Raw genomic sequence first — 72,089 nt, 5'->3', positions numbered from 1 at the left:
GAGTGTATGTTGATCATTCAAACTCATGTATGAAGTATTGGGTGCTGGTAAAAATTTTGCATTGCCAAAAACTGCTTTTAATGTAGTCACTACGAAACATGTGATGAAGTAATGAAGACAATTTTTATTTGAGCCTCTGTGTGGCGTATGTTGCACAAAACTATATATAAAACTATAGTTTTATATATTATACCAACCGCCAGATATTGCATGACTTTATCATTTCTACCGTGAAGTTATTATTAGTTCTTGGGAGAAATCCAGTCAGTCATACCCCGAGAGTCCCCAAACATATTTGGTTCAAAGGGTTTCTGAGCACAAACCTTGAAACATTTTTTTATTATTATTATTTTTTTTTAAATGAAATAATCCAAGCTCATTTATAAAGCAAGAATTTCAAGTAGAACTAGTTTATAGTGTTTTAGGATGGAATAAGGCAACAGGAAAAACTGAAGTGAAACTGAATAACTTCAAATCCTAAGGAATTCAAGACAAACTATTAAGTTTCAGATGCAGCCTTGAATTTTTTATTTTTTTTTACAGTTCAGACTAATTGGACCAATATAATTAAACACATGCACCTGGCACAGGCTTCCTTTCCTCTAGACATTTCAGGGCCTATAATTAAACCCTGCTGAACGAGACGAAGCACACAGTGGTTGCGCAGATCGGTGGCATCAGATGGCCTGCTGGATCGGAGAGAAGGTGAGAAGCCAATTGAGTTTCCCTTATAGAGGCGTCTGCTCCCCGGTGAGTACTCATGATAATCTGCTCTCAAACATACAGGTTGAACACACACACACACACTTAACTTCATATGCTGACCAGCAAGGGAGGAAAATATGTGCTCAGGTTAATGCTGACGTGTCTCACTAATGCACAGGGTTTAATGTTCACAGTGGAGATGTGGATCCATTCCTTTCAAATAGCCAGTCAAAAGATTGTGTCCTTTTGGTATTTATTTATTTGTAAGATGCGGGTAAGCTTTGGATCTGTATAAAGAGGGATAAAGAGATAAAGAGCCTTTATTTGTCATTATATTATACAAGTATCATATAGATTGCATGGTCAGACATGGAGGGTTGGTCCTGAGCCGCTGCACTCGCGCGCGCCGCCACTGTGGCCCAACCTGACCGGTGCCTAACACCTAGCATGTTTTGATGATGGTAGGAAACCGGAGTGCCCGGAGAAAACCCACGCAGACACGGGGAGAACATGCAAACTCCACACAGAAAGGCCTCCGCCCCGGAGATTTGAACCAGCGACCTTCTTGCTGTGAGGCACCAACGCTACCCACTGTGCCACCGTGCTGCCCAATTCAAACTTAGACATCCCACCAATAGATATTGTCTTGGTGGGATATCTGAGTCTATCTATCTCTAGATCTCTAGATAAATATGGATTTTAGATAAACAGATGCTTCATTTATCACGTCACAAATTTGGTAAACACCTTTGTGCTAACCAGGAATTGAACCCTGAACCACTGCTATGCTCATCACTATACCAGCTCCATCACCAACACCTCAAAGTAAAGCAGGAGCTTCTGTGTGCATCCATGAAACACAGCAAAAAAGAAAAGAACGGCTCACAACTGCGACTCGGTTCCCATCATTGGCTTTAAGGAGCCTGTTAATAGATTCGGTTCATCACATCTCTAGTTCACAGCTAATGTGGTGAAGTGAGTCTGATGGCAAGTCACTAATTTTGCAGGTGCAATATTTGGTCATAAACCAAAGTATTGGTCAGAATGGATTTTAACCTTAGAAATGCTCTTGATTGAAAGTTAAGGAGTCGCCATTACTAACATAGAGACAGGGCTAGTATGTGGCTGCTTATGAAGTATAAGGCTCATTATCTTAGCTTAGCATGTTAGCATACTAATATTGCGTGTCAAACATGTGTTTTGGACATGGAATTTTTTTTACCAGTGATTTCATCAGATGAAAAGTGGGGACATGAATGTGTGTCATGGAAATCCATCTAACAGACTATTCTGCTATAACCATGCAGGTGGTAGAAGAAAATTCAGAGCCTCACCAAAGTCTGTAGGCTACGTCCTCTGGGCAACATGAGCAACTGAATTCGAGTTCATGGAAGTTCATTATCTTATAATATAATACAGTAATGTTTCATCAGTGAACATTTTGATATTAATTTACATGGAGTATCATCATTATCCCTGCAACTGAACAGTTTGTTCTAATAGCAGTGTGAATGCCTTACATCCAATTAGCAACTTTTTTACTACTTGAATTCTTTTGTTTTTGGTAGAAGACGCTTCTCACTAACAGCAGTACAAAAGGTAGAACAGACAAATATACTGACCCATCCAAGTCAATGTTTTGGAGTCAGAAGCCATCGGGATAACGCATGTAGTGCTTTGTAATTCTAAAACTCTGACAAAGAGATATTAAATAAAACATCTGAGATAATAAACCGCAAAGGTGGCAGCGGAGTGTTTCAGTCTGTTAATGGTGCAGGTTCCAGCTGGACAGTGCTGATGGGAGTTGCTGCCAATTTGGCAGGATTTACATAGTAATGGGCCAACTCACCCTCTAGACCCAGAGATAGTTTAGCGAAGTTATCATCTGATTGACAGTTGGACAGAAAAGAAGTAAACTGTGCAGAATTTCTTCCTCTTTATATAACGTTGCAGGCTCTTTTGTAGCCCCTTGACAAGTTTTGTTGTGCAACTGAATCAGGTCAAATGATAAGAGGCTTTGAAAACTGACAATATTTGGAACAGTGCTCAAGTTTCGTGTCCAGGGGAAATAACCATGAGAGGACTACAAGTTGTTTTTACATGGATAAGCCCTCTGCCGATTACAGCTAAACTATGGATAATTAATGTGCAGGGATAAGCGGCGTGGCTCAGCAGATTTGCATTCTGTTTGAAGTTAACCCAAATGCTGTCACGTAAAGTATTTGGGGTTTATCTTATACAACCACGCTGGATTCATCTTGAAGCACGTTTACTTTCAGTCAAAGTACATTTCTATGTTTATAAACCCCTGTGGTGAATGTCGCCACCAGCGAAGGCGTCGGACACCGTGACCTGCAAATAAATGTAGGTGCTTGAGAGCCAAGGTCATATCAAGCCAAGGATGAGCAGAAGGAAATGAGGACTTTAACCACTTAAAGTACATTCAGTACAATACAATACAATCTACAATCATGTCATGAATAGATGTATCAGTTATTTCATCCAAAGTGCACTAAAGAAAGAAAGTCAATAAATGTGCACTCTTTAGCTTCAAAACAGCACCAGTTCTCATCAGTGCCCTTGACACGTACCGTTGGTTGCTCCAAGCATGTTGTGTTAGCTGCCACAGTTCTTAGGAGGATTTAAGTTGTCTCACGGGGCCTTTCCACCAATGGTTCTGTTCTAGTTTGAAAACCTAAATATCAACTGCTCTCATTGTTCCCACTGAAAACAAGAGGACGACAGGCAACAAAAGTTTGTTCCCATCGGCCGCTGCTAAACAGTAGGTCTAAAGCACGCTGAACTGATATGATCAGCAGGTTTGTCTTATTTGAAAGGGAAAATGAATAAAAGCCCATTTGTCTGGTACATACTGCATTAATTTACTGTGTGTCTGCACAATATCATAGGGCTCATGTATGTATGTTGGACTTAAGTCAATATCAATGCTAAAATCATGCAGGTACACAATACAACGTCCTCCATATTGCTTGGTCAAAAAGTCACTTATTATGATAATGCAGTGTTCTGCTAGCCTGACGAGCCAGACCCACATTAAATGTAGGGTCTGGGCACTCTCCATAGACAGGGCTCAACCGGAGGGGTGGGATAAACGGTTGTCTTTCAAACTCCCTCTCCACGCAATAGGATATCGCTACAACCAATCAGAGCAACGAAGAAGGTGACGTAGTCAGAGCGACGGAAAAGAGAGTTCCTTGCATGTGTTGTGGAAAAAACTTATCCTAATAGATATTAAATAGTTCTTGTTGCATCCTGTTTTTTTTTTTTTTTTTTATGAGTTCGCCTACAGGTTGAGTTTCTCCTGCATTAATCATTTTTAAGCTGTGGATCAAACTTTTGCCGTATCCGGTTGGCAAAACTCCAAATACATCCTTCTTTTGTAAGAACGACCTCAGTGCAGTTTCTTGTTCCTTTCTCAGAGAAAAGCTTAACTTCAAGTCTTTCAGAGTGGCGGCCAAAGCCGATTCGAAAGAAAGTTGTTCACTAGCAGCAGCCATCGCTCTGGTAGTTCTAGCAGGATGGGGAATTCACGCGTAATTCACGGAACTGAATTACGCGTGAATTGTTAAGCCCGCCCACCGACTCGTGATTGGCCTGGTCCATCTTGGATTTTTCGAAATCTCAAGTCAACGGAGAGTAACTAGACTGCCCCTGGAAGCAAATGTAATTTGCTGCCGCTAGAGGCGCGTCTAGATTCTAGGCTAGTGTTCTGCTACAAATCTGTGAAAATTGGTGACAAGATGGCACATCTGCAGTTCAAGAAACAGAACTTTGCCGATGGCAAAGCAGCATCAGTGTCTTCTGCCTCTCCATAAGCTCACAGGCTTCAGCAGGTTCTTATTGTGTAGGGTCTTTATCTTTTGTGATCACTGCCCCGATGCAAAAATGAATCTGGGGTCAATCGACCTTCTTAATGTCATTGCAAGATGGATAAGGATGGATAATCCGCGCATGTAAAGTGGTAAAAACATTTTTACTGTACTGTATAGACTGTAAATATATACACTGAAGTTCTGTGTAGTATACTAAATCCTAGATTCAGGTTTCTAATCTTGTTTGACATTGTTGTGAAAGCTGATCTACGATTGATCGGAGACCCAACGTGTTGTGACTGTGCCTAATCACCTAATCTGACAGTGAACACAATGAACTGATGAACCCCACTACCTACAGAGGACTGTCAATACTGTTCCTGAATGCATCTGTGTAGATGCACATAGAGGACACAGACTTCTTCTGCTGCAACTCTGCTAACATGCTTGTTGTAAACACATTGCAAATCTTTAATTCACCTCCATCGTACTTTTTCATCGTTACAACTGACTTGTTATCTTTAATCACAGACTGTGATGGTCAAAGAGAAGCATGGTTTTACTGTTACTTTCTCTGTGTCAGATCCAATACTTTCAGTATCTTCACATACAAGTCAGCTTTTACACATGAAATTCATTCCACTGCCTCTGTGATTTTCCCACTCATCCGTACTCTGGCTTTTCCTTTTTCCTCATAGTTCTGATGATCATTATTTCGCGGGGGAATTAAATCTAACAAAGTAATTGAAATGGAGACCCAAAACTTTATTAAAACTAGCCCTACAGATTTTTACAGATTGTTGAACCTAGTTTCTCCCGATGGTCTAATTATATTTCATATATATCCATCAAAGAAAATATTTCGGTTGTTGGCTGTATTTAACTTAAAATCCTAGCCTCTGCAGGCAGTCATGGGTCTTCTGTGAGTTTTAATAATGTGCATTCTGCTATGAAAATGAGAGCGTCTGAACCAAATCTGAGTTATTGACTCAAATACGAGCTACACCGATCTCAGGGTGTCTATTTTAGTTCAGTGATGCTCGCAGGGTGAGTTGAGGAGTTTGAGAGCTGGGGGTGGGGGGGCCTCTTGGCGTGCGTCACGACTCGTCAGACATCTAAAAACAGCACCCTGAACACGTGAACCACACTCATGACCACCGTCACCGCAGACACACAGTTTTTACACCCAGCGTACTGTGGGGATAATCTGAATCCTGCAGCATTCCATCTAATTGTGACGGAACACATCGACCTGCTGGTTCAATAATATTGCCCAATTTCACAGAAAGGCCTCAGGACATAGGCCTGAGAGCCTGGTGATGAATAGCAGCAAGCAGCTGTTGTGATGAATTCTGTATTCAGTCAAGATGTTCGGTAAGAGCAACTGTTGCAGAGGTGTTGTACACATACTCCACATACAAATCGTAGAGTTGTGCTTATAAAGTGTGTTTCACTCCGTCAGTCTCACTCTGAGCTTGACAGTTTGTCTCCAGTGTGACACTTACGTGAATCAGTGCAGCAAAAATAGCTCAAAAAGATGTTAAAGTTAACACATGTCTATTAATGCCTTTCTAATTAACATTTTTATCGTCAGATTGAGTCTGATTATAGACTTGATTTGTAGCGAGAGAGCTCAATCACCCAACCGCAGTGTGATGCTGTTTTAATGGCTCACATGACCCTCCTGTAAGGTTGTGTCTGCGCTGCTGTCATCAACCCCACGTAGATACTTGTTTTTAGCTACTGAAATTAATAGATTCTACCTGCCCAGCACCATACAGCACAAAGACCAGGGGCAGATTTAATTATTTCAGGGCCATAGGCAAACTCAGGTAAGACTTCAGACTTCCGTTCTTATTTTCAGCATTTCTCTAACTGAGAAAGTTAGTATTGACACTGTATCCAAAAACACAAGCTGAAAGAAGGACAAATGGCTTGTAGAGATTCTTGATTCTTCTGTTCCAAAAGACTGGTGGGGAGTTGGTGTTTAAATAGGAACATCAGTGGGTGTTGCCTAGCTGAAACGTGCGTGACTACAGTCTGTAAAAGACCAGATACTCACCTGTAGCTGTAGGAAACTCCTTTGAGCCTGTTTTCTGACTGTTCACTTGTTTCGTCCCCATCCACACATTGAGACTGGAGTCTCTGGCCAATTATGGGTCAGTCTTTTGAACTGAAGAAGCAACTTGGATGAGTGGCAAAATGTCTTCAAGAAACCAGTCCAGTTGTCCTTTTCAAGTCTGTATTATAATGATGTAACATATGCATGTAACAGATGACTCAAATGCATTATATTAAACTGAAATCCGACACACTAACACACACAGTATGACCCTCCCTTTCCCTCGTCTTCTTTCTCCCACAAAACCTTCACCACAGATCAGACAATCTCAGTGCTGATGGAAGCAGCAGCAGCACATCATATTGTAATCAGTTTCCGCTCATTGCAGGCAGTCTTGGTAGATTATTCTGAACGGGTGTAAGTGCAAATGGAAATAGAAATCATTTTTCTGTCTGGTTGTTATTTGCTGTAAAACCATGATATGCCTGTCCCAGTTGTTTTCGAGTACAAAGCTCTCAGATGAAATTTATTTGATTATTCCATGATAAGATCAGACCTGGAAGTGATACAGCGGTTATAAAACCTTGTCAGACGAACAGACCCCTCCATGAGGAGAGAGAAAAATTTAATAGTAGTGCTTGCTGACTGGTTTCTTGTTTTGTAAGTCATTTCTTTGCGCGGCACAAAGCGATATGAGTGTTAATGGGGATGAGAAGGATGCTGCTGAACCGAACGAGCTGCAGATGGCTGTCAACAATCACTGATCTGACACCATCCATGCCAAACAATTATGCGTGAACTAACAAAACACATGAAATCATTAGCCATGATAAATAAACACCCTGCACGTGTCCTGAATAATCATGATCAGCAGATGAAGTCAGGCTGCACATATAGATTTAAAATGACAACACATTCTATTTTAATGAGACTGTGAACGTATTATTCAAGAACTATTGAATTACAATACTTGGAATACAGAATACACATTCAAAACTGACAGTCAGGGAAGAATAACAGAAAAGGTCCAAGACAAAATAACTAAGAAGATCCAAAACTGAGTAACACAACAAATCCAGTCTTTGCTCTGTGGACAATCTGCATGCGCAATCTCAAATTTTAGACTGCACATGAATGTAAGTTGACAGGTCTCTGCTGACTTTGAATCAATCCTTTGTTTTGTTTGGAAGTTTCTGGCCTACATTGTTGTTTTGGGCTAATGAACATTTCTGATAGTTGGATGACCCCAGTGTTGACTATGAGGAAGAAGTTCTTGCTGGACCATTTCCAGTCACTAGTTTTAACATTTCAGACAACATTATGCACAGTATCTTCAATAGCTGAGCTTTTAAGTCACGTACAATGAAGAGATAAAGTGAACAACTTCACATCAGTTCCTTGGAAGGTTGTTTAAAGTCACTCTGAGAAATACAGGAAATGTTGGAGACAGTTCAAGGATACAACACCAAAAGCATAAATTGTGATACTTAATCGCAAAGTCACTCCTGGCATGCACTCAGCATTACAGACTGAGGATATATAAATGCATCCGTACAGGAGGAACCAAGGTTAGAATTTCCCTTTTAAATCAATGAAGGGCAAATACATCTTAACACCTAATTCATGGCAAATAAAATTATAGACAGACTGAAGACAGATAATACTAAATAACCATCATCCGTCTCGCAACCTTTCCAGTCCACTTATTCACTTTGAACACTTCAGTAATACATCAGTATATATGTACTTAAATTAGGGTCTTTGGCAGGACAGGAAGGCTCATAGGTTCTTGACTCTTGATAAGGTATCAGAATACCGTAGGCCCTCATTTATAATGTGGAGTGTTTTGATTCCAGAAAAGGGGTGTGAGCCAAAAAAAAAAGAAAAGAAAAGAAAAAACGACATTTTTTCATATTCTCAAAAATAGGAATATGTAGTGATGGCAGGTTTGTGTCTGAACCTCATTTACCAAAGATCCAAACTAGCTATTGTTAATATTAAAGGGGAGCTACTGTTTTTTACAACCTGGACCTTATTTCTAGCATAAAATACAGTTGTTTACTCACCGAAATAACTTTTGTGTCATTTGCACTCGTTTAGGAAATAATTAGATCAACGTATATCCACATAGCGGGAGTGACAGGGCACCGAGACGCAGCCTCTAAATAACGCATTATCTGCCCCGAAACTCGTTCATTTCACCAATATTTTGTTATGATACGCTAGTGCTATTCCACGTTGAGTCTGGAGTTACCTGTTATCATCATCCAGGGTCTGTAGATTGACCTACAGACCCTGGATGATGTCTTCTGACCTGGACGATGTCATCTCTGAGTGGGGTGCGCACCCACGACATTCGGCTTGTTTACCTGGAATTTGCTACTGCTAGTTTTTTGCAACATGGCTGAATATTTTTTCAGATTCTGAGGTTGTGGACGAACCAAAAGCTTCACTGGGTCAGGGGCTTGGTCAACATTTTACCTCGAGACACAATGATTTAACAAAAAGGGAGAAACCCTGATATACACTAACACATGCAGAGAATGTCAATGCAAATGCCTCTTTTATGTGGTTTAAGTCTGCTTAACAAATCTGCTGAGGGCATCTTGCTCATAAAACATTTATGAACTGACATTTTATCATGATTTATCCAGTACTGCGTGCATCTGCGGTTACTGGTTAGCAGTCTTCTGCCTTACCTTTACTGGCACACCACGCCACTTAGCATGACTAAAAGCTTCTCCATCACTGAGCTCCTCAAAATCCCAAAACACAGCTGTTGTAGCACAAACTTCCCTGCTTAGTTTGTTTTATATCCGGTCCAGTTAAAAGCCTGATAGAAATATCCTTAGACTTTAGAGAAGCTAGTAAGTCACTTCACTGCCACGCGATAATATTGTGATGATACACTGATCTGCCACAACATTAAAACTACTGTCGGGTTTGTGACAATTCAATGTTCTGCTGGGAAACTTTTGGACCTGGCATCCATGTGGATGTTACTTAGACATGTAGAACCCACCTAGACCAGACCAGACACCCCCACCCCATAGCAATGACACTCCTTGATGGCAGCAGCCATCCCCAGCAGGATGCAGCCTGACACAGGAACACACACAAAAACGCTTTAGGAACAACTCAAAAAACATGAAGAACAGCACAAGGTGTTGATCTGGCCTCCAAATTCACTAGATCCCAAACTGATCAAGTATCTGTGTGATGATCCACAGAGGCCCCTCCCCTCAACCCATAGGATCCAAAGGCCAACAACATTCTGTTGCCAGACACCACAGGACACCCTCAGAAGGCCCATGTCCATTCTCTGATGAGTCACAACTGTTTTGGAGGCACAAGGTAGACCTACACAATATTAGAAAGGTGGTCATAATGTTATGCCTTATCGGAGTATTTGTAGACTGTGCAGAAACAGCAGTGATGTTGTACTCCTTTTTTTCAGATGAGTGGGTGGAGAAATAATTTGAGGAGGTGAGGCAGAAAAAATCTGGATTGTTCTGGGAAATGCTGGAGGATTGGTCTTATCAGCTGCATGGAAGGTGAGCACAGAGTCACTCTGAAACAGCTCTAGGACTCCAAATCCTTCTTTATTCTGTTTTTTCTTATTTGAACTCTCGTCTCTTCCACTCCAGACTTTGATACTCCTTTTTAACAACACAACTTATTCTTGTACATCTTGTACAAGTTCATTCAGTTCATTAGATATTCACTACATCTGTTAAACATGGAAGTATTGTAGGTGCTTCTAGGACACTTGTACCCAAAACCAGGTCTGCTGTCCTCTCAGGTCCACTTACTGGCCCTGCTGTGGAAATGTCACTGTATGGTGCACCATATTTATCATGTTCCATTCATTTCCATACCACAAAGAGCTTTGAGCAGAACAGAAGCTCAATAAAGCCGGTAGCTGCTGCCGCCCTGTCACATCTTAAAGCTTAAATAAATCCCAGTACTGCTGTGAATCTATACTGGTTCTCAGACAAATTCAGAACAACTATTATTGAGGCATCAGCATAAACTCAGAGACAAGGGTCTATAACTGCTGAGAAAATGCTTTTTTAAATCAAATTGTTGTAGCAATCTCACCGGTACAGCAGCACTGTCATGTCACTGCCACCCTGCTGCTCTCTTTTCCTTCTGCTTCGCCAGTTTTTCACTCGGTGTTAAAGTGATGATCGTGAACTCAAACCCTGTTAGTATTTATTGATGACCTGTTTGCTGCAATAGCCATTCAGTGTATTCAAGTATTATCTTTTGGCAGAAATGGAAAATATGCACCAGGGTTACCGTTACTTTTATGCTAGCGAGCCAAGACATTGACCAACCCTGCCTACTATGCTGCTGGTCCTTTGTCAGCAACCAAAAAGCTCAGACCCACTGAGCCATTTATTTATTGCCTAATTTTGTTATTCCCCTGTATATTTTGTACAGAAAGTACTTTATTTCTCTTGAAAAGAAAAGCTCAGCTCTAATATTTATTAATGGCATTCTTCAGTACTTATTTTCAAACAACAACAAACATAGAATATTGGGTTCATTTGTTTATTTTGTAATTTTCCATTTCCATATGTGCAACAAACATATATTTTATATTTGTGCAGCCCCAACAACCACTACTGTGCCAAATCCTGGTTGATAATCAGTGACAATGGCCCTCGTCACTCCCTCCGACCACCGTTCCAACAGAGATAACCACTAGTGATTAGATCTGAGATTAGAGCAGTAAATTCAAGCATAAATCTCCTCTAATTAGCCATGATAAATTCTGGTGAGAGCAGCCATCAGATCCACCGCGTTCGTGTTCTGGCAGCTACAGTAGATTGGAATATTTAGGTCAAGATGATCCAGTGTGTGTCTCTTGAGACAAGTAGGAGGAGTCTCAACACTTGCTAATGGGATTCCTGCCTAATTCTCTTGCCAAACATTCGTCAAAAGGGAAACTTGGACTGAAGGCGCACTGCTAGAAATAGCCATAAACAGCCAGGAAGTAACTCTAAAATATTCATGTTAACCCACTAAAGTTGGAGAAAAACATCCCGTCAATAATTTGTTATTTGAGAAAATGAGTTAATTCAGGGGCGGCACAGTGGTGTTGGTGGTTAGCACTGATGCCTCACAGCAAGAAGGTTCTGGGTTCGAGTCCATGGGCTGACTGGGCCTTTCTGTGTGGAGTTTCCATGTTCTCTCTGTGTCTGCGTGGGTTCTCTCCAGGTACTCCAGCTTCCTCCCACCATCCAAAGACATGCTGGTTAGGTTCACTGGTGATTCTAAATTGGTCGTAGGTGTTCATGTGAGTGTGAATGGTTGTCTGTCTCTCACAGAAGATGAATGAATGAATGAGTTAATTCAGGTGGGTAGTCATTTGTAGATACACAGATAATTCATTGATATATACGAAATAAAATTAGATTATTGACAAGAAACCTGCCTGAGGACTGTCATAATTGATAATGTTAGAATTTAGCTTCAGTTGATGTCTTTGTTTCCTTAGTGTCCTTGTTAATGTCTGAGTTTCTGCTACATACTGTATGCTTCTATCTGAGCCTTTATATTAAGATTTATTTTACTTTTAGACAGCTGCTAGTTAACAGAATACTGTGTCCAGTGTTTGTGTCTTAAACTGGAAGATGGTTTTAAGACTATGCCACATTTCGGATTAGACTACATGTATTTGCACAGGTACATGCCACTAAAGGAACACATGAATCACATCTAAACTAGGTAAGAATGGTCTCACAGTCTGAAAAGAAGTACTTCTCTTCATTGTCTCTTTAGATAATGGTTTTGTTGACCAGTTCTTTGTAAGATGGACAAGGACAAGGATGGTTGTGTTATGAGATTGTGGTCATTTGTGCTTAAGCTCAATTGGACGTATTTTAAGACCGAGTAGCTTATACTATGTCATATTAAGACTGATTTATAGCCGTGCCTCAGATCTATGCCAAAGATATGATGTAGCTTCTTACCCTTTGCTGTAGACTACACTGTGGGCTGCACCGTGGCCTGACGTGCACCCCCTCTTTTATTTTCTGCAGTAACTGTTAGTCAACATTTATCAAGCTCAACTCCAACAGGAGCCATTCGCGATTACTACAGTGCACTGCACCAATGAAACTCAGCTACTGACGAGGGAGTAGAGGTTGACCATTGTGGGAGTACAAACAAACCTCTCCTTCTGTTTTCAGATTTAAAGAGCGACTCATCATTTTTTATATAAAACTACACATTTTAATAGTTTTGAGGTTGCATATTTTTCGTATTCTTTGTTGATTTCAAGAAAGCTGTACAGTCACTTTTGCTCCCCCCGCCAGATACATATTCTCAAAATGAGCAAATTTGACTAGATTAAACTATTTCTACAAAGGGAGTTTTTGTAGTGTAATGGAGCAAGTAAAACGGAAATACAAATAATTGAAAGTGTTATTCATAGAAGCTCCATAAAACCTTTCGAAAAGGAAACTGAAATGAAACTCATAAAACTATTAAGCTATTAAGATATTATTAATCTTTTACGAATGACAAATCCGTATATTTGTCAGCTATTTCACAAACTGTTCAATCGGTTTAATATATATTTGTTTAAAATATAACATATAATATAAATAGATTTTTTTAGTACTTTTTATTTTTCCGTGCTGGTCACTGGTTTTCCACACAACGGATGTGAAGGAATTTGATGGCTTCATCACTTTATATTTGTAATGGTGAAGAAGCTCTGCTGAACACAAATGAAAGTGGGGTAGAAAAAAGCACTGCCAAGCTGCTGTCGTGAACAATTTATTAGTTTCAACTACAATGCAGCCTGGGACAGGAGAGGGTTGAATGTGTGTTGGCATTACAGAGTGAGGAGTAGAGAGGAAAAGACTACAGGAGAAAGTAAGTGAGGAAATGGTGTGAGGTGAAGAGAAAAAAGAAGGGATGAGTGAGAGAGAGGGACGGATTTGATTGGAGCACTGACATTGATGGCTCAGTGACTTTCTGGCCTGCTATCCAATTATCCACACTGCACTAAATATGATCAGTGCCCGCTGGTAGGGTAGCATCCTGTTCTATCAATCTGTGCACGTGCCACTTTCATGCTCATGATTCCTCCTCCACCATCCCCCAATCACTCTCCAGGTTCTCCTTCCCATCCCGTCCTCCAATCCCATCGCCTGCTACAACTGTAAGACTATCGGAGCATCTGGAGCGTTGAGGTAGTCTGTGTGGCCCAATCCATCACCTGAGATGTCAGCTCAAGTGGGAGAGGAGGAGGAGGAGGTGGCGGCGGGGAAGGAGGGCGCCTGTTGAAGTGGGTTGTATTTAAACGGCTGGTCATAATGTTCGCCTCCAAGCAGCTGACTTATGGAGATTGGATTGGACACTTTATCCTTGAGCAAGGTCAGAATCTTAACAAGCCTGAATGTAAAAGCACATTTAATGTGAAGATCAAAAGAAAGCAGGTCGGTGAAAACATGGATCTCACTGCTTGATGTGCCCTCTGGCAAGCTCTTCTTCCTTTTGCTCCAGATAAAAAGGTGTGGCCTGGAGAAAAGGCAATAGGTGGAATTTAATAGGCAGCAGTGATTTGTGACTGGAAGACTGAAAGAAACCTTTGGATAAGATAATGTTGAACAAGAAAATGATTTATTGGCAATCTAGTTTTTATTTTAGGGTTGTAGTGGAGGTTGTAGAGAGCCTCTTAAATGACTACATTTAACTACTGACATTAAATGAACGCTCTAGGGTCTATTACCATGATTGCAGAAGAAGATTTGAACTTTTTATTTTTTATTTGTTTAGTCTACTTCTTGTGTCGTTTGGGCACTAGGAGACAGTTGACTGAATTTTGACTTGAATTGTGAGCGACATATGGTAAAGTCTGAGCTATAACTACCACTGCAGTGCTGTACTAAGTGACACAATTTACACTGGGCAATTGTATTGAATAGTTATTGTATTGAGTGTAAATGCAATCAGTAAGACAGAATGTAATCAAGTCCAGTCTGTGAAAAGTATCCACTTGTAGGATATTTACACCCTTTATACTGGCAGGTAAAGTTACTTTGAAATGTGTCTCTCTCTTTTAAGACAGCTAATGAAATGATTCAGGAATCCCATAAATGCATTCCTACGGAATGAGTTCAGGTGATAATCTCATTAATTCTCTTTTACCCTGAATTAATCATTTAATCCACTGATGGAAATCATTTTATTTCCTCCACAGTGTTCCAACTCATTCCAAACTATCCAAGCTGGGTCCAAACATTCGACTGGCACTGTGTGTAACAGAGTGTAAATAAAACTCGTACATGAAGTAGAAAAAAAAAAGAAATGGGCTGATACTCCCTTTATTTATCCTCTCTTTGTGCCTTTTTGTGTCTCACATGTTATTATTCTTCTGCTTTTTCCTGTTTATCCAACATTGTTGTGAGTCATGATGCATGGCGTTACGCTTTTGGCAGAACAAAAAAGTGAGCGTCACGCAATGTCAGCGAGAACAGAGGGAGGCAAGTGACACGTGGTGCCCCCCAGAGGCTAATGTACCGTAGTTTAATTGTTATTATGAATCAACAGGAGAGGGTACAGACCGCTTGACGGGCAACATTTAGAGGTAACAGTACTGCCTACTGGAGAATACTGGCCCACTTAAAGCACTGATTAAACTGATGTAGTCCAAATAAGAGAAACACCAGAAATTACAAAAGGAAATGGGTCTCACTCGGGGACACTTTGGCATGTTGTCCATGTGCCAGGGATTGAACGACTAGTCCTCTGGTCCATGGACAACCCGCTCTACCTACTGAGCCACAGTTGTTTTTAGGTACTGACAAGTTACACCTTCCTATTTTGTTATATACGGTGTTATTGTTTCTGTCAAAATAGGCATTTCGTGTTTTATTCCAGAATTGCAGCAGAATTATCCAATTGTTCAAGATCGTCCACTTTATGCTGACCACCCAAGTATTCCCTCTGAATCTCCTGCTGGACAAAAATATATCAGGGTTTCTACTGCCGTCTGTTCCTTTGGGGCTTGCTGTATACTCACCCAAGAATGACAAGCGCTCAGGGATAATAATACCAAACCCAGACTGACAGGGACAAAACGAGAAGGTAGCACATTGTTACATCTGGATGACAAGTCCCAATAGCCGGTCTAGTAGGCAAGGGTTGCAGGCTACATAATGTTTAAGACACCTGGATATAAAACAGGTGGCATGTCAGGCAGCATGTATACCAATTAAAGTCCAAATCCGGTTGAGATATTCCAAGTTCTGCTACAGCTTTGCTAATAGAAACGAGGTGTCTTTTAACAGCACTGACTCCTTTTACCTAAGTACATGTAAAACACAGCAGCAGGGTGCAGCAATTACACTCCTGCTCTCTGAAGGCTGTCAAGAGGCATTCTGGGAAATGTGAACTCTCGGTGTTGCAGATGTAGAAGGTGAGGCAATATACACCTGAAAAGAATAACATCACAAGGCTTAATGTACTGTAAAGCTAGTTGATATGCATTAGGAACAGGTGGGTTTATTCTCACAAACAGAAAATGTCTTTGCTCCATTACCTTCCGCGGGGCAGAGTGTTCCCCTGATTCCATCCCAGCATGCTCTGTCCTGATTTCCCACATACACCTCCTATCTATCCAAGCAAGTGCTTTTCATTACTGACCATAGCGTTTTACAGCCCTGTATACCCTCCACAGCGCTATGGTATATCACAGCTATAAACTTGTTTTGTCATGGGATGGAGTTCTTCATGGCCACACCAAGGTATTGCCTACTCCCCCATGCCACACAACATTTTCCATATATATTATTTTTTGACAGGGCAATCAGTGTTGTTGCGCCTGAAGTGGGATCTTAGATTAGAATAGGAAGCGTAGGTAACCCCCTTGTTATTTATGACTTGAGAGCGTTTTGAGTTGCATGTTGCCCTTTACTAAGACTCCTGTCACCAGTCTTGTGATTACATTTAAATTCTTAAACAGACATCTGCAGGATCCTCCGCTTTCCTTGTGCGGAGCAGCTGTCAATCATAATGACATCCACCCTGTTATGGCATCAAATAACTAATCAGAAAACAAACGATGGGAAAACTGAAAGCTTGAACCACCGTCAAAATAACAAGACCATAACAGAGGAACATGTATATTGACATCTGCTTTGATTTTTTTGTTTGGTTCCTGTTCCAGCTGCACAGCTTACAACTTACATCGGAACCAGCTAACCAGGGGGGTGGTTGAGATATTTTAGTTTCGTTTCAGGCAAGCTGTTATGTTGTCCATCCTTACACACAGTCTATGATGGGCGTGTGTGATCGTTATAGTGAAATGGCAATTAATATGTAGCTGGATGTCTGCATATTCTCTGCAGTCCTGAATTAGAGTTTTAAAATTTAGCCCCATAAAACATTCGAGGTTGTCCGTTGGATGCCTCCTGCTCTTGCAATGTTTACCTGAGGGTAACACCATTCATCTGAAGAACAAATAATACAAGACACGGGAAGAAACACAATTTTATTGACTTAAACAAATGCCCATTATGTCCCATTTTGTTTAAGCCATGTGTTTAATATAACACAATATAGTGAAAATGAGCCAATGCATTATCGTGACTGACTAAAACATATAGCCCAGCCTGGATGTGCAAATGAAAGAGTATTAAATGTTATTTCAAAGAGCGTGCAGATACTCTGACGAAGGGTAATGGCTGTTTCATTGTTTCAGTGTGTGAGTACAACTGCAGACTCAAACTCTAAACAGTGGATGTACACACTTCTATAGATACTACAGTAAATGCTGAAAGCAGAACTCAAATCCCCACAATTTAAAAGTACTATTAACGAACTGTGCGTAAATGGGTTGAAATTTTAAAGACTAAAGCGAGAAACGTTTACAAAGAAATGCTGCTTGTCAGTCAGTGAAACAACATTTACACCACAGCATGCTTTCATACTCCACAGATTGAAGAAATTACTCTTACCCTGGAGGACAGTATGCAGGATCCTGCTGACTGTTGGTCAGTCGTGATGTTGAGACTCATCAGCTATGCACACACATCACAGCTCGAGGCATAAACTCCCCCACAGCTTGGTAGCTGAGAAGGCAGGGCTGTAGGTGAAATCTGGTGTGTTTTTATTGGGAAAAAAAACACATGCATGTTTTAATTAAAATGAAAAGCTGTAGCTCTGTGCAGCTGCTAATTAAACTTTGTCTTCTATGTCCCCCTAAATGATCAGCTCTCTAAGATCAAATTGAGACTAATCGTCTAGAGGATTGGACCAAGTGATCACCATAACCTGAACCATGAGTGTAACATGAACCATGCTGAGTCTGTCCTGCTGTTTGTATTAACCTTTGCTAGTCTGTGACCACTCTGGTGGATCATGTGGCATTTTCAAAGCCCCTTAACAGAAGAACTAGTTCGCCTGGAGTGACGCTGTCAACTTCATAGACTTTGATCGACCACGTTGATAGTACAAAAGTATCTGAATTGGACCGGGGGAGGCCCCAAAGTTGGTGAAAGTGAAAAATATAATTATGCTGCTTTGACCTTTGTAGCATTTGATCAAGATGCAACAATTAGGCAAAAGTAGAGACTTGCTTTAGCCTCCATTTTTATACTATTTGTTGGACGTACAGATGACACATTTGTTTTGCAAGGAGCCATTTTAATGTTGTGACAGGTAGAACTTGATGAACAGGCATGCTTGGATTTTTCACACATGTAAATTGCAGTGGGTATGCTGTGGGTCTATCTTTTCATCTGTTCTGACTGCAGCTGGGGCCAGAAGTAACAGTGACAGAAATCTCATCTGCACGAAGGGAAAAGCAAACAAACGAAACACTACTGAGAACTACAGCGCACAATACGGTTGTGGAAAAAAAGCACACTGGGTAAACACAGGGCAGGTTGCCAATGAAAAAGAAATCCTTGGAGCTGTGAAGCTGGACGTCAAATCTATCAGTCTAGGGAGCGCAGGTGTGAAAGTAGAAGGCAGAAGGTTTGGAGAGCAGAATTACAGAGGCTGTACTGCAGGAATCCAAAGGGTGGATTAGAAGACCAGCCAGAAATTTCTGAGGCAGTGCTTTCTGGACAGATCAAAACCTCGCTCCTCAAAAATGAGGGGAAAGACAAGATGTTCAAACCATTCCAGCTCAAACATGGAGATCTTGTCACGTCCTGGGCATGTATGGCTGCTCATGGAACCACTTCCCTCGTCTTTAGCTGCAGGATGAATTCAGGTGTGTACACGCACATTATGTCTGTATATGTGCAAAACAATCCATCCAGCTTCATTGGTCAGAACATCCTGCAATGAGTCAATGGAACAAACTGTCGATCAACCAAAGCTTTTATGTGGGACAGAAACTGAGAGGTCTCACGCTGACCAAGCCAGTCACCAGATTTAAACCACACTGAGGTTAGAGAGACTGAAGACAGAGAGCCCACATAACAATCATCAACTGGAGACAGTTTGAAAAACATTTTCAAAAAAGATACTACATGCTCAGCCCTGAGATAGACTGGCGACCTGTCCAGGGTGTACCCCACCTCTCGCCCGATGACAGCTGGGATAGGCTCCAGCAGACCCCGCGAAACTTAACAGGAATAAGCGGGTGCAGAAGATGAATGAATGATACTACATGTTCCTGTCAGTGGCTCGTAGACTGGATGCTGTCACAGCACACAAGGGCCAAGTATTTATACTTTACACTTTTTACATCTCCTTTGGTGTTCATCTGTTGTCTTCCTTGAAAACCTAAAATAGGGGATTCAAGAAAAATGGCTCAAAAATGACAAAATGTACATATAAATAGAAATGAAAGCTAAAGAACGTCTCGCTTTGGTTCTCACTGTTCTGTTTTGATCTAAAACATCACATTTCACTTTACAAATCAAATTGTTTTATTTGCCATCCATATGCATGTATCTGAGGATTTAACACGTCCAAGTGAGCACACTTGGAGCAGTGGAGAACAGTTTAGGGGGTTTTAGGCGTTTGTTAAAGGCACCCCAGCCAATGAATGGAAATAGAGGGTATCGAACCGATGGCCTGACGACCCCACAGCTGTTTATCTGACGGCTGCTAAAACAGCTCCCGCCTTTGGACATTTGCATGCTGGTGTTGACTACGTGAATATATTAGACTTTGCATTTATCCATTATGGGTAATATTTGACCCTAGAGACCATTACAGCAGGGCGTCGTTTAAAATCCACTTGGACCAGACGGAACTGCTGATTTCTTCTAAAACTGCTGTGGACGATTAGTGCTTGATTTCAGGGCTCATAATGTATTGCCACACAGTTTTCTCTGAGTTAAGTAGCTCTGAGAATATTGAAGTGGAAGTTCAGATTTCTAGTGCATGGTAATTCGTCTCATATTTATTGCAGCTTTATTGCAGCTTTGACTGACAGCGGCTCACTGGTTTCATTAGGAGACATGTTTTTTATTTTCCTCCTGTGAGAAATTTCATGCAGATTCAAAACCCAGACGTGTCCGGCAGAGGTCACATGAAGACGTTGATGAAACCTAGATTCAGGCAACGCTGCATTTTTCCTCCTGAACAAAGCATGCGGGATGAGACTTCGCCTGGGCTGACTCCTGCTCCTGAAACCCTCACCCTATCAGATGGGGAGGTTGTGGAGGTTTGAATGATTCCAGCTGAGGTTGAAAGTACACAGTCTTCCTGGGAGGTTCCACCTCAGGCGCTGGAGTGCTTCCGGCAATGTTTTCTGTTTTCTCCATCCCTGGATATCCCTGCTGCTCAACATGAGGCATCTCCTGCTGCAGTCTGTCTGCCTCAGTCCCCCCTCCTCATTACTCTACCTGCACGTGGGTGGTATGGACTACATCAGTAATAGCTGATCAGCAGTATCATGCTTCCATTTATCAACCTTTGAAAAAAATGCACCCCTCAGCTAACTCATGATTGGCACTCATTAGCATCCTCACCGTCAAAACCCAGCATCCATGTTTGATGAAAGGTGTCAGTTGACCCTGGTCAGCTTTGACTGCATGGACGTTTCTTGCTGGTAAACAAACATTTTGAGTGGCGAGCAGCTCTTATTGCAGCGTTAGGACTTTGCCTATAAACCAAATCCTTAAGCTGAAACCCATAGAGGCTTAGTAGACACACTTGTACAAAGGCCTCAGTGTGTTTGTGTCAGAGTATTGCCTCGGTGGTGAAGAAGGGTTACTGTAGATGGACGTGGGAGTCACATGCTAACGGCAAAGAGAAAAAAAGACGGATGTCTGCTTAAATATTCATACAGTCGATTTGTTTAACATGCTCTATTCAATGCTGCCCAATCAGCTTCACATGCTGCAGAAGGAGGAGGGGGAGGAGCTAGAGTAGAGCAAAGAAGAGGAAGAAGGCGAGATAACAAAGCAGGAGGAAAGGGAGGAGGGATGAATGGGGGAATTGAGGGTTGTGAGCATCCGCTTGCATACATCCTAGCAGTGAGGAGTTGTTGGCTGCTTTGCAGATTTCATCGTCCTGGTTGTGTGTGCTGCTCTGGTCTCATTAGGATGAATAACGCTGATATTTCACTCATGCATTCAGTCTTCACATTAAACCACACCAAGTCAGCACTGCCAACGCTACGCAGCAAGAAAATTTAGTAATCTGTCCAAAAATAGGTGCTTACCTTGTGCACATCACTCAGAATTATTGATAGAGGTGCAGAAACTTTTGGGGTCTGAATCTATTTCTTGTTTGCAATCTGGCAGCAGCAGTGCTGGTGAATTAGGTAGCTGTGAGCGGCAGTCTGATGAAGAAAGTTCCTTCCTACAGCATGCACTTTAGCAAACTGTTACATTAATAAAACATGGCAGGTACATTTGTATGAAGCAGCTTTTATAGTGGTGCAGACTCTAGACATGAATAAAATGTATTTTTAACAGGAGTGTAGCCTTGATTCTTCCTTTTTTTTTTTTTTTTTTTTTACTTAAAAGTCTAGCAGCAGCATTCAGCGCTGGAGCCTGTTTTCTGACTTGCACCTAAAAGACCATCACAGGAGTCAAGTGAAGATGAGACAAAGGTATGCAGAGTTAAAGCCAGAATCAAAAAATTCACAGGCCTAATGTTTGGAGCAATGAAGTTACTTAATCAACATGTTAGTTGTGTGTACGCAGATTGCAACATTTATTGCTTAGTTGATGTAAAAATGAAGGAGAAAAGAAAGGCAACAGATTGTTGGAAAAGGAGGTACAGTTAGATTTTGCTTGCACCCATACCAATCTAATTTAATACAATATAATAAAATACAATATCCTTTAAAATATGAAGCTAATTCTTGCCTTGTGTGAACTAATCTGTGCACATTTATGGCACAGGGTTAATACTGCCTTGGTCTGTATGAACAGGGCAGGGATGGAGATTTTCATGTTTTTCACGAATACAGCAGTCATGTCTTATACTAAGATCTTAGAGAAGAAATCTCACTCTTAAACACCTAAAACATTAAATACTTCCTTTAAAGTAGAACGTACATTCCAGTTTTGTAGTCTGTCCATTAGTCAGGAACTTTTCCAAGATCCGTTTCCACTGAAAGTTATCAACTCCGTCATATGAATTTGTAACAGTCACAATAAAGCCATTAGAACACCATAATATAACACATATAAGAACCATAATATAACACATATAAGACTTAAAAAGTCTTACTTTGCAAAAAATCACCCTGTTTTTTCCATGCACACAACTGCACCATACTAGAGAAAGAAAATTAAGGGGCGAGAAAAATGTGTATCAGCTACATGTTAAATTATCATTTGTTTATCTGTCACTTAAATGCACCCCTGCTATGGAGATAGAGAAAAGATAGAGAAAAGATATACGCTTTGCTATTGTAAATTGTGCTCTAGACAACATTACAATAGAGTGCTGTACACATTATATCACTAGTTTAGATAAGGTTAGAGACCAACAAAGTGCTCTTTTAATTCACTGTGAGTTCCCTACTATGACAGGTTAAAATGTCTCAACTTTGTATTGACCTTTCGGAAGACTGAGTCACCACGTTTCTTTGAGTCTTGGTGGAAATATCCGAAGATGAGAGGCGAGTTAACTGAAACAACTGCTGTTTGGATATGGAGTCAAAGTATAGCAGTGATATACACTGAGCCTTTATGGGCACATGGAGCAAATAACATTGATTTATTTTGTCACAAAGCCACTTGTCAGTGTCTGTGATATTAGTAAGTGAACAGTTTGGTATCATAGTCAGCATGTTGGATGTGGGAGAAGTGGGCAGGTGTAAAGACTTGAAAGAATCTGACCAGGCAATAGGGTTGGAACATCTCCGATACCACAAGGCTCGTGGTCCATCACTGAGCAGTGCTGTTCTGTCTGGTCTGGTTGTTAAATCTAGCTTCTTGGCCAGAGAGATATGATTCTGTTTGTCCTGTTTGTCCTGTTTTTTCTTTATTCCGTGCTGCTTGTTTTATGTGGGGACAGTACAAGACTGTATTATTAAATTAGCTCTCCTGAAACACTGCCTACTTCTGTGTTTCTGCTTCGGACCCACAGGACGCTCTGCCTGCAAAGACTCGCGGCCTCCAACCTGACACAGACTGTACAAATAAACATCCATTTAAACCACGAAAACCAGCCTGTTGTGTTCCCACTTGTGGGTTCACCTGCTATCCCTTGACACTCCGTCTGTCGTCTTTTCACTTTTGCATACCACTATATCCCTTAGAGCTTCACATCACTCATGAAGCCCACCTCCAGGCTTCATGATCGTCTGTGTGCAGTGACTGTGTCAGGTCCATGTCAAACACGGACTCCAGCTGAACCAAACCAACTCATTTTCACCTGACCCAAGGCTGTGTGGCCAATATTTGTCAGGTTCCTTTCGGAACCAGTTTTTTGCCAGTTTGTGAGCCAAATGTTTTTTTCTTGGACACCGTCCACAGAGGCTGCATTCACACAATGCCCTTCATACTGGCCGAGCATCGCTGAAACACTGAAACAGTAATCCCTGTGCCAAGTCAGAAGCACTTACCAGTCTGTTGTCTAATGGAAGGCTGAATTGTTCTCTGTGTCATTTTTCTTCCTTATAGTTGTCTTGTTCATTCATTTGGCCTGAGTTGGAAATCACATGAGTAGACACTTTAGATGCATCAAGGTTATACTACATGCAAGATCAAATACCCTTCGCTTCAACTTAAAACTGTAAGTTTGTACCATCAGAATCATTTAAAAAAAACCACGACTACGCTGTGTATGATTCAGGGTTTTTTTTGTACTGTGTGTTTGTAATACACACTCAGTATATGCCTGGCCTGAGCTAAGATATGACTATGCAGGAAAATGTTGTCACAGAGCGAATTTTCCACAGTCTTGTCCGAGTCTGCTATACACACATTTGATTAGCAGTGACATTCGGTTTGTTTTTTTCCAAGTCAGGGACTCTGCTTCAGCCGTGGACCCAGGGTGACGGTGACAGGCCAAGAGTCAGAGTGGAGCTCCACAGTGTCTGTCACTGTCCGTCTGCTTGCTGCTACACTGACAGGTGAGATGCTCCTGAAATCTAAAATGTGGTGAGTGTGCTGTATCTGTTGCAGCCAGCCCTACGTATCTTATACGTACTTTCATTATCACAATGAGGAAATGGGTTGCCTCTCTTTTCTTTTCTTATTTTTATTTTACCCTGATTGAATATTGACATGGAATTGATTTTGCTTCCGCAGAGTGCAAAAAATAAAAATCTGCATGGCACTCAGGTCACTTTGATGAGGTTGGAAATGAAAGTCAAATGAGCCGCTTTTGTTTACTGCACTCTGCATTTTGTAATCCACAGTGTCCCCAGGCAACCTATTATTGCTGATTTGTATAAACCACACTGTGGGATACATCCTAGGAGATGTGTCTTACGTCTTATTATAATGAGCAAAAAGTAAAAGGCATAACTTCATAGTGTAGGTGTAGTTTGTTGATGTTGGTTAGATTTTACTCGTCATGTTTCCTCAGATAGATTTATCATCTCTAGTGGTCTAAAAAGCCTGGGAGTTCATTAAGCGATTATCCAGTGTGGCTGCTTGGGACCTATGGAAGATGACTGAATTTCATGTTGTATCTTAGCCACTGCGAGACATGGTATAACACTGTTTTGGGTTCATTACTGCTCAGGCATGCAGGTCACAGTCCTGGCGTTCTCTCAGTCAGCTTAATGAGATAGTCATCTGGATTGGTTTTCCAACAGCCCTGAAGGAGTTCCCAGAGGTGTCGAGCACTTGGACCGCAGATTGAAGGAAAAGCAGCCAACAACTCATCCCAAACCATCTCAGTTGGCTTTAGGACAGGTGATTATGGAGGCCGGGTCATCAGACACAGCACTCCATCGGCCTCCTTCTTGGTCAAAGAGCCCTCACAGAGCCTGGAGGTGTGTTTCAGGTCATTGTCCTGTTGAAAAACAAATGGTGGTTCCACTAATTGGTTCCGCTCAATTTTGCATGAATCTCCAACAGTGTCTCCAGCAAAGCACACCCACACCATCACAACAACTCTTTTGTGTTTTACCATTGAAACTATATATAGAGCTCTTCAAATCAACCAGCAAAACACATGGCTGTTGGAACCAAAAATCTCATCAGACCAAAGTTGAAATTTCCACTGGGCTAATGTCTATTCCTTGTGTTTCTTGGGCCAAACAATGTAGGCTTTAAACAGAAGCGCTGGTAATATGCTGCTCCTAATGCTGGTGGCTCTAATGAACCTGTCTTCTGCAGGAGAGGTGACTCTTGGTCTACCTTTCCTGGGGCGGTCCTCATGAGAGCCAGTTTCATCAAAGCGTTTGATGGTTTTCGCCACTGCACTTGAGGATACATTCAAAGTTCTTGAAATTTCCCGGATTGACCAATCTTCCTTTTATTAAACTAATGATGGACTGATGTTTCTCTTTACTTAGCTGAGTGCTTCTCGCCATAATATGGATCAGAAGAGCAGTCGAGTAGGGCTATTTACTGTAGAGCAGTTTACTAATCCCACGTCTGCACAACACAACTGATGGCCCCCAGTTTCACTGGACTTTGTTCATTGCACCGTATTGAGAGTCTTGAAAAAACACAACAAAACGTTTTTTAGAACAATGGAACAAATATATTCAGTACCATTTAGTCAAGATTGTGAGCTAGCCAAACATGCCGCAACTCACCATTTTCTAAGGAATTTTGGGGGGGACGCGTTTCTTGTCACAAGAGGACACCGGTGGTCAGTTTGCTGAGTTTAGCTTGACCTAAAAGTAATTTTAAAAAAATTGCTACCCCTTGTGGTAGTCACAACTTGTAACTGGAAGTTGCTGTAAAGGTCATGAGTTGTTGTTTTTTTCCAGAAATGGTGGAGGTGGATGGTCAGTTAATGTATTGTAACTTAAGCTGGGAACACACCACACAACTTTCACCATCTTCTTTTTTGAAAAGACTAGGCGTGCACACTAACAGACTGGCTTCAGCTGATTTTTGGATGATGACTGAAAGACTGGGGATCACACAACTGCGCCAGTGATCAGTTCACACTACCCGATGATGTGTCCAGAGTCCACTCAAAAATTCAAACGTGTCTGGATGCGACTGAGGTCCGGTTGGGACTGAGTCTGCTAACCTCACATACTTGCAGATTGACGTCTTCACCCCTCACACACTCACTAAAACAGATTTTTGTGCAAACTGCCCATGCCGACTGTCCCCAACTAGTGCAGACTGGTGCAGACTTTGCCCAACGTGGGTAAAATCTCCTATCGTGTCCTCAGCTTTAATTGTATTGTTTAATTGTAAACTGTTAGCCTCTGTGGCTTCTAGATGCAGACAGGAGCCTAGCAGCGTTGTTCCTACGACTTACAGCTGATGCTAACCCTTGAGCACCAAGCATTTTGTGTTCACGACTTCCCGTGCATCAACCACGAGTTCCATTTGTAGGCTACTGCAAAAAAAAAGTCGACCACATCAACAAAGTTAAATATTCCTAACTCCAATGCAAATTCTTTTCTACACTAGAAAACGATTTGCACTAGTGTTTCTAGTGTGCCTTTTTTCAAGGCAACCGAGAATAAACTGCAAGATTACTTGTGGACTCAAGTGTCCACACCTCTTCCGCATCTCATATACACCCATATAATGAACCTGAGCGCTTCCCTCCCCCCGCACCTGTCCGGGCCGTGCAGCAGGCAGGCGGGCTGCTCTTCCTTTTATGGTCTCGCTTCCTACTTGGAGGCTTCAGTTGGAAGAGGAGAGGAGAGCAGAGCGCAGCGCTCCACACTCCCCTCATTTATCCTCCAGTTGTGCTGCTGCGCTCCACGGCGAGCACGCAGCATTCTGGAACATCCATCTTTCTTTCTTTTTTGAACCCATGAGACACGATCAAGACAAATATGAAATAATTAAAGTCGCGGCTCGCTGCGTACGGATGCTTTTCATTCCCCCGTCTCCTGGTGGGTTTCTCTCTTGTCTGTTTCCCTCGCTGATCAGTCTGTGGAATGGTCTGCGTTTTCTCCCCTGGGTCGTGTCCACTTCAGCATGGGAACTGCGGTGTCCAAAAGGAAGAATCTGAGGAGTGACGCGATATCTTCCGTGGCCGCAAAAGTTCGGTGAGTGTGTCCCCGTGGATGCGCAGCGCTCCGCAGCCGCACGGAGAGAGGCGGCGGAGCGCACGGGGAGCAGAGCCTGCTGCTTTAAACTAATGCTATCAGGAGATTCTTAAGACAAGTTTTAACGGGAATGATAAATTAATACATTTTGATTAGGTCATAAAGCCACAAGCTCCCCTTCTGCCCACTTTGTTTGGCACCTTTTAAAGTTTCACTTTGGCTTCTGGCTTTATTTCCTTTTCACTTATTTATCCTGTTAGAAACCTCTCTTTTAAATAAACCCATAAAATAGACGGAGTTCTACGGTTGTGCAGGAATGGTTTCAAGCTATTTTATTTTTAAAAATGTTGCTTTCAGCCTGGCTTGATCCTACCTTTAATCCAATCACATTCTGATTACTTTAACTTATTTCTTTTTTATTTAGACCCCAGCATAATGTTTTCTTTTTATGCTGTCTATGAAGGGAACTTTGTGTAGCTTGAAAAGTGCTTTACAAATACATGATTAATATTATTATTAGATTTAAATTTTCGTAGCATACATTACATATGACCTGGGAAAATATTTGATTTAGATTTGTAAGGATTGGCTGTTCAACATATTTTACAGACCTTTGGAGTTGTTTCCTGCTGCACTTCGAAAACCGTGATGGACGTATTAAATTAATATATAGTGAAAATAATCATGAGTTGCTGCCTTTGCAAAAACTTTCAGTGAAGTTTCCATTCTGCTATATAATATTTAGATTTTTTTATTATTATTATATTTTTTTGTGCACATAGTTCTACACATTTCAAATGCTGTGAACTGCACCGTAAATACTTATAATAAGCTTTTTGTGGGTTGTCCTTGTGTTGCATGCTGTATACATTATATAATCTTTTCTTTACTGGTCCACAAACTTCCAGTTGGACTCACTGGACCTGTGACTAATTCTAATGACATTTGACTTTGAGTGCATGAGTCATGCCAGGAAAGGTCTTCGTGTCATGTGTCTTCGCTGTCTGAAGCCTGCGGGATGAGTAATGTTCGGCGGTTTGGGATTCAGTCCGTGTCGCCCACTTGCTGACCTCAGAATCCAGTATGCAGACAAATGAAGCTCCCCTGCTCCTGTGTGTGCATATATCTACGTTCTTCCTTAAGTCTATGATCATTTGCCTGAGTGCAGTGAAGCAGGCTACCGCGTGACCTTTCCATTTACTACCACAGTCGCCACCATGCTCCCCTTCTGCGCTCATTCTCCAACTCCATTTGTCTCTGTCTTCGTTTTGCTGTTTATCTGTTTATCGCCTCCCTCTCCGCCTCGCTCGCTTTTTCGCACCTCACGCTTAACTCTCCATAAATCACGCCGATCACGGCCAGCATCTCAGCCACGCATGTGGACCGCGGCCAAGGCCCGTACAGTGCGTACTTCCCGCTCTTGTCAGCGATCGTGAGCTGCACTCCAGTTGACGAGGAGTTTAATGGCTCTCGGCGAACAATAGCTCTTTGCCCTGAATCCCAGCCAAGCCGGGATTAGTGGTGTCTCGAGTCTGCCGGGTGATCGGAGTTGATCTGTTGTGCAGTGAATGAGCGGGGCAAATCCATTTTTTACTTTCTCCCTGACAAATCCAATCCAGCATATTTGTCTTTGGGTGAGTGTGAATGACGACGCAGTGGAGGGATTATACTGGAGGTTTAATGGGATCCTCTTGTTCCAGAACGCTCCTTTCGACCTCATTCATCTGTCCCCTGAAGTGTCACTCCATTCACTATGACACTACAGAATATTTCAAAGATCTGTGCCTAAACCACATGGTTGACTAGGGCTGTGTTGTTCAGACCTTGAATTTAGGAATTAATTGAACAGTTATATTAATCACTATATTTAAAATTAAAAGGATGTTATTGCTGAACCAGAGAATATGGTTTGCGGGTTAATTGTTTAAAAGCTGTTTTTGCCACACAAGACAGCATCGCAAATGAGTCTTGGCGCGTAGTACGATGAAATATGAAATGTGATAATCAGTTGGGACTGCCGGTTCACACTTTCTGACATCTTTTCTAGCAGGTATTTATTACGTTTTTGAGAGCGTCTCACCTCTGCACACCTGGCCAGTGGAAATCTTTTGGGGAAGGAGGTTTTTAGATGCTGTTCAACAGTCACCTTGGATCGTCTTTGATTTTCAAAGTATACAGTATATATCTATACCCAAACTGCTTTTCTAAGACAATTTCATGTCCACCTGAAGATGGAGAAATTGTAAGGAGACATCACAAGAGACTGCCAAGCTAGGCAGAGTTCAACAGTTAGGAAAAAAGGTTCCCAGTGCTAGTTTGGGCTGGTTCGATATGGTTGGACCTTGGGCCTCAAAGTAACTGAAAACATGCAAGAGTGAGGAGAACTAACATTCAGGTGTTGGATATCAAACTGAGAAATGAAGTGAACCAGTGTAGAACTGAGCTGGTATCTGGTATTGTGTAGCCGGGAAGCCAGACCAGCTTCCGCACCCACGGTTATTTTGCGGTGGAAAACTGGTCGTGAGTCACTCTGTTGGGAACTGATTATGATTCAGCAAGGATCTGTCAGGCCAGTCCGATCACTGGATCTGTAAGCAGTACCAAAACTACTTGTCATTGTTTAATACAGACAATAATAGTGGTTTTTATAAGCTTGAATGTTTTTGTTTTTTTTTTTAAGATGTTGCTCGGCTGAAATGCTATTGACCTATGTTATGTTTTCACTCATGTTTGGTTAAAGGTAGTTTTAATCTGAGAAGATGCGAAACCCCCAAAATACAAACAGCAAGTTCAGAAATTGACCTCATCCAGCTTTAGATGAGAGCGTAGCTCTGTGTGGAAATTTGTGCAACCTACACAAACCCAATAATTCACCCTGTGGCAATGTGTTTTGTTCTGGAAATTGTTCAAAACAGATACGGTTTGTCTGGATTTCTGCCACTGCACTTGTTAATGTTTAAAGAATAAAAATTTGGAAGCATTTTGCTCACTGGCCCATGGGCCCCTTCCGTTTTGCCGTGTACACAGTCCTATTACAAATTAATGGGTTATTGTTGCTGCGGTATTTGTGTCTAAAAACTGTTTACAGGGATTTAAATGTGGTTGAACCTCATTAAAATTACAGCAGAAGAGTTCTACCTCTGCCAGTAATTGCAGCAGGGCAGGGTTAATCATAAAATCATACATTAACGTTTTAAATAATCTGTTCCATAAAACTGCAGTATGGAATTTTAGTTTGTCCATATCTATGTTTGGAGTCAGTCGTGTCCCCTTTTACAGCCGTGGGCTCTTCGTCCTGAGGGAGTTGGGTTTATGCCTTGTTTGATTGCTGTCATCTCTCTGTTGTTCTTTGGTAGACTCAATCAGATGCCAGCCAGGTTGGCAAACACTGGTCTTCTGTGAAGAGTTTACTGACAACACTTTGCTGGATTTTGGAGATAATCAGGATGATATGTGGGTTTGGAATTTTTGAATAAATACCTCGAGCTGTGGACAACCTGTGATGTTGGGTTACGTGGAAACTGGATCATATAATCAAAAAATCAGGCCAGTCTGGCTTCTGTGCGTCCTACACTGTTCCTCTCTGGCAGAATGTTGTCATTAACCTGAAATTAAACATGGAATGAATTATCAGTACAGCCTGCTATCTTCCAATGGGCTTGATATTTGTTTTGGCTGCCTGGGTGGCATTTTGCTGGCAGAGCTGGGCTCATCAGGAGGATGGCGAGGGAAGAATATGCATAGAAATGGGATGCAAAAGCAAATCTGCATTTGAAAATTGTCTGATTTAAAATTGATAGTCTCTTTTGCATCATGGGCCATTGTATGCTAATGCGTCTGCATGATTTCTTTTTAAGAAATATGAAACAAGCTGAGGCTTTACGTGGCTTGAAGGGCATTTCTGTCTCATTATGTGTTTAATGTCTTACTTTTTGGAAGTTGGGTGAAAATTAGTTGTCTGTTTTGTACTCCACCTGAAGCACTAGACTTGCCTCCCTGTCCTTTTTATGACAAATCTTTATAAAGCCCGCCAAAACCAGGGGTTCTGCTTTGATCACCCACTAGATAGGAAAGATTACATGCGCTTTAAAGCCAGTGTCACCTTTAATATTTCAAGAATGTTTGAGTCACTCCTTAAAATGAATTGCACAGCCCAACAGTTTTTAGAACTTAATAGTTTCCACTCTAGTGAAAATGTGATTTCATGGCCTCTTTCCCGTGGGAGTGTGCGACCAGCAGCGACCCTGTCCTTGTCGCTGCACAGATTAGCTCCAGCCACGGTCTCAGTGTGGCTATTAGCTGTAAAACATCTGGGCCCCCTCTATAAAACATAAACCATAAATCACAGGTGGCTTGGAAGGCCAGATATGACCAGATTTTTAAACCAGCATTTGTGATATCTAATCTTGAGTGTCCAGAATGCACCAGAATATTTCTAGTTTATAATGTATCCTTGAATGCAAGCACTGTAGGTGTGTTAGATGGTGTTGCTTTCTTGCATGGGAATTTGCAAAGAAGTTCTGAGTTTTAGGGAGACTGTTCCAAAAGTTTCAATTTAACTAAATTTAGCCTGTCTTCCTTTGTGTATTCACTTTCTGCAATGCACCACTGGCAGCAAAAAGACACAGCTCATGATGCTTCTTAATAATTATTGTGGGGGGATTTTTATTCCTTTGTTGTTACATAGCTGACAGTAGAGACAGACCATATGACAGGAAATGAAGGGAAAGCAATGGGGAACGATTTGGAACAAAGACGGATACAAAAAGAGAATGTTATACTGGTCATGGTATGAACATATAAGATTGCTGGACACTTCTAATGGAACATAGTACATAGTACACCGTCTTCATCCGACTGTAAAGTCAGAATAGCTGGATGAAGACGGTTCGTCGCAGCACAGTGGGGTGGTGGTTAACAGTGATGCCTCACAGCAAGAAGGTTGTGGGTTCTAATCCACAGGCTGACTGGGGCCTTTTGGTGTGGAGTTCTCTCTCTGTCTGCGTGAGTTCTTTCCGGATATTCCAGCTTCCTCCTACCATCCAAAGACATGCTCATTAGGTTAATGGGTGATTCTAAATTGGCTGTAGGTGTGCTTGTGAATGGTTGTCTGTCTCTCTGTGTTAGCCCTGCGAATGACTGACGACCTGTCCGGTTACAGAAAATGAATGAATAATGAAGACAGTTCAATAGCCTCCTGTCCCTGAACCTCCTCAGGAGCTGAGCTGTTGACAGTACAGTTGATGATGCTGCTGCTGATGTTGCCGATTGAGTTGGTTGACATTCCATTAGCATTTACATGCTACTGATGTTTTGCGTCTGATCTGAATTTCTAGTGGGAACAATCCATGCACAGATGTGTTATAGCGATGCAACAAACGCTACAACTTTGCATTGCCAGCAACACTGACACTGAGTTGGCATTGAGTGTCTCTCAAGCGCAATGTCATCAGCTGGAGGGTTTTGAATGGGCTTTGACGTAGCGACAAGCATTGAACGCCATCTTGACGCTCTCTAACTGCTAGTACGAACACACTGTAAAGAAGGAACGTTTACAATATGTCAGTGAACATTAAAGGACATATTTGTTGAACGTATTGCAGATTTGTAGAATTGTTCCTGTTATGAAAAGTACACAAGCCTCTCAAACAGCATTTAAACCATTATAGCACACTAAAGACTGGAGTCTAAGTGTCACTGGGATGGAGACGACTAAGGCAGCGAGTTTTTATTCAGGTTTTCCAGTCTGATTTATAAATCTGCCCATGATGTACCTGATTCTGTTGGTCATATGTCTGTCATCATGCAGCGTGCATGTTTTTAGACCGCAGAAATAGGTGATAGATGGCTTTCACTCTCCACCTGCATTGTGAATGGTCATTAAGTCATTGTTCATCCTTGCTGACCTTAAGCAACCAGAGGGAATTGCAGTCTCAGTGAATATACTCATGGCTCCTGAACTGTAATTGACATAGTAATTAAATTCACACTTTCATAAATATCTAATTAAAGAGCAGCAGCCAAACGGAAATGTATAGTGAGTAGATAAAGCAGGTTTCTACTATTTTCTTTCAAACTAAGAATTTGGAAGTACTCGTATTTTGTGTGCATGTGTGAATGTTCCATCTAGAGGGTGTGGGAGAGTCTTAAAAATTGAGTTGTGACGCTATCGGGGAGAATGGGATGGAGAGTGAATTTTGATAGCCACAAAACTCATAACCCACCAGTCCTCCAGAGAAATATATTATGGTCATTTAGTGCTAAAGGGGCACTAAACCTCTTACCTGGTGCCCCTTTAATAAAAGCCAATATGAACCCAGTATGTCAACAGACCAACAGAGCGGTCTCACTCTAACTGAACCAGAGGCTGCTCCTGTTTTGGCTATTGTCCTGCCTCGTGTCTCTTTACATGAGATGCTTTACACTTGCTCTTTCTCCCCCCTCCAGCGTGTATTGATGAACCCACATTGGCCTCTTGGGAGTTCTGGGTAATTGTCTGACTCATGGCCTTTGTTGTCAGTGGAGTGTAGCGAAGCAGGTGTCTCTTAATGAAGTCATCAGCTCTTTACTAGCCAGCCTTCCCAGTGTGCGTTGTACAGAGAGATATGAAGCCACAATGTGAACAATGGCACCAAGAGAAAACGATGAACACAGGCCAGACTTGGGTTGCATGAATCTAAAGTAGGACACGGAATCTGTGCCGCTGCTGCCTTGGTTCTTTTCCTCTGCTTTCCTTTTAAGTAATCAGTTAATCAACAGATTATGAACAGATTAATCAGGTGTTAGGGTTAGGGTTAGGGATTCAGAGATCGGTGCAGCAGAATCTGAAATAAATATTTAAATAGGAAGAGACAATTCATACATACGATGTAGTTCTGCTTGTAGCTAAACAAAGGTATAATTGTGGAAAAAGGTATGTTAAGTTAATAAAGTTGAACTGTCAATTTGAGTACAATTCCTGGCCTGGAGTTGCAGCAAAGGAGCTGAAAGTATTTGAGATAGTAAAAGAGTGGTTTGGCAGCGGGAGTGTAATATCTGGAAGCAGGTGAACTCTGGCTTAAAAAATGGAAATTAAAAGGAGTAGTAGCATCAGGTGAAGAGTTAAATGAAAGTTAGAATATAAATTAACATGCAACTATTGCAAGAATTGCACGCTTAACGGTGAGACTTGAAGACTGTAATTGAGTTATATAAGAAGTGACAAAAGTTAACATAGCAGTTCTTTCTTCTTTTGCAGGCTTGTGAGACAAAGTCAGCAAAATTGAACACATTAGAATTTCAATCTTTTCCGTCTAATGATTTGGCTGAGCTATTTCATGGGAAATTAGCACTAACAGAGGAAGAGGAAATGAGGATTTTTTTTTTCACTTCACCCATGATCACAATTCTTTTACTTTACTTCCCTTACTAATATGGGGGAGAAATGGTAAAGACCTGAGTGACTTTGACGAGAACCAGATGGTTCCCAAACAGTAAAGCCTTTGTGGGACATAGACGACGTAACCTACACACGGAGCCTACGCCGGTGCGAGCCATTTGTACTTGTGCGCTCATCGGTATGGCTCGCTCTGTAACAACGCCACCCAAACACTAGTCAGCGCTGTGTCTTTTTTGCCAGTTGGGTTCATTTTTGTTTCTACTTCCTGCTTCACTTTCAACAATGGTGACTGAAACCTTCGGCAAAATTTCACTGAAGACTAGTCCTACAGATGTTTGTATCTCCGAACCTCCTCAGTCAACCTTTCCTCGATGTGTTTCATCTTTGTGGAGATGGAGAAGTAGCCGCAAATACTAAAGCGGAATCATGCTACTACCAGGCGGGCCAATCACATCTCTATGCAGAAAAGTAACTATGCGTCATGGCATTTCTGGAGAGGTGCATATTGTTCATACACACACTCTGGTCCCTGTTTTAATCCTGTACTCAACCCTTTGTCTTTTCTTTTCCTCCCTTTCTCCTAATCCCGCATGCTGCATTAATAAGTTCTTCTTTCCTTTTTACACTCTTGCTCATCACCAGTCCAGAGGGTAAGATGAGTTTGGTTCAGTAACAGGGCTATAATGATGGCCTGTTAATGACTGAAGCAGGTATGTGAGCGGTGAGATGGCCAGCAGTCCTCTCATTGATCTGACTAATTATGGTCTGTATTGCTGATCACCTCCCAGCGAGCGGATGGAACATGGAGGGCACAGCAGGGTCAACACTTTGACAAACCCCCTCAGACGGCTGGAGCTGGTTGCGGAGGCTGAACTCATCATAGAGCCTGTCACACTGAAACAAAGTCACAGAGTATGTGATAATACAGGCTCACTTTAAAGAATAGCTGCTGCACCGGCCACTACAATATTGCTTTGAGGATGCGTTTTGGCTGATATTGTCTTTTTATTGAATAGTGTCAACGGCTTATGGAATGACTGATGGTTCTGCCTGAACACAGCAACAAAGCAGTCAAGAAGAACATCATCTTCAAGTTTGGTTGTCTTCACACATTTCAGTTGCACATTCATTATTCTGCTGAATAATGATTTTCTTTTATCCTCATGAAGTGCATGAACCTGAACACATTACAGTGTAGTCAGACTGAGTTGGACTGCATCACTTATTGCGCATACTGTACGGACGTCATCGATGACGTGATTGAAAAAAAAAACAATCAGTTTATTTTAAACACACTTTCAGCAGTTTTGGCTTCTGTGAAGTATCTTGACACAATTTTTATTGATGCTATATAAATAAGCTTTAATTGAAATGAACAGTGTGCTGGAAAACCTGCATTCCCAAAGCAGCCTTTGCTGACATCGCTACGTGTCATCTACCAGAGGTATCTGAGTTAATCTTCAAGAGAAAACCTTCGATCATATTAAAACAAGCAATATTTTGCCAACTATACATAGTAAAATTATGCTCGAGGTCGTAGTCGAGAGATGTTAGTCATCTGTAAAGTGAAGCAAAGTAAACTAAGTGAGGCAGGTGCAGTGGACTGTGCAGGAAGAGGATTTGTAATTGTGTATTTATGTGTATTAGCATTAATATTATTATCATTGGCAGTTACGCTAGCTGGAGATCTCAAGAGCTTATAAAGGCCAAGTTCCAAAATGTGACTTTATCATATTTAGTTGGTTAATCCACCCATTAGTTTTCTGTCTCGAGTGGAGCAGAATTTTTGTTATGTATGACTGGAGGTTCAAGCAAAAACTAGATATGATGTCAATGAATTCATGCATCACCCTTTCACAAGCATGAGTCTGGAAAAGTCATCAAACTATGTTTGTTTTTTTTGTCTTATAATTTGGTCATCCGTTCCATAACCAGGCAAAGCAGAACTGACCACCTTTCCTTTACAGACAGAGCTAGTTTGGTGGTATAGTGACTAGTCACTGGGCTAGCTGGTGAGCTAACCACCAACACGATATCCATGCTAGAGTCTCGTTCACTGGTATGCATGAAAAAAAAAAACCTAGACACAGAAAACACACTCCGTCACACAAACACAAAGAAAAACCACTCAGACTAGCAGACTGTATCCTTGTATATGGGCCACTGAAGCTCCTCTCTGCAGCTTTCATCACTGTGCCATTTGATGTAAATATTTCCCCAGGCATCCATAAGCTCTGCCATTCCTCAAATGAGGTATGCAGTTTTCTCATTCCCTCACGCATGGCGAGAAGGAGGAAGGAGTAGCCTTGCATATGACCAGCTCCTGAGAGCGTAATATCATCTCATTTCTGGATCATCTGTCTCTTGTCTGTCACCCGCCTCCACTCCCTATCCGATACTCTTTCCTTACCTATTAGGGCTCCCTTCTTGATGCTACTTCCCACTCCCTCCTTACATTGTATTTCAGACTTATAAACACATCTCTCTCTTGTCACTGTGTTTCTCCTTCTCCCTCCTCCTCCTCCTTCTGCCTCATGTCACATGGCTAAAAACATGCAGTAGGTGCAGCGGCTGCATTGGGACACAACAAGACTGACTGCCATGTATAATTCATGGGATAAAACTCTCCAACACGCAAGTGTTATATGTTTTGTGTTTCAGACTGCAAGGGTGAAAAAAAAAAAAAAATATATATATATAAATGAATGCATGTAAAATCTGAGGTGACTGCTGCGATAACACTCATCAGATAACCACTTTGGCCTGAGGAGCATGTCTAGCCTTTGCTGGGTCTGTGAAGAAACTTAAGAGCTGGAGGGGAAAAATACATACGGATGTGCGTGCATGTGCTATCTTTGGGGTTTTTAATCACATGAAGAGAGCAATAAATAAGGGATGTTCTCACTGAAGATATATTGCAGTGGTTGTCTGAAAATCAGCTTCAGATTTTATCCGAGTGTAACGGCAATAGTTTGGAATAAAGCATGGTTCATTATGTTTTTCACAAGACAGCAGGAGAGCAGCGCACATCGGGGTGATGTGCCCAAGCTCCGCACGGCTTTCCAAAAAACATGATTTTTTTCAAGTGAAAGATCTGACTGCGTGGTAGCACTTATAAACATACTGCCTCATGCAATAACGTGCAACCACTTCTCTAGCATACAGCACTAGTCAGATTATACAGTAGTTGTCAGTTACATATGCACCATTAGTACTTAGTTAAACAGAGTTGTACCGTACTGTTTCATTAGAGCAACTGAATTGCTTAAAATGTGCTAACATAGTAAAGTTCTTCCTGTAAAAGTCAGTCGGCATAGAAAGAAAGTTCAAGAAGGGTGCAGTCAGTCTGGACTGAAAGATGTTTCAGTAGATACAGTACTGCTCATGTCTTGCTTTCATGTGGACGCTCAGAGGCCTGGGGAGACGAGCGTTTAAAACAGCATAATTTTATGGGAATCACTGCAATGAACGATCTGTGAACTGTGGATCTGCTGACCAGTAGCACACTGTTTTAACTGTACTGAACTTTGAAGGAACTTTGAAGGAAATTATGGCATCCTCTGATGGACTGTAAAGTACGTCACGAGATGTTGATAACGATGAGTAAGGTAACACAATTATGCGAATCAATGCTACAAATACGTTTAAAGGTCTGGACACACCAAACCAACACCAAACTACTACCAACGTGGCACCAGTGTCTGGGACAAAAACTTAAATTTGAAACAAACCTCAAAGTCTACCACCAACATACAGTATGTTCACATGTGTGAAAGGAAATAACTCTTCTTGGCAGCAGGTGGCATTAGTCTGCATTTAATATTCAAAAGGGGAAACTGGAAGAGCAGCTATTAGCTGGGAGGCTAGGAAGAGCCTCGAACCGTCACTTATCGTGCTGATCAGTTGACCTACAGTTGAAATACTTGTGCATTTGAATCTTCAGAAAACCGAGAGCAGTCTTTGTTTTTGAACTTTTGTTGACTTCCCTTAATCTTCTCGCACTGGTTCTCTGATCTGATCAGCCAATCAGAGACCGCTCTCACCGACACACTCCGCTGCCACTTCAACATATTAAGTCACCTGGAAGGCTGAGACACCCTGCAATTATGAGGACCATAAGCACTGGCCAACGGCCTGGCAGTGAAAAACTACCAAATGCTAGCATATTAAGAGAGCTTTAAGTTGAGAGCTGTATTGATAGAGTGGCGCCAAAATGTAGCTACCTGGCTAGGGCTATAAAGTTTAGCTAAACAAGCCAATAAAATAGTCACTACATCACTATTTTAAGGTCACTTTACCAGCCTTAGAAGTTACAAATTAAATGTATACATTTACCACAAAATACTGTACAGCATGTGAAGGTAGATTTAACAGTACAGATAAACATGTTTAGTAAGCCAGTTTTTTAGCCAACGTGATAAAGATGATAAATGAGGTGTACACAGAGTCAAGTGCATACATCAGAGATGCATTTTCTTCCTCGTGTCCTCCCTTCTTCCCCCTCCTCCCCCATCATCCAGGCAGGGAGGGGAGTTTTCATGGGGAGCAGCGCTGCTGCTGCAGGTGCCGCTTCATATTTAATTACTTAGTGTGTCGTAGCAGGAAGGCATATAGTCTACAGCACCAACACAGCAATTCCATTTCACCACAACCCCCATGAGATGTTAGCTCGGTGTGTGTGTGAGAGTGTGTGTTTGTGCGTTGTGTCTATTTATTTTTCTGCATGCTGCTCCACATGCGCAGTCTGAGGATGTGGGAGTGTGTGTGTGTGTATATCTGTGTGTGCAGATGGCAGGAATGCCAGGTCGGTGTGAGTGGGTGGAGAGTGATTAGAGGCTGCACTGCTTCCCCATAGGTGTGCTTGTGTGTGGCCTATATCTTACAACGTGTATTGTTGGTATGTGGGTGTTTCAGAAGGAGGAATGTGTATCTGACTGTTGTACAAACTGTTTCACACCATAGTACAACTGCTGATTTTACTTGTGCCAGTTACACTGAACAATGAAGAGCCTTGTAGGAGGATACTTTTAATGCAAATATGAATTAAGTGAATGCTGATCTTGCACCACACTGAATAAAGCAGACTGACACCAGTTTCATGGTTCCAGTTCTGGTGACAGTAGATGAGCAGGCCGTAGTCAAAGCAATGCCTCTGCTTTGCCAACACCCAAGTTGGATCTTATTCTTTTTTTCTTTTTTTTTTTAAAGTATATTTTAGTTCCATCAATAAATGATTGTCCTGACTACTCGTCTCACTCAGGGTTGAAAGGTCCTACAGACGAACACCATGCTTTATGCCATATTAAAGGTTACAGAAATGTCAATTGACACCATTGTGGAGGGCCTTGTGCATTCACAATCACAGATGTTGAACTAATCTTCGTGAGCTAATCACAGCTATTCAAGGCTGCCCTCCCATTCAGAGGGAGTATATTGAATTGCTGTTGCCAGGACTGTGCAGTTTTACAGGATCCATACACGGTCCTGTAGCAGTGCAGAGTGCATGCCGTTTCATGCCCACCGGTACTGAAAATGAATGCACTCAGGGTTGTGTAAGGTGTTTTGGACAAACAAAAATCCTATGAATATCTCTGTTTTAGTCCAAAAAGGGGTCATTTTCTGTTTCACTAATGTGGAGATACCTGTCTACAGCCCTGTTCGGAGAGCTGAAGAGGTTTAAAACATCAGAGAGGACATTATGTTTTATGTGCGAGAGACAGTCTGCCACATAGAAGACGTGCATACCATGCCAGTTCCTCGCTGTTCCTGCCAGTACATTTATAACATGTGTACATGTCTGAATTTGTTTCCTGGCACATGCAATGACACCCTTGCCCTACCCTACCCTGTGCAGAGGAGGCAAGCTGTAGCTTCCAAGCTGTTTTCCTGTCCTCCGTATAACTGAAGACTGTAACCCTGGTGAGAGACGGCTGTTATATATATGGATTAGACTGAATAAAATCAATACAATCTCCCCAACAGACTGCTGTTGGTGTAATCTACTTGCAGTGGAGTGTCCTTAGAGAAAGAAATGCTCCGACAGGCTGTTTATGTGGAGAGAAAACCTTGACACTTTGTGAGTCACCTCTGTGTTTGACAGCAGCAGTTGTACCGTAGAGCTCAAGGCTAACTCTTGCACTTGTTGTGTCTCTACAGAGCAGCCCGAGCATTCGGGGAATACCTGTCCAATACCAATCCAGAGAACCGCAACGGAGCAGGTAAGCAGCACACACAGTCTTAAGTAGTCAGCCACGTGGAAGTGACAAAATCTGCTGTTTACCCCAAAATATCTGGCTTAAAATACATAACCTCACAACTGACAGAAAAAATAACAACTTCCTCATCACTGCAGCTATGGCTGTATCAGTGGGATGCTGAGTAAATTTGCAAAATGACAAGCTGCTCTATGTTTGATGTGAAAATTAGCTGAAAAGTGCTCCTACTTGGTTGACTCACAGTGCTGAATAGTTGGCTACACATCCATAACTGTGTCCAAAATCACTTCTTGTTTACAATATAGTGGAACATTTGTACTGTCCAAATTCTGAGTGTGTAACTTTATCCATGGTGCATTGCTCTCCCAGATTCTATTCTATGATACGCCTCTTTTTATGAATGCCAAAATGACTGTTGTACAATTCAGCAGCTGATGATTCATTAGAGTTCTATGTCTGAACTTATTGAATGCTCAATTTACAGTTTGTACTGGAATATTGAGTTTATCTAAAGAGTGGTGAGCAGACAAGGGAGTCAATTTTAAATTTATTTGTTTTGAAAATTTACTCTAAGCCAATAAGATACACCGATCACCCACAACATTATGACCACTGACAGGAGAAGTAAATAACATTGACCATCTTGGGACATTTCAATGTTCTGCTGGGAAACCTTTGGACCTGGTATTCATGTGGATGTTACTTAGACATGTAGCACCCACCTAGACCAGACCAGGCACCCCCACCCCATAGCAATGACACTCCTTGATGGCAGCACCCATCCCCAGCAGGATGCAGCCTGACACAGACACACACACAAAAAAAGCAGGAAAAACATCACAAGGTGTTAACCTGACCTCCAAAACTGACATTGTTCCAAACTGATCAAGCATCTGTGGAATGCACTGGAACAAGCCTGATGTTTCAGTCCAATGATCTAGCCAGCAAAAAACTGTCTCAGTGTCTTTATTTGACAAAACAAACTATGCTAACATATAGTCCCTTTGGTTACTTTTTGTTCCTTTATTGACTGAGCTAAAACACATCTAAAATCATAAAGAAGGAAACCCAGAGGTAAAGGTTTGCCTTCTGTCCTGTCAGTATCACTCTGCAACAAACATGTTCCATACTTGTTAATCCACAGCACGGAAATCTCATTCCCATGAGCTAACACTTATTTACAAGCCTTCAGCATTGCAGCTGCTTACTCCGTGAGACGGTGCTTCTGTCCTCCATGACACTGCAGGACGACTGGGCTTTTGTTTCTGCCGAAGACGTCATGTACTGTACCAGCTCATCCATTTCCACATCTTTCATCATTTCTCTCCTTGCTCTTTTCCATCACTCAGACAATCTTTTTCTCTTTTTGTCGTCCTCCCAAAAGCTTTTCTGGCTTGTAAATGTTTACTATTCAGCTGCCAGAGCTACAAATCCCAGAGAGAGACAAACAATCTTCCTTTTTGTTTTTTACAGATTTATCTGAAATGTACCAGCAAAAGCTGTACAATGACAGACAACATGATTTATTTGTAACCTGCTTCGACTTTTTATTTTTTTTACATTTCTCCATTCTCTCTCCTTCTCTCTCTAGATCATCTATTGTCTGATACTTTTCCTGGCCAGGACTGTGACTCTCCAGACGTCAGCCGCTTGCATAACAACAATCTGCCACCACAGAGCCGCTGTTTGCCCGTAGCTAAACCCAACCAATCCAACCAGTCCAATCCCAGCCCTCACCCACAGTCTCAGACTCAGGTCAACACCCTCCAAGCACAAGCACCCCTGGGCCCCTCCAAACGCAGACTCTCTGTTGAGCGCAGCCTCTCCACGGAGGACCCACCGGGTGTTAAGGGCCCTGAAGGGAACGTTGTTGTGAAGCCGGCCAGGGTGTACACAATCACCAGGGAAGGAGGGATGACCCTGGGGGGCCGTGGAAGCGAGGAGAGCCTGGAGCTCGAGGTGCTGAAGGGCTCTAGGGAGCAGCCTCTTTCCCAGGCCCCTGCTGGTGCCAACCACAACCTGTCCTGCACCAGTCAGCCGTCTGCCACAGCTGTCCGCGGTAGCCACCACCGCAGTAGCCATCACCGCAGCAACCATCACCATGCCCACCAGCATCACGGAGGCCCACCCTCGTCGTCTCAGCCTCTGCAGAGCTCTGAGAGCGCCAGCAACATCCGGGACTGGGGGATGAGGAGAGGGGGGTCGCGGGAAGACAACACCCCAGACTGCGTTGCGTGCATTCGGGCTCCGTGTCAAAGCCAGCGCTCACTGGACCTGGATACCTCGCCGCGGGATGGAGGGAAGCAACGCAAGAAACTGGAGAGGATGTACAGCGAGGACAGAGCGTCTACTGATGACAGGGGTAAAGATGGGAAAATGGATCATAAGTATACACAGGACATGTTCACTTACTATTTGAATATGCAAGTTAACAGGGATGAAAACTAGATATATCCAAATTTTTAAGTGAATGAAACAAGGCGCATCTCACCCCATTCACCCTCAGATGGTTCACTTCACACTCGCTAGCCTCCTCCGCTAACTGTAAGGCATGTGTTTGAATGTTCTGCTTACTGACACCACGCCTTCCTTTTTGTTTTCTGTGTTTGCAGAGGACAATCCTAATAGCTGGTTCCCCAAAGAGAATATGTTCAGCTTTCAGACAGCCACCACCACCATGCAGGCGTGAGTATGGCATGGAAATCCGCCTCCACTCCCACTCTGTGCATCACAGTGTCTTACTACATCGCTACTGTGTTGGCAGGATACGGCCCAGCCTTTTCCTTCCAAGGCTTACAAATGTACCATTCTGCTGCAGAGTCATAATGAGCTTCACACATTTCTCACTGGATGGTTTCACCTTGATATGAAGTCACTCATAGCTTTTTATAAAGTGCCAATAGGTGCCAGCTGTCTAGTTCTATTATTTACCCTGATGGTTCCTTCATGGAAATCAGTGATTACCGATATTCAAATCATTATTCGTATTATTTTAAATTGAAACCAACCTTTACTTTAGATTAAATATAATGCATATTATTATTAGGGCTGTCAATCGTTTAAAATATTTAACTGCGATTAACTGCATGATTTCCATAGTTAATATGTGATTAATTCAAATTAACTGCATTTTTTTTTATCTCTTCTAAATGTACCTTGATGTGTAAAACCAATCCTGTCCAGATTATTCTTCTGAACAACCTCAAAGGTGAAGCATGCTCAGAGGATATGCTGCATCTGCATTTCTGGATCTGTTGTTGAACTTGAGTGCTCCGGTGGTGGCTCGGTTCACGTCGACAGTGAGCTGAGCTTGCTATTTGGATGATCCTTTTGTTTATTATTTTCTGTTCAAGGAAGTTTGTTTCTTCCATCCAGGGCATTGCTTCCTGATTTCCCAACTTATGGGTCAGGCTTTAGCCTTGCACAGTAGGCTCAAGTCTTATCAGAATATGAATCGAAATTCCATTATGGGGCGTGTTTCAATGATACAGATAAAAGAAAACTTTTGCATGTAATTAGACAGTCCTGCTGCCAATTAGACCTTTTAGCTGGAAGCAAACTCAACTCAACTCAGATGACGTGTATGACTATGTCGCTGTTACTCTTTTGTCCATCAGCCCACCCAAATTATTTGATTGCTGGAGTATAATCAGTTTCCAAGAGAGAGCTTCCAGCCCCATCACAAAAAATGTGTGGGCAGGGGGACTTGGTCTTGCTTAGGCCTAAATCACAGAATATGCGTGTGCGCTGATCACGCTTTAAAAAACATATATATATATATATATATATGGCTATTTTGACAGCCCTGATTATAATATATTACAAAATGAATATATCAATATATCATATCAATAAAACACATTTATGTCTGAAAATGCATAATGCATAAATTAAAAAAATAAATAATAGGATATATCCAGTTATAGATAATAGTAAGTGTTCTGAGCATAACACTGCCACAATGTCAGTGAAATCAGTGGAATCATATATACTTCAAATACGTTCTTCCACATGTGAATTTATCAGTATGAAGACCTGGACCTCAACAAAACTTCTCCACCACTACTGTATGGACTCTGGTCCTGTCTAGATTTCACTTTTGGACAGTGACTCTAATTCACTAAACCTGACTTCCATCAGTTTTCCCAGTTATCCATACAGTGAGTCAAACTGATCCATAACAGGACCTTGGAACCAGCTAAATGCAGCTGTACTGAATGGTGGGAATTATATCTGTGAATTTCTAAACTAAACAGTGAAGAATCTTAGGACTGAATACTTTTAGAGAATGTGTGTTGGTCTAGACAGCTCATGTGCATTCACTAACACACACACACAAGTGCTTTCCAGTCTTTGTGACGGGTTAATTATCACCTATCACCCTGATCTCATAATTATGACTCTTAAATAGACAATGCTCACCCCCCACAATCTTTCCCTTCTCCTCTCCCACGCTCCCTCGTCTCTATCCATATGTCAGCATCTCCACTCCCTTTTTCCATCTGTCTCCATCTGTTATTGTCCCTATTAGGGTCAGACTGATATATGGGTCTGACTCTGGCCTGTGATTAAAATGGCGGGCTAATCAGCGTCTTTCACCTCTAACATGATGGCCGTGTTGCGGTTTGATGGATGACACATTCGCTGTTGAACTGACCAAACCATTTGTCTCTGATATGATCTGATTCTAATGAGAAGTTATGATCAGATTTAAACATACATACTGTACATGCATTATCATCATGCGTCTTCTGGTTCTCCTCGCTTCTTCTAACGTACATGGTCTAATTAGATCTTTGTCCTTGCACGTTAGTGAATTTTATTGAACAAGGTGAGTATTTTGTTAATATTTTTATTTATTTATGTTGTCTCCTCTTCAGACCCTGGGAACTGTAACAGAAAGCTGTTTCTGTTTTATGTCTTTGTGAAGTATTCTTCTAGCCCTGTTGCTAACTTCTCTCATTTTTGTCTTCTCTCCTTCCTCTACATGTGTGCCTCCTTTCCAAACCACGGCTGTAGAATATCGTGAGTAGCTCTTTCAAACGCCCCCACTGTTCTTTCCTGTTGCTCCTCCTTTTTTCCTTACTCTGTCAGTTAGGTAACATTTTTTCAAACCTCCTCCTCTTGTGGCTTTGTGCTATGTAGTCTGGTGTGTCCTTAACCCCTCCACCTCAGTGTCCACTGGACTGGGTCTTTGAAGGTATAGAGGCAGTAAATAGCGAGATGTACAAGTAGTGCAAGGAAGGAAGGAATGAATAGAGCAAGGAAGTCACTGTATAGCAGGATATAAATGAGAGACAACAATAGTGAAATGCCAAGTTGTCAAGTAATATTATGAACACTGAGAGGTGAGGTGAATAACACTGATTATCTTGTAATCTTGGCTCCTGTCAGTATGGGCTATTTCAGTCGGAAAGGGAACATTTTGTCCTCAAAGTTGATGTTAGAAGTGGGACAAATTGGTAAGTGGATGGATTTGAGTGACTTTGACAAGGGCCAAAATGGCTGCTCAAAATGGCTGGGCCAAATGGCTGCTCAAGTAGACCACTTTGGAGGTGGTCTACTTGAGCAGGACAATATACCCTGCCACAAAACAAAAATTGTTCAGGAGTTCAATGTGCGAGTTCAATGGGTGGACAAATAAGTCCGATCCTCCGAGGCCCCACCGTGCAACATGCAGGACTTTAAGAATCTGCTGCTAATGTCTTGGTGCCAGATACCACAGCACACCTTCGGAAGTCAATGCCTCGATGGGTCAGGACTGTTTTGGCTGCAGTGTGGGGACCTACTCAGGTTTAGCCAGGTAGTTATAATGTTATGACTGATTTGTGTACATTTGTGCCTAAAGCCTAAAGCCATTAGCTTATGTAACCATACTCAAGGTAAAGAAATGCATTGCTGGAAGCAAAGTGTTTTTTTAATTGTGGTTAAACCTAAAAATAGACACATGTCGAGCTGATGAATAGGACATCTAACAATATGTATTCATGTTCAGTATCTAGCATTTAAAAGCTAAAGTGCAATCTGAACTGCTAGTTTTTAAAAGCACTAGCGCTGTAACGTACATTATTATTGTCTTAATATTCTAGAGTTGGAGGTGAATATTTTAGATGGTGAATGGTAATGTTTAGCTTTGCTGATACATCTGTTAACTTGTAGCGAATGTAAGCTAATTCTCTGCATGATGGTGTCTGATAGTTACACTCAGATCCGTTCTCTTTGGGAAAGAAGAAGCCTTACTCTGTGTCTTTTAGATCGTTGCAGTTGGAGAGATTGTGCTGGTTTTGTTCATCAGAAAGATTTCATGAGTGGCCCACTTATTTCTCTGGTTAGTGAATAGCACAGTAATTTTTGGCTAGCAGCAGTCTGCTCAGAAAGCTAGGTACCGCGTTCAGATGATGGCAACTGTTTCATTCCTACAAAAGTTACTTAGTGGCACACTCAGCATTGGTTTGGTCTACCATAGAGTATAAGAGGCCTATAGGCCTATTACCAAAAGTTTTACCAGCCTACACCTGTAACTCTTCATTTGAATTTGGTAGAATTTGGTGGAAATGTGCTGGATTGCTTTGTAGCACATAAAAGGAAGAGGGCTGTCATCTTTCAGAGTTACTGGTGAAGGCAGATGGTGGAAGGAGAGACACGCTGAAGGAAGAGTCGCTTCCAACATGTTAGTTTTTTTGAAGAAAAGGGAACAGAAAGCGACGTGAGGGGAAGGAGGGAATGTAACAGCCAATGCACAGGCAGAGCTATGAAGGCTTTTTCACTGTACAGACTGTAGTGACTGCAGCCCATTGTTTTGTCATCCCAGAGCTCATCGGCTGTCTGTCTGTCCCTCATTCAAAAACTAGACCGTAGGACGTGACTCCATTTTCTGACATACGCTGTCACAGATGATTCTCATTATGTGTGGCATCCTGTCAAAGCCATTACTGTCCCCTCTGGGAAAGGCACAGCCACGTCGACCAACTTACTGGACAGGATGGGAAATACTCATCAGACATCAAGACAGGCACACACAAAAAACATCACTTTAAAATGCCATGTATTAAAAACTCTGTGTCATAATAACCAGGCAGTAGATGGCTAGTTAGCTGCTTATTTTACTGTATAACTCAAGCTGGGTAGGTAGGCAGGATGTGCAGTTTCTTGGTTACTCCCTCAATGTCTCTTCTTGTAGACCCCTCTCTTGCATCGTGGTCCTAGTGTGTGTGTGTTTGTGAGAATATCCACAATGTCTTCTGCCTCTGGTAGATAAAACACCTCTGTGCTGTTAACCCTAACCAGTCAACCAAACTAACCAAACCCTAACTAACATTAAAGACTAAAACAAAAACCTTTACTGCTGCCCCATCCCGCCCTGACTACACATTATGCCCGAACCCAACTAGACCCAAAGGGCCTTAGTCTAGTCAGTTTCTCTCAACTGCGTGGCATTTCAGTCCCACCTAGGTCAAACAAACTGTCATTTAAAATACTGTCACGGTTTCTGAGTTAAATCAGACAAGTTCTGTAGAGGTTATTTACCCTTTGGGTCAGACTGGGTTCAGACAAAAATCCTTTGGTGTTAGGCCAGGCGCCTCTAAAAGCTGTTTCAAAACAAGACCGCTTAACGCTTTGACGTCTCGGCAGGGCTTTCCGAGGCATTGCTGAGAGAAAGAGACGGAAAAGAGAGCAGGAAGCAGCTACCATGATGGAGAGGTACCGTGTCCTGGCTGTCCTGTCCTGTCCTGTGTGGTGGTGCTAAACCGTCCCTGTTACAGTTCCTCTAGTAATGACAAGACACATCATCAGTCTCTCATCAGATCTTAAAATAAAAACCTAATTTCTCTATAGGCTCACCAAACTTTTTAAGCTTTACAAACTACTTTATTTTTATCCATAAACAGCCATTTACTCACTTTCCCATTAATCCTCAAAGACTGAATAATATGAAGAGTTACTAGTAAACATACCACCAAAATGTGAAATCACGCTAGCAGAATAATGGAAACTGTGTGATGGCACATTTAATAATGCCCTTAATTTTTATTTAAAGTAAGAAGAAGGATCTTATAGCCTACCAAAAAGATGCTTTCATATCACCGCATCTTCTGACAGTCCCACACATGCATAAATTCTGTATGTTGTTCTTTGTCTCCACGTTCTGCACCTACTGCATACTGTTGAGCATTTTCTTTTATTTGTAACCTTTCCACAACCGGCTGTTATGGGGTGATCGCAAAAATCGTGTAAAAGTATCCCCCGGTGCACATGTATGTTTGTGTGTCCTCAATCCTGGAGGCTGTGGGGGGGCAGGTTCAATCAGTTTTCACCATTGAAGACTGAAGTGTAAAAACAGGGTCTATCAATACAATGCTGTAACTCTGCACTGTGTGGCTGGCACTCAGAGCGAACGTCTCAATCGATATTTGGCTGGAGACCTCACATCCACCAAGTCTGTTTGGTCCTATGTGTGCTGCAAGGTATTTTATTGTGTGTGCGTGTGTGTGTGTGCAGGGACGTGTCGTATACTTTCATAATGCAATACTTTTAAGAGAAGGTTACATCTCAGTTAGTTCCACAAATCGCATTGTGCATGTTTGAATAAGCACGACTTTTTTGCAGTGTTTCGAAAGGTCACAGCTGGATAGAGGGGGTTAGGAGTGAGACATATGCAGACACACAAATATTCATGCACACACGCAGCGATAGGAATTCGACTTGGTAGTCTCGGTGTGAGGGTGGTAGGGATTTTAAAAGCTGTTGTCACTCAGTATGAAAATACAAAACTGGCAGACTGATGGATCTCCCTCTCCTCTGAGTCATCCCTCTATTTTAGGCTCTGCCTTCACGACTCCTGCAATCAACACTGACATGTCTACAGCTTTTTTCCCCTCTAAATAAATGCCTAAAACTGCAGCCTAGATGCAAAATATCTTGAGATTTAAACAATGCACGTAGGAGGACTCGTATTTTGCATTGCACCTCCTGTTTAGCTGGGGTGTGACAAGGATATCTTGTTGATGCTCTTTCAAAATAGGAGAGCCTCGTGAAACCAAAGGTCTTGGTCTTATTACGCTATGGGAAGGGCTAGTGATAACCAGTCACAGAGGTGGGGCTCATTAAAAATAATGAGCTCTGGGGATGTGGACCAACCACATCAGTTGTCACATTATCCAGTCGTCCAGTTTAATAATCAGCTTCAGTAGAACAATTTTGTGCAGAAAAATCAGCACACTGATGCATCTGTTCTTGCTGGTTTTGTGTTTATACATTGATTTGATTTTAGCAGACATTCCACTATGACATTTACCTGACTTTATGGGAGAGACAGAATGTCGCTGGAGGCTAATCTGTGTTTAGTTTTTGCTGATTTAAACTAACAAAAAATCAAAAGACTAAAATTTAACTGAACCTATACACATTTTGTCATAGATTAAAACTACATCAATATCAAGTGCCAAAATTGCTGATGACTTGTCCTTTCCCCTGATTTAGAAAGTTTGAAGAGCCTTGAAATCATTATGCAATGATGATGGTTTCCCCCAGTTGTTCCTCAATTATTCATTTAGGCAACATTTCAACTGAGGGAGTGTGCACTTTCATTTACAGAAGCTTCATAGCTTGACTTAAAGAGCGACAAAGTAAGTGATAAAAATTTAAGTGAGTTTGAGACCTACTTTCATTGCACTCACCAGTCACAATCAAGCTGTGGTGAACTCAAAAAAGAGTTTTTTGTTCCACATGCTACAACTTCATACCCAGTGGTACAAACTGTTAATCATAAAATGTCTTTAATGAAAAAAAACTAATCCAGGCATCAACTAAAAGACAAGTATTTCGTCTAAAAATTCCAATGCATAGTGTCTCTTCAATAGCAGTTCAAAATTGTCATGCTTTTTTAATAACATTACATGGCTAAGAATCTCTGAATACACTGGTCTCTTGGGGTTTGATCACAAAGTCACCTTGCATGACACTGCAGGAGCACGCTAAAGCTGGCTACTTTTCTTTGTTGTTAGCAAACATATTGTCTTGGTCTCTAAAAGCACAAGGAGGCAACAGTTAATTTAAAACATTTTTTTAAAACTGTCAGTGTTTTAGCATTGAGGCTGCTCCTGTTTGTCTGACTTATGAATTTAGCGCGACATTTTCTGAAAATATGCTGCCTCCAAATGGAACTTGTGATAAGTTGTCCACATTAAATTCTTACCATTCAATTGGTAGCACCCGCCATAAGTTGTGAAAACACTGTTGCTTGGCAACTGTTGGCAGAGGCTAACTGTTTAGCAAGCTAATGACCGGTACTTAACATCAGAAATACAAAAGAATAATAAAGATCTTATACAATTATGAAGAAAACACTATATGACTATTTTTGAAAAGATTAGCAAACTCTTATCTCTTTCCAAAAAAAATTGTGGTTGTGAATAGCATAACAGGACACCATTCATATGGAGTTTACTTGCAAACACGATACACCCAACATGATAAACACTATCATTTGAATGGAGCAATAAATATGTTTTTGTAATCTCATCCATACTATAAAAAAAATAGATCAACCATTTCCCAAGTAGCCTGGCTGGTTAAAAATGTAGATTGCCGATGCTATTGGGCTGCCCTTTCATTCATTGAAATTCAGTTTAGACCGTGTTTATCAGTTACTTCCACTGTCACTGTTAATGATGACTTGAACATCAAATTAACCTTTTGGGCTTCGTAATGTGGCACATGTGAGACTAAGAATAACCGATTTAGACAAATGCAACTGATAACAAACCTTCAATCATTTCTAGCTGCGACTTTTGTTGGGATCAGGAAGTCTTTATTGTGAATATTATTAGAATAACTGATGTTTAACAGTAATACTGGAGAGTCACAAATTAGTGCTTGCATTTAGTTACATTTGTAGCTTATGGATCTCCTGGTGTGCAGGGCACCTACTGGTGAAGGCAATATCATTGTCACATGTTTGATAGCTTTGGCAGTAGCCAATCAGGCATCTCTGACATCTCTGACTTGGATTCAAAATGCTCTACTGTTTTTTTTTTTTTTCTTCTTTACATTTGTGTCTGTGCTTTTGAAACATTCTTACTTTCTGGTTCAGTTTCACATTCCTGATGTGTCTTCGTCTTTTTTTTCTTTTTCTCTAACATGGTAGAAACTTCCGCAAACACCTTAGGATGGTGGGCAGCCGCAGGATGAAGGTCCAGAGTAAGTCCTTCAGTGTATTTGTTTGCACGTGTTTGTGTAGATGTCAGTATGTTTCCGATCATTCATGCCCCGCAGTGTGTATCATAACATCACAACTGATGTACATCAGATTTGAATCGTGCTTTATGCATGGAGCAATAGCTATGTGCATGTTTGTGGAAACAGGATAATGGAACACACTTTTGAATCAAAACCTCATTCCCTAAAATCGTCATTAATCTGCAGACTGGTGTATGTTTGTGTATGTTTGTTGCTGTGAGGATTGTTTCATTTTTTTATCATATTGATTGTCTACTGTACTGTGAGGTCAAACAAGATAAAGCCGTGTTCTGTTACCTTCTAAACCTGGAATTTTTGTGCATCAATTTGCCTTGTGTTTTGTGACTTGTAGTAAATTTAAGGAATAATTATTTTCATTGTGTTCCACCTTTTATTAAATCAAGTTTTGCCAACAGTCTTTCTCCATTCAACAGAAAGATTTTATCTCGTTAATCAAATGACAAGGTCAACATATATTGACACTATAGTTACAATTATATATATAATAAAAACATATTTGTGCCTTTAATTAATATCAAATGTTGACACTAAAGTGAATAATGCACTCTGAAATACATTTTGACTATGGCAACTTTTGTTAGCCTTACATTTGCCTGGAAACATTAATTTGGACAACACAGTATTGTAAAATGATTAATAACATTGTCAGCAATAAACTATCACTGTAATACCTCCAGCCTGATGTTAACCATTCCTGCCAACACTCATGAGTTTCTCCAGTATTTCAAAGACTCCCTGTGTTGTTTCTCTATGGTAAAGTCCCTCCCTAGTTTTGTTTGTTTGCCAGATTATCTGTGAATCAAAATCTGCTCACACAATCCACACATTACCTACCATTTCAGCCCATCAGTCACCACAGCCTGATTCAAGGGGTGTGTGTGCAGCGGCTCTTTGTGGAGGTAGGCATGCCTGTTGAAAGCTGAATGAATTAGTAGGGCACTGGCAATATCACCACCTCCCTCCTCTACTTTGAAACCTGAACATTGGCAGGTATGACGTTAACACAAAGCACCGAGGCTACTTACCTAACAGGGACCTCACCTGAGTGCACATGTTCTCTGCACACAATGGGTCATCAGGACAAAGCCCTTGATTACTGAGGTTGATTATCCTTTGTAGAGTATGCATGTGTGTGAGTGACTTTCTTCCCCGCCTAACTCCATCAGCCTTCGCCGATCGCCGAGCCAAGAGCTTCAGCCGCTCGTGGAGTGACCCCACCCCTGTGAAGCCTGAGTCACTGCATGACTCCAGAGACAGTGAGTCCATGCACTCTCAGTCACTCACATGAACAAAAGCGTAGACACTTCCTCTGCAATGTGCACAAAATGCACGTATTCTTTCTGTCACATAATCTCAGAGACACATAAGAACACGCATATGGATGAATAAACATACATGTACAGTACAAAGCTACATTCAAATATGCAGGCTAGTGCCCTTGGTGACGTCGAAGCTACAGACGCACACTGAACAAACTCATGCTAAATCCAAGACACACAGACTTAACAGATGTATTCTGACTCACACAAGAAATCTTATTGTCTTTTTTGACTGTCAGTGTGTGTCTGCGGTTTATCTGTTTACGGGATGTGCTCTCTGTGTACCAGTACTCGGCTGTTGCCATCCATCCCCACAGCCGTCCTCATCTACCAGCCTGTCGTCCATCTGCCTGTTGCTTTGTGTCATGTCTGTCTGTATCTGGCCGGGCGCATAACGAGGCTGTTATTGTGTTGTTTTGTGTTGTCTGCCATTTGATTTTAACTCCTCCGTTCCTCCCCTCCGCGCTGGATAAAAAATAAAATAACAGGTGCAAGGCTTTTAAATGGAGCACCCTGCTCTCTAATCTCATTTGTGGGTTATCCTTTCATCTTACCCTTTGTTCCTGTGTGTGAGCCAGGTGGCGAGCTTCAGACCTCCTCAGGGACTCTAGATGAAGGGCTGGACGAGGATGCCGACTGGGAGGAGGAGAGGGAGATGGAGAGAGTGGCCTGTGAAGGAGAGGACTTCATTCCGCCGAAAATCATGGTGAGGATCCTTGATGAGCAGCCAACTTTCAGATGTAACAAAAATGTAATATCCAGTTGTTTTTATATATTTATGCGGAAAAAAAAATGTTTCTCTGAATGTTTTCCACAGTTGATATCATCCAAGGTCCCGAAGGCTGAATATGTCCCTAACATCATTCGTAGGGATGACCCCTCCATCATTCCCATTCTTTATGTGAGTAGCAGCCATTGGCAGATTTATGTCACTATTAAATGTAGAGGTTTTTGTTGACTGATTGATTGATTTTTTTTTCTGTGGCCTGCCACTGACATTACAAGACCTGCATCACATTTGATTTACCAGGGCACCATTAAAAAGCAAACCATATATATAAAACTAGTAGTAGTACTAAACCGTATTAGTCAAAAGTCTGGACATGACACTCATTCAAGTTCATTCATTCATCTTCTGTAACCGCTTATTCCTGTTAAGGGTCACGGGGTCTGCTGGAGTCTATCCCAGCTACTCATTCAAGTTTTCTTTCTTTTTTTACACTGTAAGTAAGGTAGTGACATTTTTTTTATATATTAAAAATTCCAGTTGCAACTATTTGTCTTAATGACCACTTTCCATACCATTGCAGTATTTTAACCAGCTTCTTAAGGTCATCATCTGGACAGATTTTGTTTACCAGGTGCTACCTGGTGTATGTAGTCTTAATATATTCTATTTTGCGCTGTAATGTAGAAATGAGTGATAATAAAGACAAAACTCATGAATGAGTACAATGATTATACTAGTTGGATATAATATCAAACTGAAATAAAGCAGCACATTGCAATATGAGTTTGTATTTCTGGGCAAGGAGTCAATAGAGCTGTGCACAAATTTCACAGAGAGTGTCCCCAACATGTTGCAGGGGCTCTGCTTAGTTAGAGCATCCTGTATTGAAAGCGTAGATCTGAATGAAAGGCCTGTATTGTCTGAATATACACTACATGTACATATAAGGTAAGATATGCCCTCGATCCACAATAGAGGAAATTCAAAATGATATGGCAGTACAAGAAGTTAAATTCATTCAAAGTACATCTGTTGGTGGCAGTTATGACCGTCACAGGCAAAGACCAGTGACACCTCAATAAGAGATGAATTCATTCAGTCAAGTACCAATAGCTCATTTATGTCAGAGGGAAGAAACACACTGTCAATCATCCCCTGAAAGTGATGTCTCTCCTCGGCAGTATACAGACTCATCACAGCCTGATTTTGAAGTTCTGTTGAGTGCCACCCTGCTGGTTGTCATCTCAGATGAAAATATAAAGGCAATCTTTTGCTGTGTCCCACCTGGTCTTTTTTTCCCGTTAAAGGAGAAGACACAAAAAGTTTGTAGCACCTGGAAAGCAACAGTCATTTGCGACTAGTCAGCAACAGAGACACAAATCCACTGGTTCATCTCCAAAAACTGTGAAGGTTTGTTTGTTTTGTGAGTGAATGATTATTCTAAGGCTATAGTACCCAACCTTTGTAGCCAACCTAAAGATTGCCATGTTATACTGGATTTCTCTGGAAAACTGTTGTGCCATGGAAATCTGTTGCACACATTTGTGTCACTCTCAGGATGACCTTTAGTAATACTGTAGCATTTCATCACCAATACATTTTTTTTTGTAGATTCTTTTGTTTATGACCTTGGAAAATGGTAAAGATATCCCCATTAACCTCATCTGTACTGTGTGTTTAGTGCAAGATAAGATGAGATAAGACATGTTTATTAATCCCACGTATGGGAAATTTCCTTGTCACAGTAGCACGGAATTTGGCAAATATATATACAGAAGACAATGACAACTTCAACGTGGTTAAAAAAGAGGAAATGTTAGCTTGCTAACATATGCTAAATATGTTCATGAACATGGTCAGCATTATAATGTACCTACTAAACATCTATTAGATTATATACAACACAGCAAAGCAACATCAAGCAGAAGTGTTAATAAAGTAGTTAAAATGGAATAATGCATATACACTGATCAGGTGGTTTGAATTCTGTCAGTCATCTCAGACAATTTTCCTTGTAACCTCCATTACAACCTCTAACCTCTATGTTTGGAACTGTGTAATATTCAAAGGTCTAATGGGCTGTAATTGTGAGCAGTCAGCCCTCTCAGAATAATGCCTTAATGACATTTGTTTGTCCATTAATGGCATCAAATGAACTAATGTTCTGATTAGAAATCAGTGGGTAGTTCACTTTGATTCAATTTGTGCTCCGCAGAGTATAATGCAACAATAATTCTCTTTTATTATTCCGTTTAAAGGACCATGAACACGCCACGTTTGACGACATTCTCGGTGAGTGCGGCACTTCTTGTGAACATTACTCCCTCGATGTACAGTAAATGTGGAAAAGATGAGGGTGGAATAAGTTTAAGCTTGCTGGAGTGCAGAGATGACTCATTGTTTAGCTACCCGTGTGTGTGTGTGTGTGTCTCTCTCGAGGGACAGCCAATTTATGTGTCTCACCATTACGGCTGAGTGGGAAAAGTGACACCTCTCTCTCCCTTTCTCTCTCTCTTCGATGGTCTCTCACACAGAGGAGATAGAGAAGAAGCTGACTGCTTACAGGAAAGGCTGTAAAATCTGGAACATGCTTATTTTCTGCCAGGTGAGTGACAGCAGAGATACAATGAAATATTTTGTCATTATTGGGTCACATCTTCTTTAGCAGTAAATCTGGTTTAGCGCTCTGAAGGATAACTTTCTATCAGCTCATAAAGTTATAAAAGTTTTTCTTTTCCTAGCAAATAGTTAAATATTTTTTATATATATTTAAACTGCCTGTTGGCTGCTTACACACACACACACACACACACACATATATATATATATATATATATATATTTGGCCTATTTTCATTCTTAGACATACAGTTCCTAGACTGAATACTGTAGAATGGAAGGCCAGTGTGTTCAATATTATCAGTCTACATCCAGTTCTCTATAATGACAATTCCAAACAGGTTTTTAGAACTGTTTTCACTTTTATTACAAATCTTCAACTAAAATCTTTCCTTTACTAAAAGAGTTCAGACCAGTAATCTGACACTTTATAGAAGCCTCTTACGTTGTAATAATGGATGTGACACTCGTTGGTCTCTCTAAGCTTTGTGACCTTGGATTTGGGCACTTTGACCCTTTCTTCAGACATTTCTGTCCATTTCCGTCCATCCATCCATGTTCATCTGCTTATTTGACGCTGGGTTGCAGCACGTTCTACAGCATACAGTATGAAGGAACCTATTATAACCCAAACTCCTTTCCCCAGGGTGGGCCAGGACATCTGTACCTGCTGAAGAACAAAGTGGCCACCTTTGCCAAGGTGGAGAAGGAGGAAGACATGATCCAGTAAGTCTTGCTTCATTCTTTAAGGAATATTCTGCTGGCAAATGTTGCTGGTGTATGGCCTTCTTGTTACGATGTAGAGCAAGGAAAATAAAAGACAATATTCACACAAACTCAACTCAAACTTTCAGCAAACGGTTCAGTCTTAAATGAGGAAACAACTATGTCTTTTTTGACATTAGTCACACGGTCAGTTACTGTACTAAAACTACACTAAAAACTGTGTTACAAAACAGTTCAATCATTTAAAACTTGTACCAGACTCCAGGAGTGGAGGAGCCATTACTCTACTATGAGGGGTCATGGTTGCAGGAGGGTAACAGACCGCTAGTAGACCTGGGCTCAGCAGACCAGCCTAGTAACATGTGCATGCCATCATAAAATAATGAATACACCTAAACAAAAAAATCAAGCCCATCGAGTTGATCCAAATGGGCCATCCTGGGCGTGTGGGTCGTGATAACTGCACTTGATGGGGACCGCCATTGGGTTTATAAAGTGTGTATTTATTGGAACTGGGGCACACTGAGAAAGTGCTTGACAGGAGTCGGTGGACAGAGATAGAAAGCATCCTGGTAGACAGCTGGCCTCAGGAAACGGATGGTGTTTCTGTGTCACTGCTCGGCTGCCGACTTAGGAGGAAAACCTTTGATGCAAAGTGTGAGACCTGTTGATGCTAAACTTTGAGAATGTCTTTGAGATTCATCCTAGCTGTGGAAATACAAGTGCTCCTCTCTAGATAACTGTTTTAAAAACTGCCAGCCACTGGCTTACAATTGCCAAATGATAATACATATTTTCCAACATTAGTATCAACTCCTCTGTACGTGTTTGTTTAAGGACAAGAAGGAAAATCTATCAAAATGATAACAAAATAAGATGGAAAATAACTATTATTAAAATCAAGAAAACACTGAGTGTGTCGTACGAGGCGCAGTTCAACAGACAAGAAGGGAGAAAGCAGGTGAGTTGATTTGGATGCAGGCCTGACAGTCATTACAGTTATATGGTCTGTGCCATTACAACCTACAGCAGTTAAAACCTCTGCTTTTCCTTTTTACATGCCAGTCTATTGTGAAATATTGGAGGTGACAAAGCAACAACAGAAACCTGCAGTCAACGTGCCTTTAAAATATTTTCCTCTCTCATCAAACCAGCATTCTGTTTTGACCTTAATTCTTTCACAACTCTTTCACCATTTGTTGCTGATTGTCCTCTCCTCCGTTACCAGGTTCTGGCGGCGGCTAAGCAGGCTGATGAGTAAGCTGAACCCAGAGCCTAACCTCATCCACATCATGGGGTGCTATGTGCTGGGGAGCGCTAATGGAGAAAAGGTAGCCGCCTTCGTATGTAGCAATAGGAGCAAATAAAACGCCCACACTACGCCGGTTGAGTTCAATAGTTTGCCTAAAATGTCTGCGTGCATTTTGCAGCGTGCTTAGTCATAATCACAAATATGAGCACACGCTTCCACAGCCAGATGCTGTCTGTAGCAGCGTGTAGATAACTCATATAGACAATCTGTCAGCTTTCTGGATATGCAGGGTCTTGCAGGGCCTAGTGAGGTGACCTTTTACACAAGCTTGGTAAAATAATGAAAGAGCTAGCAGTTTATTTGTGCATGTGAAAGATAAAGTGGAGGGCAGCAGTGGAGATCAAGACGCACATACAGCACTTTGACGAATAACAAGAAAATAGACTTCTGCCCTGACCCTACCACCTCCACAGAGACTGACACACGCTTGCTATATGCAGACATCTTCGCATACAGCATGTGCACATGAAACATGCCCACACACTGAAATATTCATATTTGCCTTTGAAGCCCCATCTAACACACTCTACTACTGATCCTTGTGAATGCTTCCTCCAGTATTAGTCATCCTTCTTGACTTTGATAGTAAAAGCTCATGTAGTTTTTCTAACACGAATTGTCAGCTTTCCAAACAAATGTGACGCAGATTTTGAAAAAAAATTACATAAAATCACATGCACATTAAAATAGGAAAAATGTAATAAATCTTAAGCTAGTTTTTGAAATTTCAACCTGAAAAGAAAAAAAAAACAGACCCAATGTTAATCGGTCACATCTCTACAGCTGAAAGTACAAAACGAACAACATCGGGTTAAGTCTTTGTGTCCCCGTCATTAGTGACAGTGACGTTATTGAACCTGTTCTAAAAATATAGCGCTACATCTCCACCAAATGCGCGAGAGAACTGAAGCACATCAGTGCTAAATTCATTTTAGTCACAGTAGTACTCGAAGGTCTCTTCACTCAGTGCCACAAAAACAATAAAGTCCCAGACTGGTCCCAGTGCAGAGGCCTCTGGGGTGGAAAGGGTTATTTCCAGGGTGTGTTTTCCAAGCTAACAGAGCTGATATTTTGTACGCGGCTATTTCTAGTCACCTCAGTTTAAGCCTGGGTGACAAATACGTCACTTGAATCTTGTATGTCATCATGTCCTCAATCTGTTTCCAATGTCCTTTGGCACATTTTTTTTTCCAACTCAGCCAACCGTGCATACTTAATTTACTTATTTTTTAGTATTTCCTTTTTTTGTTTACAGCATTTCGACAATGGATTTTGTGTTTGTGGACGTCAAAAAAAAATCTTGTTGTTGTTGAGTGGCACACTCTACAGTAGGGGGATGTGATGTAAAAAAAAAAACTTGTAATATAAGTACACACATACAAGTAATGTGATCTTTGCATTTGACTCCAAATGAGCATACACTGAGCAGGGGGCAGCCATGCAAGGCACCTAAGGTGTGTTTTGCGTGCTTGCTCAAGACTGTGGCATTGGAAACAGTGGGGATAAAACCTCACACATCCAAAGCTGCTTTTCTAACCGCTAGTCCACAGCACCGCACATAGTGAAGTGGAACCGGATTTGAATAATTTCTGCATTTGATGAATCGTCTGCTCTAGTGGCTGCTTCTAATTAAAGTCTGTAACATACAGCATGATGTGAACATAATATCAAGAAAGAGCCATTGGCTTTGTGGGAAATGTAGTTTAAATGAAGAAGGATTTAGAATTCCGTGAACATCCCTCTCATTAATCTCCACCATGCTCGTGATTTGTTTGCAGCAACAACAACCAGGTGTTGGAGTTAATTGGAAAATGATATAGTAATGTTTCAAAACGCTGCTCGCAGTCATTGTTCCCTTGCATCAGGCCTTCTAAGGACACCCAGCGCTACACTGTGATAGTCACTGTGACATTTGGCATCTCCCTCACGTTGATTTGGTACGACTCGTATGTGGAGAGGGAGGAGCAGGGACGGGCGTATGTTCGCTGCATTTAACAATTTTCCTCCTGCTGCTACCTCTGTGTGCTCCTGCAGGCTCAGCTGGAGAATCACTATTAATAGACTGGCTGGCTGAGCTACCTTCAGAAGATGCTCCACTTCACTCATCAGCCCTTATAGCTCCGCTGTCTGCTGTCAGCCATGTTATTTAAGGGTCTAAGTGTTTGCGCCTAGAGGTCATATTCATTCTCCTCGGTACTCTGTCTCAGCCTGATTAGAGCAAGCTCATAATTTTCCTTGAGGCAAATGGATACAGTTGGATTTGACTTGGGTGAAGTTTGCTGCTTTGCATTTGCCGTGGATAGGACTTGCTTAAGGCACTTCAGCTTGTTGCTGTTTGATCAGTCCTCAGACAGCTGTAGATAGGTACTCATTACGGATGACCAGGAGCGCCCCACAAGCCTCGACAGATCAGAGATGACCCAAGCCAGTCACCTAGCCATGACAGTTTCTCTCCTATTTTAACAACTGCACTGCAACTGTGCCACATCCAAGCAGGTTCACTACAAGAACTAACTGTCCACTACATGCACCAAAGTTTTCAAAGCCGGTTGCATCAGCTGTTATAATACAATGTTTGGGCTCATTCGTCTAATGAACAAAGCGATGCTGACTTCTGGTGAATTAAAATACAATAAAATGTAACTTAATTCAATATATCAGCACACATTAAAAAAAAAATGCAGTCTGGTTTCAAAGTTGCGACCTAAATCAATTTGGAATCCAGAATAATTTTGATAACGCATCTCTCTTTTGAAACAGTACACTGAGATCACATATTGACCCTTTTTTCCCTCTCAAGCCTCACTGTTGCTGTCATTTATCTTGCTGTCACCTTCTGGTTTGGCAAATCTTCTGAGGCCATATGGTGCTCCTGACGTTTGGCTTCAGCCCTGATGGAGAAGTGTTCCTGTTGTGTACTAATCTCATTATATGAAAAATCGATGTGTAGTCGCGCCCTTGCGACTGTTCTACAATTATACAGAGAAATTGAATTTAGAGTTCACTTTTGTTAACTCTTTAGTCATGAAAGAACAATGGATCTTCATCTCTACACTGATTTATATTCTGCATTTTCAACATCTCATTTTAAAGCCATGGTAGTGCATTATAAGTGTAAAACCAACTTCAAAACAAAAGTGGGGCTTGGCTACGTGATGACAGTCATGTTAACAACATTAGTCACCGTTCCACTAACACATAAAGCAATTTTTTTTTGTTGACTCTCTTAGATTAACAACAGAGGGGTTAATTCACTTGGATTAAAAAAAAAACATTTACTCACTAACAGCTTGCCTGCATTAGTTGCAGCTCTGACCCCAACCTTAAAAAGTCTATTGATTCCCTTGACATTATAAAGCCTGCAGGAAATTTCAAGGTTAAGCACCGGAGCAGACTGCATTAGCTGCATATATAGTCTGCGGCAGGTTATGTATCCTTTCACCTTCTCAGCTCTGCCTAATGCTGTTTCTGTTCGATTCCATCATTGTTAGTGGCATGCCAATGGACTGCCTAGGTAGTCACTGTTGAAATGTTAGCAACAGAGAGAAAGGGCCTAAGAACTGCAGAAATACAGGCATATCAATGGTTAGTCTCTGTGGTTCATTTCTATTCAGAAAACAAGCAACCCTAAAGGTTTTGAGACTTTTTTACCCCAAAACATTTCAAATATATACATGTTTTGTAACAGTGAACTGAATCCAAATGAGGGCTGGGTCTACTCCATGGGAATTACCCAAGAGTAGTGAATTTGCAAAAATGTAAATAAATATTAAAGTAGATGAAATTATAAACGGATGAAATCATTAGCTAAACGTAATGGACACATTTGGAATAATCAGTGAGAAGTAATAAATAAGTGAATGAGGAAAGTAATGAAGAAACGCTGAAAATACTCAGCTGTTACGATTAACAGGTACACCCTGGACAGGTCTCCAGTCCATCGCAGGGCTAACACAGAGAGACAGACAACCATTCACACTCACATGCACACCAATTTAGAATCACCAATGAGCCCCAAAGTATGTCTTTGGACGGTGGGAGGAAGCTGGGGTAATTAACAATTTAAACAAATACATTTTATCTAATAGTAACATAACAGCTAAATGAAATTAAAGTGTGACAAAACCTCTTTTGATACTGTTGTGTTGAAAGACCCATTTGAGACATGACTGATGGAGCTCCAACGACCAACTTACTATAATTTCTAAGGATTTCTAAAGGAGCTGCTTTCTAAAATGAAGTCGATAATATTTATGAAGTGAAAGAATATATATGTTTAAAAGAAAATTAGTTGCTAGCCTAATTTTAAAAGTCAAATATTAGGAAAAAAAAAAAAAGTTCTGATCATAAAGTAGCCTAACTGTCCTTTCAAGCTGGCAGTAGTCAAAAGGTCACAACTCTAGAAACACTGGTAGTATGTGGAATAACTTCATTAGCTATAATATGAATAAAGTTTTACTGAGAAAATAGCAGGGCACTAACGAACCATTTGCTTCTTTCATCTGATGGATGAACAGCACTGAAACCTGTAAATGCCATTTGGCTGCTAGGCTCCATGTGTGCTATCACACCAGCTGGCCCTGGACCAGACCCCAGGGAGAAAATGGAGGGGCAGGGAAGGATGAGATGGAACGAAAGGGAGTAGCAGGAGGAGGTAAAAGTGTGGACAGGGCTGAAGGCAGGAGTATCATCAGGTGTGACAGGCTTCCAGATGCACGGAAACACATGTGTGCTGTGGAAACACGCAAGAAATAATGGAAGGGTACAGCAGATGTGTCCTGGGTTTTTAGTGCACAGTACTCGACATGGGAGCACAGACATATGCTGTGTCCTATTTCTGGAGCTGCCATCCATCACATCCCACTGATAAGACATTTTGAAGGTTCCTCAAATGCAGCCAACTCCAGTCCCTTCAGTCTCCCAAACAAGCTCAAAGACCTAAAGGGTTTCCCTTTTTGAGGTTTGTGGGAGCTTGTGATGATGCATGATGAATCCTCTCCAGACTGTCTTATTTATGCCAGCGGCACAGGCTCAGTCTGCTGCACCTTTGTAGACCTCGTCCTTTGAAGACTGTCACCATTGGAACAGGACAGAGCTAGCTGTAAATGCTGTGGGCGATTCAGTGCTGGGTCAGTTTATGTAATATGATTCAGGTCATAGCAAGTAAGACACAGGTATTTTCAGAAAACAAACAGAGATTTATAAATCTCCCTATGGTCAAACTAAAGCCCTTTCCGTCTCACACTTCGGTACATGTTGATTGTTTAAACTGTTGTTGTTTTGTTGTATTTGAATGGCTAGTTTAACATTTAGCCAAGGGACAATAGTGGACAATGTTGTACTGAGCCATGTACAAACATTTACTTAAGTTTGTAATAGGCTTTGTTGTTCAAGATGGCACACATGTCCCAGCTTTCTTAATCTGGTGAACTCAGCACCAGAGCAAATGGTTAAATTAGAGGCATAAATCTGTGAGCAGATTTGTTTTTCCAGTCTTCTCTATGATCCATCAAAGAAGGAGCATTGAGATTCCCAGAAGAAGCAGAAGTTGTGGCGGGAAATGTCTTTTGGAAAATTGTGGAAAACCCACTGTTATATTTATGTTTGATTATTTTTTTACATTCCTTCTTCTATAGCTAATCCATTAAAGTAGATTGTATTAATCTTAGCACTGTTACCATCATTCAGGTGAGGTCTGCAGTACAAAAGGGTCATGGCTTTACGTTCACATGTATAATGACCAATGCGGTAAGCCTGACTGTGGTTTAAGCCTACAGTAATTGTTTGTTTTTTTTATGCCTCAAAAGGGTCTTTTTAGTAAGTGTGCAACTGTGCACAAAGTACACAGTTGGGTATACAGTACCTCTGAAGGCTGCAGTAAAGTTCAGCTAGAATTGTACAATGGAACACACCCCTTCTCTATTTTGGTCAGCACTGTGGTCACTACCATCATGTTTGAATAAATGGTATGGAATAGTCACTGGACAAATCAAGTGCATTTTCTGAGATAAATGTCCTCAGTTTTATACTTGTATGATAAATTATCTCATTAATTTCAAACAAAAAGATCTGGGTCAGCATTTAAAAGCAGGTACGGTGACTATAGTTGGGTTTTCCCTCCACTGTGTCCCTGCATGTAATCTCGCTCAGCCAGGCCGTAACCCCAGTATAGATCCACTCATACGGACAGATGTGTCAATAAGGACAGAAAACATTACCATAAGTGCCTTTCACTTTTACCCTGCTGTTGCTGTGTAAGTGGCACATTGACCTTCTCTCCTGCTCTCAACTGCACAGATGCATGAACAGAATCAAAGTGCTGCAGGGCTTCTCCAAGCTCTCTGCATACAGACATATCTGTGCTTTGTTTGTTTTCTTTCCACAGTGCCTGATGGCATTCGGAACAAAGTGTTCTATCTCTCTAACGCCTTCTCTCTGTCTCTCTTCTTTTTTTTTTGCCTTGCAGCTAATCCAGACTCTGAAGCGGCTGATGAGACCCTCGTCGGTCGAATTCAAGTCCCCTTTAGAGCTGTCGGCGCAGGGTGAGAGCAATACGCGCACGTTTGAAAAACCCAAGCTCTGATCGTGGTTTTCTGCTGTCTTTTCACTGAATGAGTAGTACAGTATTTGTATTCCTTTACTACTACTGGCCGCAGTGGTACCCCTGTTGAATGTTAATAGTGGCCATTAATCAGTGTCAGTAAGGCGGCTCGGCGATGAAGCGAGCACATTAGGGAGCATAAGCAAACATACAGGTGTGAACTCTGCTGAGCTCTCAACTCATCCCTTATCAGTCATTTTCCCGACGTCTATTGATGCTGTGCTAATTATTTTCCTATTAAAGCGTCATTATCGCTGCTGTGTGTTCCCATCCTCTATTGACCCACCTCACTCACATCATTCATATCCACCTTCACCTGCTTCTCTGCATAGAAACAGTGCAGCGCTGTGAAGAAGCATTCAGTGCCTTCTGCTGACAGACATAACGAAAAAGAAGAAAAGAAATATATGACAGGTTAGAGATCAGCCCGTAAACTTGATGAAAGCCACACAATGAGATTTTTCACCCTGCTTGATAATATCTGCCACCATACTGAGGATCTTTCAATGCTCTTGCAGTGCAGATTGCTTTCTCCATATTGAATAGTTAGCTAAGTGCACATGTATCGCCTTGAGCTCAGTGAAGCATTTTCTAGGTCATCGATCAAATGAGTGTTAGATTATAATTAGTTACTGTTCAGGTAAATTCGCTCCATATTCACTTTATCTTTACGGGATGGTTTATCTCAGCTGAGCTCAGTCTTTTGTCCATGAGAGGACATTAGCTCTGCAGGCAGATTCAAGCAGTCAATTCTTTTTACAGCAAACACTCCCCATGTGTACATACGTGAATTCAATGGTAGGATTCCACAATAGCGTATCACACTATTGATGTCATTTGAATTTTGGATTTTGCAGGAAGTGTAAAAAGCTTCCTCCTCCACGCTTCATCTGCAGTCTCTCAAACAACAGCAGCACCCAAAGAAAAGCAGTTTCTGGGGGTCACGTCAGTAACCTGAGATGTTCTTGCGGCCCTGCCTATTAGACACACACATTCAGCAGCTGCTGAGGACAATAAAATAGGTAGTCTTATTAATTCAGTGAATTAGAAATAGTTCAGTTTGACAAAGTCTGACACTGAACTCATTACCATGCTGTGAAGAGTCAGCAAAGCCTCCGCTTGTACTAGAAGTGGCAGTGCGACAAACTTTTTCCAACACAGGAGACTAAAGCTGCAGTGGAATGGGGGAAATCTGTGTCTCTCTCACATTCAGATGCTGACTACTGACACAATTCCAAAAATGCAGAAAAACTTCTAACATTAGCTGGTTTAATTTAATTTTATACAGATATTAATTTTTGTTTAATTTCTTTGATTTCTCTGTACACATTTAAATTTATATTTATCTCAGGTCAATTTCAGCGTATGGTTACTGTGTTATAAGTTAACTCTAATGTATGTTCAATGTATGTTACTGCTACTGGATGCTTGAATTTCCTTCGGGATCAATAAAGTATCTATCTAATCTAATCTAATCTAATCTGGTTAACAACACGGTATCACCCCAAACGAGGAGACCAGACACCGGTTGAAGGAAATGACAGAAGTCACTTTATTCCTGAAAAGTCATGGTAGATTCTTGTATAAGCCAGATCTGGAATCTCTCTCAGCGTGACAATATAGAGGTAAACCATCTAGTGGTGTACCATTAAATTGTAGTTTCTGTGTTAAATGTGGGCCGGCAGAGTGGTGTGATGGTTAGCACTGATTCCTCACAGCAAGAAGGCTCTGGGTTTGAATCCATCGGCCGACTGGAGCTCTCCCTGTGTCTGCACGGGTTCTCTCTAATTTATTTAACATAGCAGCCTCAAAAAGCCTCTTCTTCTCTGAACATTTTATTTACACAAAATCAACTCAACAGAACTCAGATGACTTGGATGACTGTGTCACTTTTACTCTGCTACATTCACAGCATAAAGCCCACCCAAATGATTTAATTGGCCTGGTTGATGTCCGGCAGGCGTAATCAATTTCAAATGGAGAAACTCCAGACCGAAGTTCCCTCCAAAAGTTTGTGTGCTGCAGTACTTAGTGATGGCTTCCAGGCTAGGAGTTGCAGCAATTATAATCTAATGATACCGATAGATCCGTGCAACACTATTTCAGTCACCTGGTAGCAGAAGAGGAGGACAGTATCAGTGTCTGGAGCTGGTACGCTGGATCTGGGAAACCATCTCATTCTCTCAACATGTCAGCTTTGCAGCAGCATCTGTAACTGTAGTTTGCAAACCCACTACCTAACCTAACGTTGGTTACACTATTTGCTGTGTTGTTGCATTGATGTTGTTGATTCAGTGTGCATTGTGAATTCAAAGAGCCGAGCCTCTGATGGAACACTGAAGGGAGGGGTGTGTTTGTTTGGCGAAACACATCATGCCTTTTGGTACCAAGTATAGATAAAGTTAGACCAACTCCCTACCCCACAGGTTTTTGTGGCAGACAATTATTCTGGAATCCCTCCGTGATTAACTGATTTTTCAAACATCTGCTGGGTCAATCAAATTATTTGGGCAGGTTTTATGCAGTGATGGACAGAGGAATAACCACAGTTGAATTTTTCTACAACAAAATGACGTGCTGGGATAGGCTCCAGCCCCCCGCGACCCTTCACAGGACAAGCAGTTACAGAAGATGAAAGAAAGAATGAATGAATGAATGAATGAAAAATGACGTAGGATTATCCAATTGCACACAGAATTTTTTTTCTCTGTATTTATTGGTTGAAATACCAGGCTAATGTTAAGATGCAACCCACTTGGGTCAACATGTCCAAAAATGCATTTATGTCTGATAGATGCATTTTAAAGGCCAGTGAACTTTCAGGGACACGCCAGCAACTCAGTATTCCACTCTCTTAAAGTTGGAAAGAAAGGATAACAAACGCACTTCAGAGCAGTTCAATTTTCCCAAACAAGAAGAAAATGTTTTTTTACTTTCTCTTCACTTGCACCTGCCTTCTGTCCTGATAATACTGAAGCAATGACTGTTGACAAGAAGTCGATGACAGCTCTGCGACCCCGCTCCTTCCACAATCACAGCATTGTCAAAATTAATGACGTGCCAATTTTCCATCAATCCTTTTCCATCAACTCAATTTAATTTGCATGATACGTCACATGACGAATACTGAAGGTATTTGAGGAAAATACTATTACAGTGTCCTGAAACTTTTTGTGAGATAAAACAAGTCGGTCCCCTCAGAGAAGGGGAAGGGTTTGGGGAAGGAGTTCATGTGAGGGATGAAGATAGGAAGAAAGAATAGGTTGGATAAGAAGTGGCGAGTGGGCAAATACAAAGAATATGGATACAGGGAGACAGATGGTTCTGCTGCAGTCCCAGCTGGACCTTAGGATATGTTTTTATTCTGTTGCTATGAGCCGCCTGCAAAAAGAAGCTTCCACAGTGTGTGACTATGGTTTAAGTATTCCCACTGACCGTGCGAGGAATACTAATGCTCTCAATGTTGAGGACCAATGTGCAAACACTTGATTTAGATATTGTTTTGCTGCACAGCACAACAACAGTCTCAGACTTGTCGTGATGGCTAGCACAGAGCCAGTCAGAGAGTTTTAGGAAGCCCTTACCATCTTTTCAGGAATTGTGTATCAACATAACGGAACGATAAATATTGAAAAGCTACTATTTCTATTTTGTCGTAGCAATGTTCTCTTGTGACATCACACCATGACCTCTTGCCACCTTATACCACAACAATGTAAAACCCTCTTTACTGTATCTTGTCCAACAGTTAGAGACTCACACTCTCCACAGCCTCTTCCTAAAACTTTTCTATCTGCTTTTATTTATTTTTTTTAATTTGTATTTTTGTCTAGCTGAAGTGATTCTCGGCAGTGTGACAAATTTCACCCCGCTTCATTTCTGCTGTAAAAACATCGGGAGACTCACAAACTGGTTTTGATCTCACGTATTGTTTCTTCCAAACAACCCCATATGTGGACTTCATCATTCTAAATTAATTTCTAAGGGAACTGTTAACACATAATCCTCTAGTGCTCAAATGTAAAACAACCTCAATTTTCTCAAGCCCAATTACTCTTAAGAAAATGCCATGTTGGGTATTATACATTCACTTGCCAATTCATAAGTTACACTAGTGAAAGGGAATGCTTTCCAATACAGCAGTCCTGCTCTAAACCCCACTTCATGAAGGCTGCATTGTCAAAAGTTGTTTATATTATTTAGTCTAGCCCACTGACTAAAATGGGGTCGTCAAAATAATAGAAACGTGTCGGTACAGCACAGCAACACTTCAGTAGTTCCACAAACCACAGCCACTAAAATGACAACAGTTGAATCAATAGCACTTTCAGTTATTTTAACTTTAGTTGAATAGCATAACCTTCACAAAGCTAAGATTTAGTGCAGGAGTGTTTTAATAGAATGTATTTGTTTGTACTAGTGTGCCTAATGAACTGTTGAGTGAGTGGATATTATATTTGAGCTATTATGGTATACCCACATTTGAATCGAGATGAAATATCAATGCAGATGATGTCTCTCTTGAATTGAATCTATTTTTTTTTATTTATTTTTTATCCACTCATTTTTAACTGTTTTTTAACCATGGCTCTGTTGAGCTAAACTGAATGAATGTCAACAGCTGCATAAACGGCACAAAGTCGCAAACTGAAACAAGAAACATCTCTTAGCAAAGTGATCATCAAATGTAATAAATGATCCATGCATGAACCTTATTGCTGTCCTGGATGTAGCAAACCAATAACACAGCAGGCAGGGTGTCCTGTAACTAGAAGAGGTGGGGTTGTTCTGGTGCTGTGCGTTTTTGTAACCTTCCTTCTTTTTGTTCTCATGTGGCTGCAGGCAAAGAGATGATCGAGACGTACTTTGACTTCCGCCTGTTCCGCCTGTGGAAGAGCCGTCAGCACTCCAAGCTGCTGGACTACGACGACCTCTTGTGACATCGCCCAGTAGCTATTCTGTCGGCTCGTCGGGCCAGTTATTGCGAGTCTGAGCCTGCTGTTTAACGGTGGGGGGGGGGGGTTTGGTTCCCTCCTGAGAGGCTCCTGGACCGGCTCTGTGTGGCAGAGCTGAAGCAGCAGCGGTTGGGTCTGTTTCTTTAAGCCCTCCTGAAGCGACAGGGCGTGGCCCCGTAGATTCAGCCAGCGGTGTACTTTTCCTTCCTCACCCATTTTCACTTTCTGCCTATCTCTCAGATAAAAGAGAAAGAAAGGGACAAGAAAAAAGGAGGAGAAGCAAGAGACTCATCATCCTAGCCTAAATGTGTCAAAGATGCTAGCTAGAGTTGGATTGCTGATTGCAGAGGGGATGTTACAAGAGTGACAGCAGGGAACAGAAAGAACTCCTTTCTGAGTTTAGAGGTTAACAGATTTTCTTTTTTTTCTTTGGCTTACCTTTAGCCGACCTATCTGCTCTTCTAAGATGAGGCTAATACATATGGTTGTATCTTCTTGTCAGGTGTGGACATTATTTACAAGGGAAGTAGAGCTTATATGTAAATAAACAAGTGCTTAATGGAGCATTAGAGAATAGATTTCCAGCCTTTCTCTCATGGTATCACGTGTAAATGTAGACATCTAAGTAGTCTTATTAAAAATTAGAGTAGTCTCTTTAACACAGCTTTTTTAACACCCCAAATAAATGTGTTTCGTACCGACTGTTGTATTAACTCAGGTTAAACCCCTTGTTTTCTACTAAGAATTGTACTACAACATACTGTAGATCAGAACTGAAAGCCTTCACACTCCACACAGAGTCATCTTCTTCAGAGGGACTGTCAGGGATGCCGTATCTTTACTTGTGTGTGAAGGACGGATCTTTTCTGCATTTTCATGGTCAGCTGTAGCCTAACAGACAGATGCATCCATGCATGTCTCATAACATTACAGCGCTTGGACCCGCTGAGCCAGCACTAACTATACTTTATTGAGCTGTTGGATAGCGGGTACTAAGCCTTTCTTTTTTTTTCTTTTTTTTTTAAATACCTGTGTGGATTTGTATTGCATGTGTGCCCATAGCTTCCTTGCATAGCTGCTCTGTAATGAGGTCTTTACAGTGACTTTGTTAGACAAAAATCCGTAGTGCATACGTCAACAATTTACTCACATAGTTGAAGAATCTTTTATTTAACAATGAACTTGAATCACTCAAAGTAGCAATGGAGAGGTTGAGGCAATATTTTCCGTACTTTTGTTCCTCCTCCTCACCACCGAACTGTCTCTTCTGTTAATATACTCTTAAAACTTGTGCTCTCATTTTAGTGAATATCTCAGTGTCGCTGTCTCCAAATGTTATCTTTGCCATAAACATTTCTGGCATTTGTAGACATTTTAAAATGTGTAAAGACATGTATTGTGTTGACATAAACAAGGCGCACTCCAGCGATTTGTTTTCTTTTCGCTAAAGATGGAGGATTTAAGCAGGAGGTATTGAAGAAAGGACGGGTTGAATGGAAGCAGCTGAGGCTTTAGCCAATAAATGGCTGTCAAACTTTTGTTACACGTGCTTTTTGATTAAAAAAAAAAAAAAAAGCTGAGTGACCCTGATAACATCAGACACTATATCATTGTGAGGTCAGGTGATATATTTCCAGAGCCATATTACACATCATACAGCTGTTCATGACATTAACTGATCTTTATGTGTATGAAAGATAGTGTGAGACAGTCTTACAGAACGCTATCAGACTTGGCCTGGTGTAACCCACTTTAGAAGAAAAGCCTGTGCTTACTTGATTCTGCA

The 72,089-nt window shown here is 41.4% G+C and overlaps 1 protein-coding gene across 1 annotated transcript; it reads left to right on the top strand.

Moving 5' to 3' along the window:
- The first annotated feature begins 27,080 nt into the window (after window positions 1–27,080).
- On the top strand, window positions 27,081–70,301 carry nsmfb (NMDA receptor synaptonuclear signaling and neuronal migration factor b). Its single transcript, XM_084551291.1, has 15 exons — window positions 27,081–27,190; window positions 40,725–40,786; window positions 42,375–43,145; window positions 43,396–43,468; window positions 48,416–48,484; window positions 51,930–51,982; window positions 53,209–53,298; window positions 53,940–54,067; window positions 54,179–54,262; window positions 56,350–56,383; window positions 56,626–56,696; window positions 57,356–57,435; window positions 58,664–58,766; window positions 65,214–65,289; window positions 70,191–70,301. Exons 1-15 carry the CDS (start codon window positions 27,120–27,122, stop codon window positions 70,286–70,288), a joined length of 1,863 nt encoding a protein of 620 aa, XP_084407417.1. The 5' UTR covers window positions 27,081–27,119; the 3' UTR covers window positions 70,289–70,301.
- Window positions 70,302–72,089: the final 1,788 nt, after the last annotated feature.

Source organism: Chelon labrosus (genome assembly GCF_963514085.1).
Source record: "Chelon labrosus genome assembly, chromosome: 9".
Classification (NCBI taxonomy): Eukaryota; Metazoa; Chordata; class Actinopteri; order Mugiliformes; family Mugilidae; genus Chelon; species Chelon labrosus.
This window is presented reverse-complemented; position numbering and strand designations above follow the sequence as displayed.

What these genes read in the sequence shown, in the direction of transcription:
- nsmfb (XM_084551291.1), top strand. Translation starts at nt 27,120, where the DNA reads ATGGGAACTGCGGTGTCCAAAAGGAAGAATCTGAGGAGTGACGCGATA. An exon ending in ACTGCATGACTCCAGAGACA is followed by an intron (nt 53,299 to 53,939) that starts GTGAGTCCATGC and finishes TGTGTGAGCCAG; the next exon opens with GTGGCGAGCTTCAGACCTCC. An exon ending in CACGTTTGACGACATTCTCG is followed by an intron (nt 56,384 to 56,625) that starts GTGAGTGCGGCA and finishes TCTCTCACACAG; the next exon opens with AGGAGATAGAGAAGAAGCTG.